Genomic DNA, 72089 nt, shown 5'->3' with positions numbered 1-72089 from the left:
AATCCAACCACGGTCATTTAAAGACACAGATAATGTTCGTTCCCTACTTAGGCTTAACATATAAGAATCACCTCGAGCGTTGTCTTACTCATGACACAGATAATCTGAGACTCATCCGAATCATTGCCCTATTCAAACACACATACCATCAAACTTACCTCATTCTTTGCCCCACTCAGACATATATTATATCATACTCATCTCAATCATTGCTCAACACAGACTTGCCGAAATCATTCTCCTACTCAGACACATTATGAATTATCACCTCTTTCAAAGTGTCTCTGTCAGACATATATAATATCATTTGCACCACTACCATAACCCTACTCAAACAAAGATGACATCACAGAGGGCAGCATGTTAATTCCATTTGGATCTGATAACGTGAAATCATCTTAAGACTGGCTTGATGCCGTTGTTAACAAATATGTTTGTTTTATTTAAACATTACGATTTTTTTGCTAAGAAAAATCCACTTTAAGATCTTGATCACTGTCACTTGTATACATTAGAATAAAAGTAGATCATATTATTTACTTACTTACTATTAACGAATAGTGACCCAACCTTCCTACATATTTGAATGCGCCTTTGTATGCTACTGTTTCTGATAACATCAGCAACATCTAGTAGTATTTTAATTACGTACATTATAATTCAATATTCTTAGTAACACCTTGGACTGAAATTTCCTATCAAGCTAGATTAATTATAATATTTTACCAACTACACATCAATGTTCCAAGCTGTAATTCCCATGTATATAAATTCTACTTAGCTTTTTACTATTTAAATGTTCAAGATTTTGAATTAAAACCGTTGAAAAAAAAAATCAAAAAAATCAGTGGTACGTCAACTAGCGAACCGTGCGCATGTGAATTGCCCGTACAGCCTGGAAAACTAACTGATGCTATCACTGTGTTTAGGGCTCAAATCGACCTAACTTTTTGTAAAGGTATGCATGAATTTAATAAGGAACAGCTTTTTCAAATTCTTGTTTCAATATTTTAAGGTAAATCTAACTGATCTGAAGTGATATTTACTCCACAGGAGATGTATATATATGTATACTTACATGTGTGTGAATGTTAGTTGAGTAAAAGTCCATTAAATTATCAATGATAAATTTTTAGATTTGTTCTCACATCGGAGTAAAAAATATCAACACATAGTTGAACCTTATGATTATAAATATACATTACGATCCGATAGCGGGTCTCTGTACCCCCCTAAAAAAAAGTGAAATGTGAAGTGAATTGTTCATATCAATATGGTCTAGAACCACTCCCGAATAATGAGACATGGTGAACATATGGACCTTTATGTTCAATGTCGCTGTTACCTTAAGATTACCTTCAGCTGAAATAAGGTGTCCGATCAATAAATGAAAAAAAAAACCGCTTAGTCCTTCGACTTAGAGATTTCGAACTTTGAAGAGATCCCTCAAACATGACCTGTACCCAAACTGATGTTATATCAGTTTGACCAAGGTGGTGGAGACCTAAGGCTGAAAATCCGAATTCGTCCAATAACTGAAACATGCAAGAATCCACGTACCTCAAACTTGTATCCGAATAAAATTCATCTGCTTCCTTTAAGTCATGTTTCAAAACCATTCGCAACGTTTACGATGCTTTGCATCAAAATTAGTATTGTTTTCAATTTCGATTTTAATTGAAATTTTGGTATAAAACTCAAGCCTGTATACATTACAACACTTACATGTTGAATTTCTTTGGCTGTTACGTTTTGTGGATATTGTGATATTATTGTAATACTAATTCACATATACATCTAAAGATAGTGTTTGGATCAATTTATTAAGGTTTTAAGCTGAAACGTATATTAATAAAACAAAAGAGTATTCGGCACTTAAAATACTCATTAATAAAACTAAGCAGTTATACGAAAATGTAATTGAATAAGTCGTTAGTCTTGAGAATGCATTTGACATGTTTTATATTTTTTAGGGTTTTCTTCAACGACAGGGGCGTCTGATACATTTCATTTGGATCGAATAACCCGTAACTATTTTGTCCGTATGTATTAATGCATCTTAATTTTGCCTAGAACCTATGTCACTCATGGACAAATTGAACATATTTATATCATTGGTTTAAAAATGTGCAACATGCTCAAGACACTGTATTGTAACAACCTTGAACAAAAAAATCACACATCCTGTTTAAAGCGCATTGATTTTAACTGTAAAAGTGTATAATATGCATGAATTGTTAGTATGTACATACTAAATGCCGATTTAGGTTAAGCATAGACACTATTTTGATATATGAATAACAATCAACAAAACACTGGAATAAGAGAGAATGAAAAAAACTAGTAATTATGGTTTTATTTTATCAATACGATTAATGTCTTTTCCGGTCTTCCGGTTTAATTTCGGTGGCAAAAACCTGTACGAATCAGAATCAGCAGCCATGGCCAGACTGTAAGCACAGATATACTCATGTACTTATTTTGATTTAGTTCGCGTATTTCGAAACTATTTGCGTATTTTGCTTTTAATATTGCATTTTCTAACTCGTTGATATAAAAATAAGTCCGTTTTCAAGGACGTAAATTATGTAATTATAGACAAATGCAGGTTATTCGCACTTTATTAACCAAACATCAAACAAATGTTTAATGCATACTCATAACAGCGTCGTTTTAGCAAGCTTATGGATAATGTTGCTCTTAGAGCAGATTGGCAATACTAATCAGGTTGTTGACCACCGCAGCTCTCAAAGCGCTGGTGTTAATACGCACGTGTGCGCATTATTTGTCAAGTGTTAAAAGTGTAATGTCGATCAGCCGATTAAAGATTCCGATTTACGGTTGTATTACTATCCAGCGGTGGCATACAGCTTAAAAACAAAACGGGCCCTAATTTCTCGAAACTTCTTAAGTCCCTTATAACAGGTTAAAGCTAATCTCACTATTTTAGTTTTTCTATAATATGTGATATATTTACTTCTTCAAGAATATTTAGAAACTCTGTAGGAATAATCTGTATGATTATCAGAATAAACCATTTTTCATTAATCAAAATCAATTTTCAGTATGTATTTTGGCTAATTGAAAAAAACAACTTAAGCCTGTTAAGCTTAAAAAGTTTCGAGAAATTCGGGCGGAAATTCGTTAAACAATGCGTCTTATATCATATTAATATTATTAACTAAGAATTATATAAATGATTGACAGAAAGATGGTGCAACTTGCAACGGTTTTATCTGAATTGACCGCGGGAGGTCCTGCAACGTAAACCATTGCGTTAACCGTTGCATTGTCTTGTGTTATTACAGCATTGGAATGCACTTCAAGCAATCAGTTGTCGATTTTCATTGCCGGTGTACACAACGTGATTTTCTTGAGTAATACATTGTTGTGCATTAGGGTTTCATTTGACTTCACCATCCTAATGCATCCAAGTTGCTTGCAATTTTATTTAACCATCAACTAGTTAAGCGGTTACTCTTAGATGTATTAACCTCTCGAATTAACCTTTAACAAGCCGTACAGATGCCACCCTACATTTGTACGATTATACGGCGATCTTGGCTATCTTTATATCACACAAATGTTTGGAACAACATTAGTAGCAAAATGAAGGGACACATTAAGATATATTGAAGAGCTCTCCCTTCTTTCCTTCAACCTCCTAAACTGTGACTTATGTTCGTATTTACATCATTTTATGAACAGACGTCACATCTCCAGCATTTATATTGTGCTAAATTAAGTAATCATCTCGTTTGAAGTTTATGTCATCCCTTTGCCCGAAATCGTTAAAAAGAAAATGCTCTTTAACACTTTCGGGACCTTCTGGTTCCAAAGATTAAAGAAGTGCTCGCGCGCATCGGGCAAAAATCTTTATTTTTTTTATTTGAATGAAATTCTTTTTTGAAACTGTTTTAGAGCTTAAAGCATGCGTGTATACAATTGCAAGTATCGATGTATTTCGTGTTATAATTGTAACGTTTGATTTCTTGGTAAAGCAATGATTGACACGTGCTCCAACATATGAAGGTTCATTGCTAATTTTGTTATCAACCTTTACCATACAATGAACTCTATATATAGTTTCTGTCATTCTTTGCAGACAACACAAATATTCAAAACATAATCAATTAAAATGATTAACTCCTTATTATTTAACTGTCTATTATAGCAAAACATCATGTAGACATGTAGTTCCCCAGGGTCTTTAATGCTCATGGCTAATCATTCACCAGTGCTGCAATTAAGCACATCAGCTTAAAGAAATAATACAGGGGAAAACAGCTTTACCAATCATGATAAAATAATTAGAATGTAATATATATTATTTAAAACTATATAGGCAATTTGACCTTTCTGCTATTAAACATGAACATAAATTAAACCATCAGTTCTGAAAGAATACTGAAACAGTAACAGTTTTGCTATTTACAGTCATTCAAAATGTGAAAGTTGATATTGACGGTAAAAAGTACCTGACGGGATCACGCTACCTGCACTTAAAAAAGTTGAAGTTGCATTGCTGAATATCAATTACATGGAATTAACGAAATAAACATACTAAATATGTGTTTTGAAGTACATAAAGAATGGTGTAATTCATAGACTACCTTTCGCTCAAGTCCCGTCAACCGGAACACCCTCTTGAAATATATCCTCTGGCTGGTGATTCCAGCATGAATATCCCTCGCTGGTTTCCTCTTTGATGACTTTTTGTCGTCAGTCACCTGTATATATCTTAGTATAAAACAGTTCAATTAAAATGTAAACAAAAAACACAGAAATATGACAAAACCAGGATTCGAAGCGGGAAGAGTTTCAGCCTACGCTGCGAGATTCAGTTTTCTTGTGAAAGCAACAGAGACCTTTATTTTGATAAAAAGGACCCAAAATGCAATAAGCTACAATGTTCGTTAAATGAGTGGAGAGGTTACATTTTGAGCTTAGTATTTACACTAATTGTATTAAAAAAAATGCTTTCCTAGCCAGAACCCTTGATATGTTACAAGCAGGAAGGAGATATTGCAATAAATGTATTAAATATGTATATGTATTTCATTACTTATTGCTCAAGTCCCGTCAACCGGAACACCAACTCGAAATATATCGGACTTGTAATTCAAAAATTGACCCAAAACCCTTTTTGGTCTCGTCAGACACCTGTATTTATTTAAGACGCTTTTTCTTAGAGTGGATATAATAATTATGTAACATGTGCCTCTCAAACGCTTTAAAAAAATAATAAAAGGCAAGAAACTCAACCACGGCGATTTCTAAAAACAATTTGACTTTTACCAGTAAATAAATTAAATTATAAACTTTCATGCGATTTGTGTAAGTGTAATTTAAGATGGCCAATGTACAAGATTTTTACGGTGCCACTACTTAGTGGCCTGGTTATCAAAAACTTATTGTCTTCATTTGACGTTGATAAAATCAGTGAAACGTATATTTTTAACAGGTAAAAATTGAGCTTACACACCCATTTTTTTGTACAACTACAGGTACATTCCAGTTAGATCCAACCGTTAAATAACAGCCGGGATAGCTAAGTGTTTACACTCAATTCATTAACCTTAATCGTAATAAAAAATAGGTATACAAAAAACAAAGTACTCAAGAAAGCAACCCGTTCGAAACAATTGGTAAAGCAGAAATATTTTTTTTTAACTTTTTAGAGCTCAAAGCATGTGTGTACACAATTGCAAGTATCTATGTATTTCGTGTTATAATTTTAACGTTTGATTTGTTTGGTAAAGCAATGCTTGTCACGTGCTTCAACATATGAAGGTTCATTGCTAATTTCGTTATCAACCTTTACAAGACAATGAACTCTATATAGTTTCTGTCATTCTTTGCAGACAACACAAACATGCAAAACATAATCAATCAAAATGATATTAACTCCTAATTATTTGACATGTAGTTCCCCAGGGTCTTGATTGCTCGTGGCCAATCATTCACCAGTGCTGCAATGACGCACATCAGCTATAAATCAATAATACAGGGGAAAACAGCTTTACCAATCATGATAAAGTAATTAGAAAGTAATATAAATTATTAAAAACTATATAGGCGTTTTGGCCTTTCTGCTATTAAACATCGACAGTAATTAAACCATCAGCTCTGAAAGAATACTGAAACAGTAACAGTTTTGCTATTTACAGTCATTCAAAATGTGAAAGTTGATATTGACGGTAAAAAGTACCTGACGGGATCACGCCACCTGCACTTAAAAAAGTTGATGTTGCATTGCTGAATATCAATTACATGGAATTAACGAAATAAACATACCAAATATGTGTTTTGAAGTACATAAAGAATGGTGTAATTCACAAACTACCTTTCGCTCAAGTCCCGTCAACCGGAAAACCCTCTTGAAATATATCCTCTGGTTGGTAATTCCAGCATGAATATCCCTCGCTGGTTTCTTCTTTGAGGACTTCTTGTCGTCAGTCACCTGTATATATCTAAGTATAAAACAGTTCAATTAAAATGTAAACAAAAAAACACAGAAATATGACAAAACCAGGATTCCGAAGCGGGAAGAGTTTCAGCCTTCCATGCGAGATTCAGTTTTCTAGTGAAAGCAACAGAGACCTTGATTTTGATCCAAGGGACCCAAAATGCAATAAACTATTTATACAATGTTCGATAGATGAGTGGTAAGATTTTGAGCTAAGTATTTACACTATTTAATTATTTATAATAATTGCTTTCCTAGCCAAAACCCTTTAGTGCTACTTTAAGGTTGCGTTTTTAATAGCTAAAACAGTGTACAACACATTCACCGTCCATTTTGATGCTATGTTACAAGCAGGTTAGCCTGCATCTGAGGATGGTTAAAAGCTTATGGCTCATAAACGCCGGGATCACACAACCTTTAAAAATAGGAGGGAGATATGACATGGCTGAATATCATTTTCATCAGACTAACGTAATAAATGTATTGAATATGTATGAGATTTAAGTACATAAAAATGGTGTATTTCATTACCTATTGCTCAAGTCCCGTCAACCGGAACACCAACTCGAAAAATATCCTCAGACTTGTAATTCAAATATCCTTATTGCAGGCTCCCTCTTCGGTACTTTCTCCAAGTTGACCAGTTAACAGTAAATACATTTATTTCTAAACGTTCATGCAAGTTGTGTAAGTGTTATTTATGATGTACAAGCTTGCTTTGCGGTGCCATTAGTTGATGCCTGGTTATCAAATACAATGATGTCTTCATTTGACCGGGACAAATTCAGTGTAACGTTTATTTCAAAATCGGTAAAAACCGAGCATAAACACCTATTTTTGTGTACAACTACAGGTACATTCAGGTTAGATCTAACTGGTAAATATCAGCCGCGATAGCTCAATGTTTTCACTCAATTTGGTTAACTTTGACAGTAATAAAACATTCTTTATATCATTCGATATGAAAGTTCAAGATTCAAGATTTATTTACAGAATAATCAGAAGGGTATAGCCCATGTGTACAAATATATATGCATACAAATTACAACACTAACCACCAAAAATAACATAAATATCAAACACGCAAATACATCAGTAAAACAAAATATGCTATAATGTATCTATCAATTTAAATTTACGTGTCTTGAACGTCATACGTTTAATAAAAAATAAATGGAAATAAAGGGTATACATTCACGTAACTCTCTATGCTGGACAAACTTATATACAAAACGAAACTACATGTAAAGGAAGGCGAAGGGAAATCACTAAAACTTTAAAATTCACGTTTGTAATAGTCTTATCTGAATCAGATAAGATTAGATAATAACTGTTAACTGTTAATGTAACATACTTCTGAGAATCATTGTACAAATGAATATATAACCAAATGGGATTTGTCTTTCTAGTACCTTTTATAGGCCTTCAATTCAACAAATCAGTACTAAATAATCACATCAAGAATCAGCTTAAATTTTCATTTTCTAAGCAAATTGGAAATAAACTGGTTTGAGCGCTCGAACATTGAAAATCCTGACACAGAGAGACTAGCTTAGTAAATGGGTCTGAACAGGCCAAACTGTTCGAGCGCTCAAACAAAATTATAGGAAGATGGCCGGTTTGAATGCAAATGGTTGGTTCAAGCAATAACACATTATTTCATTGGTGGCAAATTGGTTGAGCGCGCAAACATTTTCCTCTTTAGGAAGTTTGCTTTGGCACCTGCATTTTGTTTGAGCGCTCAAACATTTTAGTGTTTGAGCAGTGTGATTGGGCACCTAAATTTCATTGAGGCATTTTGTTTTATCGCTCAAACATTTTCACCAAAAGCAGTTTGTTTGGTTCCCCATACCCTTTTTATTCAAAATATTTTGTTTGAGCGTTCGAACATTTTCCTGTATTAACAGTTTGTTTGGGCGCTCGAAATTTCATTCCTGGAATTTTGTTAATCTAAATGTTGAACATTTTACTTTGTCTACAATGTGTTTGGTTGCTCGAACACTTTCAGTAAAGGCATATTGTGCGAGTGCTCAAACAAAATGTCAATGCATAAGGACTGTTTAAAATTCTCTAAAGTTGATGGCCGAAAGGAAAAAGTCAATCGCACAACATGAAAATATAATTTATTTTTTAAAAACACATAAACAACAAGAGGTTATTCTATCACAATATATATGCCTTAATTTCACAAGACAATGCTTGTTGTAAAACTTGATGAACAAATTCTGCCATTACACATTCTCACAAAATTTGGTGACTGAAAAGGCTTGTAATTGATTGGACAAGATCTAATTAAGGTAATTTATAAAATATAAGGATGTGACCTTAATGTGACTCAAGTTATAGGCTGGTTAACAAACTAGTCCAAAACATTGTTTTCATACACATGTTGACCAAATTAAGTGAAGATTGGGCAACAATTCAACATAAAATGATCTTATATTATAATTTCTCAAAAATAAATTTGATTATCTCAAAAATGACAGACGAAATACTGTTGGGTATCAACCTTGACCAACATATTATGCTCATACACCTTTTTACCAAATTTGGTGGTGATTGGACAATGGCCTCTTTATTTATTCTTTAAACTATATATATTATATATACAAAATACTGAAGGCTCTTAGCCTGACAGCCCATACACTGCAGATAAAACTGAAAAAAGTTCTGCTCTATGAATGAGTGTATAAAAGGGGCCAAATACAAAACATTATCCTTTGCATAAAAATAACTAAAAAAATACAAGAGTAACTAAAGATGTATAAAAACAGAAATATATATAATAATATCAACACATCTCAAATTTGATGACTTTGTTTTACTACAGCTCGTTAATACAAGAAAATAATACAGCTCAGTAATACATGAAAATAAACCAAGAATAGCTTAATTTAACAAATTATAATCATTTTGGTCTATATCATCAGTTTACAATCGTATGTACTTAGTGCATCAATAAATAACTTTTGCAGCCGAAAGTCAATTACTTTATTGAAGCAAAATATCTTATACATTCTGCAGTGCTGCATCCAAACAACTAACGTATAATCATCTTAAATATGAGACAAGAGCAGTTAATTGTATAAAACTTGGATAATGCCCACAGGTCATCTTTAGGCTAATGTGTAAAAGTAAATGATTTCATTCGTAAATATGACTTTTTAGACAAATATTGACCAATCAAAAACAATTTTGGCTACTTTTACCTTACTAGTTTTATTCAATTGACTGCAGAAAATTTATTAAATTCATAAAAATCAACAGATATAATATATATCCTGTTTGTTTCTCAACCAATAGAACAATATTATTTATCCTATACAGATGGGAACAGTGTAGAAAGGAACCATATATATTTACATTATTAACAACATTACAAACATAACAATTGTTTTATATTTGTCTTTGTCCTTTACATCTTTTTCAGGGAAGCCTGTCCAACTCTACACCTGTGGTTATCTGCCACATACTTGATGTAATACTCTGAAGATGAAAAACAGGTTCATGACTGTGAATCAAATAAACAAGTTAATATTAAAAACAGACTCATAATAAAACATGGTCATTTAGGCCTTAAATTACTCTATATTAAATATCTTGCATTATGACAGCTATTTGAACAGATTGATAGTTCACATAATTTTCTGATGATACATAACACGGGATTGTTATGTCCGTTTGACATGAAAAATCCTTCTTTTCCTTAAAGGAAAGATAAAACGAATACGTATACAATCACAAACATATAAAATGGATGTCGGTAACACAAGGTAAACTTATGAAATAAACATAAATACTGAATGCCTAAAGGGTCTGTGGCATGTGAGTTCAAAGAAAATTGCTAATAAGAGTTAACTAAATAAGTGTAGTGAGAAAAGGAATCCCGGAATCAGCTTTTAACTCCATGTCAATTTTTGAACAATTTTGGTGAAGAATTACTACATGAGTCTACATACTATACTAAAGAGCTGTCACAGGAGTAACGGATACCACCTACGCACAGGAATGGCAATGTATTTCTTTGTAAATAGGCCAAACCATTATCGAACACTATTTTCATGTATCATGCTTATCCAATGGGTGTTGTTTAATTAAATGCATTGAATATTTTCAAAATGACGCAGTTGACAAGAAAGGTGACCAAGCATTAAACTGAAAAAACAGACTAGCTAGAAATTACATACTCCAATAGGACTAAAGTATGCCCCCCCCCCCAAAAAAAAAAACTTCCAAATGTGTGACTAAAAAATCTGTTTGATATATTGAAGGCATTATCCATTTGAAATTAATCCAACAAAAATTGAGGAAGCTAAGTTCAATTCTCAAAACCAACCAAAATCAATCAAAATTCATGTTATCACCCCAAATGCAGTTGAGCCACCCAGCATCTTTAGGGTACATTTTTAAGAAGAATATTAGTTGAACAAGTTACCCAAGTTTCCAAGTGATAGCTTTGATAGTTTCCATGTAAGTGACCTAATCGAAAAACTAACTAAAACAAGACGCCAATGCGGCAACTCCGTATTAAAGCCGGATTTTTATTTGATAATGAAATTTTTGCAAGTTAGTATTTTTAACCAAAATAATTAGCTGAAATAGAATTGCAGTTCCTACACACTGCACTCCCTCTCATTATGATCTATCACTGTATGAAGTTTTATTAAATTTCATCTAATAGTTTTCAAGTTATGCTCCGGACAAGAAAAAGTAACAAAGGGCAGTAACTTTGTAATAAGCTGAAATAGAATTGTGGTTTCTGTACACTGCACTCCCTCTCTTTATGATCTATCACTGTATGAAGTTTTATTAAATCCCATCCAATAGTTTTTAAGTTATTCTCCGGACAAGAAAAAAGTAACAAAGGGCAGTAACTCTGTAATAAGCTGAAATAGAGTTATGGTTCTTGTGCATTTCACATGAAGTTTTAATAAATTCAATCTAGTAGTTTGCAAGTTAATGTCTGGAATAAAAATTGACAGCAAAAAAATAAAATAAAGGGCAATAACTTTAGTTATTCGTTTATGTAGAGTTATGGTTCTTGAACACTGCACTTCCTCTCACTGTGCGTTACCATTGTATGAAGTTCCAATGAATTCAAGCCAGTACTTTTCAAAGTTATACTCCGGACAAAAAAAGTAACAAGGGGCAATTACTCAGTAATAAGCAAGAATAGAGTTATGGTTATTGTACATTGCGCTTCCTCTCATTATGATCTACCATTATTTGAAGTTTGATTACCATTGGATAAGAACTCTTGATTTTATTACATAAAATGAAATCTTAAACGCAAAATTGTTAACGCCCGTCCGCCCGCCAATCCGACCGCCCGCCCGCCCGGTTTTCACCATTCTATAACCCGTAATTTTTCGATGAAAAATCTGGCTAAAAACAATCAACCTAGCTTAAAAGATGCATTCCTACTCCCATATATGATTTACAACAATTAAAACCATCCTTCAAAAATGCCACAAGGATTAAAAATATCAAAAACAATGGTTCATATGAAGGATACAGAATTTAATTTGAAAGAAAGATGCAGGAAACACGGTACTTCTACCTTAAAAGACGAAAGTAAATCACCGTAAATCTTATAACACTCACCAATCATTTAATATTTTTGCGTTTTCGGCTATTAAATACACGGTAATAATCTTGTTTACAGTTATTGATAGGTTCCATAATTGCATTATTTAGTAAGTAGTTGCAGATTTATAACTCAAAATGCATGTTTGTTATAAATGTGTCTGTACTGATTTTGAATAAGAGTGTCACTTTAAAATTACAAAGTCAAAGAATACTTAAATATCTCCAACCCTCTCCCTACCAATGTGTGACTCAAAAACATGTTTGAAATATTCATTGCATTATCTATTGTCTGTGAAAAATATTAAATTCAATCCATTAAAAATTGAAGAAACTGTGTCCAATAATCAAATTAGCTAATATTCATGAGACAGAATTTTCTGGGTACAGTGTGAAGAGGCGTTCAAGATGAACAAGTTCCCCAAGTTACAAAGTGATAGCTTCGAAAGTTTCAATTTAAGTGACCTACAGGCAAAACATAACAGACGCCTCCGATAATGACAATGATGACAATAGCTTGGGTAAGAAATTAGACAAGCTTAGAAAAGACAATGACTGTAGTAGGCTAAGCTAGAGTTATTGTTCTAGTTCAATTAAGCTAAAAAACAATGTATTTTCTGTTGAATTCAATATGAACAAAAGTATATGTGAATAAATATGGCCCGGAATTAACATAATTGGGTTGTCCCATGCCGGTACAAATAAAAGGTGAATTTCGAGTTATTGAAATTCATGTAACAGTCCAATGACTCTATTGTTTCCGAAGTAACGTGTGTATATTACAACGGTTTAATTTTGTTTGTACCGGAGGATTAGGTTGAGAAAACCAGAATAGCTATAATTCCGGGCTACAACTATTTAACATGGATCTTCCATATCGGGTGTGCCATTTACATTGTTATGTCATTTTTTTAATTTATTTGAAGCGTTACTAAATAACCATATGAATGTGTATTCAAGTTAGAGCATACAGACAGTGTTGAAATGTTACTATTAAATAAATCCAGTGAATAAAATTAGGGTAGTTCCAATGTTACTTAATTCCAATTTTTATGTTCCTTTTCCCATTGATCACACTTTAAGCTTGTTAATAGTACTCGTCTTGGGGCAAGGCCGTTTTGACCAATTGTGGCAGGAAGAAAATTCTGCGCTCTAAACCCAACATCGTGTTTGGGATATTTCTACTCAAAAACCTTAGGGCTATTCCATTTAAACATTTAACCCCCAGGGGGAAGGCACTTAAAATACACCACCCCCCTACAGAAGCAATTTACTCTTTCTGGGTCTAAATTAGCAAAAAAGACACCCACCCTTAACATATTTTAATAATATTGCCTTCCCCCCGTGGGTTATATGTTTTACTGGAATAGCCTTTAGGTATTGTGTGAAACATTTTTTTTTCTATTTAGAACTGATGTGAGTGATTTTGAACTAAATGTAAAAGCAAAACACCTTACCTTTCTTTATGATAACAGCATCATACCAAATGGTCTGACCGTCCTCAACCCGTCCTCAACCCACTGGGCTGATACCTCCTCCCCATCACTGAAGTCCTGCAATATGATAAAATAAGTAACATTTTGAAATACAAAACTTTTTAAACTATCACCATCAAATTCTTAACTTTTCTTGCTTCTTTCAAAAATTCATTACACCAAATACTAAGACTATGAACATACCCTGAACTACATCTAGGGTTCTCATTTGTCTAAACACAATCATTTACTCAACCAATCCCAATATAACTGAAAGTAATCAGAACATACTTATTTCATGGACTGCTCTTCCTTCAGGCGGTTGAAGGCTTCCTTGAGGTCATCGTAATGTTTCTGGAAGCATACTCAATAGTTTACAGATATTATTCAACTATGAGAGGTCCTAATGACCACTTCTCAGCATATTTACATATTGTCACTGGTTAATTTATTCCAAGTTGAAGTATTATTAATCACAACTAAACATTCTGCAGAAGGTTTAACATGCCAGAGAACCTAACAACAAGGCTATGACAAGGCCACATTAATTTGACCTCTGGGTACTTTGAAAAGCAGAAAAGCAATTTTAAGAAGATCAAGAATAGAAATTATATTAATAGAAGGTTACTTTTGAAACTATTTTATAATTACCCTTAACTCTTTTATTCAAGAGATGGTGATGAATCCACTGCACTCTCCTCGTGCAGAACCTCAACATCATCTTCAGCCTGAAAAGAAGACATTTAGACAACCTTATCTTTTCTGTCCTAAAAGACGTAAAGTATTAAGTGATCTTTTTGGACATTAGATTTGTCAAAATAACAAAGCTGCAATCTTTAAAATAACATATCAATTTTATGCCTGTTGCTTATTAATTTTTTTCAAGGCACATAGACCACACACTGTTCTTTTGAAATTATCTTCGGTACATTTTTTTTCTCTTATGTAAAAAAACAGTTATTTATAAAACATGACCACTCAGACATATAAATTTTATATTTTTCCTACCTTTCGCTTATTGGATTGTTCTTCCACTTCCACATACTTCACACTGGCACTGAAATGAATGTTTTTTATTAACCAACTGAAAAAACGTAAAAATATTGATTTTTAAAAATGAATGTACTTATGTTTTTCCCGTCTAGAACGGTATGGCAATAATTATTATAAATACATTAAAAAAGAAATTTAAAAAAAGATTTAATAAATTTCTCATTACAGAAATGCTACCGGTAACTAGAATCAGGTGACAGCAAAAACTTTTGCTTGATGGCCTTAGATCCTTTTAAATGATTTCCCCACAAAGAAGTGTTTCACTTTGCAATTACCAAAGTAAATATAGCAGTATAAACAATTTCATAAGTTCAGAATATCATTTAATGGTAAACAAATGCTCACATCAAACTTTTGAAGTTGTTCATTCCCTTTTCAAGGGCTTTCAGCGCATCCCTCTTGCGGTCAGGCAGGACCTTGATCATAGTTTTTACGATGCGGGTTGACAACTTGTCCTTCACCCGCACCGCAAGCTCCCACAGGCTGTCCTCCAGGGATGCCACTGCAATGTACAGGGAAAACTTTCCCATCACCTTCCTCAGGTTCTGTAATAAATAGATGTATTTCAATTATTGTACTTGTCCATAGTAACCTTTTGTAAGATCTCTGGAGTCATCATCTTCTTGCATGCTGGAGCATGAATACTAAGCATAAGGTTCCATGGAATGCTTACTACATAAATGGCCTGATGTTATCATTATCAGTCTTGTGACTAAAAATGGTGCATTTCCTTTAATTCTTCACATCCATAATATCCATGACAAATATAAAACATCTTTTAAGTATAATGCCACCTCATCATATCTGCATTTTATGACTAGAAAGATTGCTTAGTAAATGTTCAGATCTATATAAAGGTAGTTTTACAAAATCAAGTGAGGTAAAAACATGTATATATTTTAGTTACATATTCATTGAAGATGAGGCCAATCGTCCTCTTCCAATTCTTCGAGTCCCGATCCTCCGGCCTTACATCCCTCATGATCTTAGCCTGAAAATAAATGAAAAGAAAAACATGTTAAGGTAACATTACAAAAAGGAATGATGAGTAGAATAAGAAGGCTGGATATGATATAATAAATATGTTTTAATGTTATTTAACATTACACAAGCAGCAAGGTTGAAGAAAGTTAAATAATTGATTAATGATGAAATGGATGAGCAAAGTTTAGATCTACAATAACAAAATTATATATTTACCAAGAAAGTTAAATGAAAGGGTGGACCAATTTCTTATAACTGTAAAACAAGGCTCTGTTTGCTTTCGATTACAGAGGATATCACAATTCAATCAGAAGAATGTTGCAAGAAAGTTATTGGCAAACTTGAATTATAAAAATCTCTTTCAGAAAGCACAAAATATGTAAGTCTTAATACTAGACGTAAATAAACGTTTACAAAATATATCATTTAAACACATGGTTTGAATGTGAATCAAGTTTGCTTTCAGAAACTATACTATATGCATTGACATTGATGTTAGATCTCAAGCACCAAGTTGTCTTACCTTATCCAGGAACGAAAGCGGCTTCCTCATCTCTTCCTGCACCATGTTATGATGGAGTCCAAGGGCTAGAGCATTCTCCCGTGGAATTGTGTTGCAGTAAAGATGGCACTGCACTCGTGAGGGTGTCTGTACACCTTTACACCTTAAGGTTTAAAAATTGAACTATAGGCATGGTTAAAAGTGGTGTCACTATTTTTACAATCAGGTTAACAAACACAATGTTCATACAATAACTACATCATAAGAATGCCCATTGTTTAATCCTGAGGTTAAACCAAGAAAACTCCAGTGATTGTTTTTGGTGCAATTTACTGCCTTCTTAAGGCTGTTTCTTGTATAATTTTTCCATTATTATTATCTTCCACATGTATGCCTGCATGAAGAATTAGAACGATCAATTTGTGAGGCAGCTCATTGAGTCAAGAGGTTTTTTTTACTGACCAGCATGCATATATGTGAATGATACTTATTCTTGCATACCTAAATATGTAATTTCAAGGTTAAATTTAAAGGAGTAAGTGTTGTATTGAGATATTCCTACTAAGTGTGGGTGCTCAGTTGTTGATTGACACAAACATCATGATGTTCAATTATTTTTTTAAAAGGTTTATACTCTTATATAAGGTTGTGGGTGCACAAAACCCTCTCCTAGATGCAGATGAACTGATGTCTGTGGAAGACCCCCTAGGAGTATCACGCACAGATGAAATGGAGCAGTTTCTGATGCCTTTGGATGACCTACTGGAAGTATCATACACGGATGATGTTCAATACTTACTGATGCCTGTTGATGACCCCTGGGGGTATCGTATGCAGATGAAGTTGAAAACTTACTGATGCCTGTAGATGACCCCCTGGGAATATCTTATGCAGATGAAGTTGAAAACTTACTAATGCCTTTGGATGACCCCCTTGGAGTTTCATTTGCAAGCACTGCTAGTGGTTAAAAATATTCAATGTCTATAAGCTACCAAATTAATAAACAATAAACCGCAATGCTAAGATAGGTTTTAAACCACTACCTGTACTGTAACTAAGGCTCTTATATGATTAAAACATGCAGTTATTTTAAAATTCATAAATTTGCAAAACTTTATTTTCTAGTTTACATCTTCATTGCATCCTTGTACACACTTTTGGAAATAAGTTAAAACTGTTCCAGATCCAAAATTGTTGTGAATGAATTAAGGTATATATATCAAAAGGTTATAACTGTGCTAAATATCTTATAAGTTATGCCCCGTGTTTGACTTAATAAAACAGCTTACCTCAAAAAATGAGTGGCATACTTGTTTAGCACAACTTACTTACCAAACTTTATGAAACATTCTATCCCTATATGTTAGACTACATAGGAACATTTTGGGTACTAGTGTGAAATTCATTTTTTCAACAATGTAGGGTCTCAGATGAGAGTTTTTGCAATGAGGTACCATAGATACAGAAGCAACCGAACGCTTAGACACCCTTTTTTATGTTAATAATAATTTCTCTTAACTAGTTTCCCTTTTATGGAAACGATTGGCAATATCTTATATAACAATGAAAGATATGCCCATTCTTATGAAAACAAAAATTAAAAGCATATAATCTATTAGTTTATGTTATCATTTTGACAGATGACTATTTCCTTGATGACCTGAGTATTTCTGGACCTTTGTGTGCAAGTACCCCATGTAAACCTGATACAAGCCGGGTTTCTGCAGTGACCAGACCACAGAGATCTTTCAAGAACTTTCTTGAGCGTATGTAAGTTTTGAATATTTTATGATAATGAATAAAATAAGAAATAAAGCAATCAAATTGTGAGGAAGTAATTCATGATAATGAATTGATATGATTTAACATGCATGAGGCATGTTTTTCTCACTACGGTTCCTTGCCTGCATTTATTTTAAAGATTTTTAGTTGCTGTTGGGATTACACACTATTGGTCTCTTTTTTCTTGCATTCCAATCATCTTCTTGTTTTTGAAAATGTCATGAAACTGATTGCCATCCAAGTTTATATGCTATTCATTGAAGAAATGGGCAATCTTAAGCAGATTATTTCCTTGAAACATTGAGCTGACTAGAATAACAGGTGTGCATTAAAAAAGAAAGAAAATATTGAGATGAAAGATGTCCAGCTTCATATCATATCTAAGAGCTTGTTGCTTGAATAGCATATGATATCACAAACAAAGATATATATGCGCTCATTTTGGCTGCTTCTATTTTAAAACATACGTGTGCGTACATTTTTTGCTGCTTTTATTTTGAAAGTATATCAAAATTAAAATTGAAAAGTACTCTTTGAAAACTAGAGTTAGGCTAATTGGAAATAAAATATATAGCGTCCCCCTTTGACATACACTGTGTCCTTGCATGACCACAGAATTGATTACCTGTCAGACATGTCATCTTTTTTAAATGAAATTTGTCGCGTTTAAAATATTTGATCAGTGATAAGGTTTTTCTGTATTTAATCATTATTAACAAGTCATAATGTGTTACAGGAGAAGTAATTTCAGCCCAGAAAATGAAGAATAAAGCACTAGAAGCCTCATCAATCGCAGATGCCCTTAACTACAAGTGTTCCTGTAACAACCAGTGTCTCAAGGGCTATACATTCCGTCAAATCAGATCTGAAAGAAAAGCATTCTGGGAGAAACCACAGTTTGATAGAAAAAAAATATAAGAATGTATTTATTAGATACAAATAAAGAAGGAAGATTTACCTATATATTTTACAATAAGAAAAAACTATTTGTGAACAGCTTCCTCAAACTTTTAAGAATCAATAAAAATATTTTTTACTTATCAAACAATGACTTTGCACCTAAGGGAAAGTCCAAAGACGCAAGAACATTGAATGCCATTAATTGGTTGGAAAAGTGTGCATCATTCTATGGAGACAGAATGCCAAATAGTAATGACATTCTCCTTCCATACAAAACTGTTAAAGAATTCATATATACAAAATACACACGTGAAGAGGACCATCCAGTAAGCAGAGCTCAATTTTTCAAGACCTAAAAAAGCTACTTCCCACACCTTTAGATCAAACAGGTTAGCTATTATCTTTTTCCCATGCTGTAATCTTGACAGATAATTTGAAGCAACTGTGCACTAGATGATTAATTTGCTAGAAAAAAAGAAAATTGTCGAATACTGACATAAAATTGGTAAATTAATGTGTACAATGCATTGAAACTTACAAACTGAAGTACCACATAGTTTACAATTTATTTAAGTATAGCAGTTATTTTGTATTTTCCATTAATAATGATTACTGAGTATGTCTACCTAGTAGAAATCATTCCTAATGCGTGATTGGCTAGTCGTGATATCACGTGATATTACCAAGTAAGGTAAAAAGCTTAAATAGACCACTTGTTTGGAGTAAACTTTCGTAGCACAGTGGATACAACACTTGACTGCAAATTTGGCGACACGGGTTCGAACACGTCTCCATTAATTTTTTTTCATTTTGGTAGACAACCTTCTTACAATTATGATATCAAAGCCAAACACATTCTATTAAATACTTGTCCTGAGATTTGTTACAGAAAAAACATTTTGGTTCCAATCTGGTGTACAGTCCCTTTAAAATGATTTATTACCTTCTGACATATATATTTAATTTAAGTGACAATTATATAAATATACCTTTAAGAATCACATTATACAGTGTCATTTTAGGTAGCACAATTACTTACAACTGACTTTTTATGTATAAAACATTATGAAGACATCAAAACTAACATTATTTTGTTCGTTACCTTTTGCTTTCTATTTTGATTGCTTCTGAATGAGTATTAAATAGCCTTTTATCAAAAAGAGGATAATTCTTACATGAATATATTGCAATATACCTGTAAAACTGAAGTTGTGCCATTTATCAAAATTGTGTATATTGTGGAAGGATGTTTGATATTACCTTGGGTGCAAATCAATCATATGTACTGCAAATGGTAGCAATTATCTGCTAAAACTAAAACAAACTTAATTTGAATGTCAATTCCAGTCAAACTCCTTCTCCAAATGTTCGACTTGTGTGTCCTTGGAAAGACAAAGAGAGAAAGCTGGTAGTGCTGTTGACAGGGCCAAGTTCTCATCTTTGAAAGATGAGCACCATGAGCGTCAACAATAAGTTTTGCCTTTAAAGCTGAACTCTCACAGATTTACCGTTTTTTCCAACTTTTTTATATTTTTTTCTTAGAATGAAAAAGTCCTATACACTTTATTCGATTGACTTAAAGCTGCACTCAGATTGAACGTTTTGATACCTTTTTTATTTTTTGTCTTGGAACGAGCCAATTTTTGCGAACATCCATGGAAACCAGTTATTTAAGATTGATGACAAAAAAATCAGATGGCAGAGTGTTATATATAAGTTCAAAAATTGATATTTTATGCATTTTTCTTAAAACGTTAGTAACGGTTTAAGCCATAAAACATTCAGCAATCTTATATCATTGGTTTGCAGATGTTTTCCCAAAAATTCGCTCTTTCCAAGACAAAAAAAAGTTGTTAAAATGGTCAATCTGTGAGAGTGCAGCTTTAATAATTCACACAGTTGTTAAAGGCCATCACATTATGATGTTTGATAACTCCATATTATTCTTTAAACAAAGTATGGCCCCTGATTGACTATGGAACTTAGGGTAAAGTTTTAGGGCAGGTTTATTGATTATATCTTTATACCCTTCATTCAATTGACTTAATACCTCACACAATTGTTCAGGACCATCACAGAATGAGGTAACATAACTCAATATTATCCTTAATGCAAGTTATGGCCCCTGATTGACTTAGGTTAAAGTTTTTAGCGTGGGCTAAAGCTTTAGGAGAAGTCGGGCTTTTAATAAAAAAATATATACCCTTCATTCAATGCACTTAACATTTGCACAATTAATGACGGCCATCTTGCGATAAGGTCACATAACTCCATTTTAACCCTTAATACAAATTATGGCCCTTGATTGATTTTTTATCAATTTGTCTTTTAATTCTTTATATAAAGGCACAATGTTTATATTCTTAACAACATTTTCATCAAAGGCAAACAAGTTGTTTGAATGACTTGTGTTATTTTCCGGGGGGGGGGGGGGGCTGGTGGAAGGGCAGAGTGAGAGTCACCTTATGTATCGAATAATTTTTGCTGGGTCTTAACAGAAAGAGACGTGGTATATATTCGAAATGTTTGTCGAGACCTTTAATGGGAATGCGTATGAGGCCCCTAGGATCAAGGTCAAGGTTACTTTTTTACAGAAAAATGGTTGGTATTGAAGTAAGGGTTACATATTTTGACCAAACTTGGTATATAGGAAGAGTTTATTGAGATCTTTCATGAAATTGTGTTAAGGGTTCTGAGGGTTATGGTCTAGGTCAAGGTAACTGTTGCTAAAATAGAAATATATGGTAAGTATTGAATAACTCAGGTAAGGGTTGACATAGTTTGTCCAAATTATATAGGACATTAGTTTATGCAAGGTCACTGTTACTTAAAATAGATTACTGTTTTAGTTACGGTTGGCACACTGTGAATACACTTGAGGAACAGTTTATGGATGAATTCCATGGGATTGTGTGTGGGGCACTTAGGATCAAGGTCACTGTAACAAACAATAAAAAAGCAGTTGAAACTGAATCTCTTCCGCTATTTTTTATTTTTATTTTTTTGTCAGAATGCGATTCTTGTTCACTTTCTAAGTTGATTGTCTTATTATGTTTGACAGACACATATTACATTGTTAGTGTATTCACTCCTAAGTTATGGAAGATAATAAATTCTTATATGTTGGAAGGAGCAAATGCTGGGATCATTATCGCCTAAAGCTGCAATCTTACAAAAAATGTCTCAGAATCAGCTGTTTTTAGTATCAATGCCATCAAAAATGTCATGTAAGATAACTAACAATGAAACACAGATCAGAATTGTCTGGAAAACTGCCAAATATTTCATTTGTCTTACAAAGTAAGTAACACTTTTAGCCAGAAAACTTCATTTTTTTAACATATATATATAAACTGCAGTCTGATCAGTTGTCAGCAGTCTTGCTGGAATGCTTTCAAGACATTTTAGCAAAAAATTCATTTCCATGACAGCAATATAAATATAGATCATACCTAATTACAGAAAAGAGGAGTGGGTTAAACTAATACCTTTAAAAGTATTTCATATACCGGAAAAAAACCAAATGACTGTTTCTGTGTTTCTGTTTCGCCACACTTTGGGAAAAGGTGTGTCTCTTTGTTTTTGATAAATACATGTTAAGCAAACATTATATTGTTAGATATTTTGTGTCACAACCCTTCATTTTCAATTTTGAGACTGTAACCATAAACATAGATTTTTTTTTGGCCTTCTTTAGGCTCAGCCTTCATTCAGTGGAGTATACCAGAGTATATATATATATATATATATATATATATATATATATATATATATATATATATATATATATATATATATATATACCCAAATTAAATACATATTAAGCCTCTTGTGTTAACATAAACATATTAATAAGTAAGCCCATCAAACATGATAAAACATGATTGTTGATTGCCTAGAAGCATGGCTATGATAGGATAGAACTGCATGTGATTTTATATGGTAAAAATATGTGATAATTCAAAAATAGAAACAAAAACACAATTTCTGCTTGTCATCCACGTTTTTCATGTGAAATTTCTTCATATTTTGCTGATTTGATATGATTGTAAACAGTCACAAATAATATTTTCCAAAGCCCTTTAAGATAATAGTAAAATTTGCTCCTTCCAAGATGAAAAATAAAAAAGTTGTAAAGACAGTAAAATTGTGAGAGTGCAGCATTAAGTATTAATTCATTTGTTGACTGGTAATAGAGTTTATAAGTCTAAGGCCAATATTAATTTCGAAAGTAAATCATTACATTAAGAAATACAAGATTCTCCTGGTCCCCTTTATTTCATGGACAAAAAATCCACACAACCTACATTATAATACAAAGGGTTTGCCCATATCTTAGTAATACACCTTATAATTCATGAAGACTGAATGAGATTGTTATTTAGATGGTCTGCAATAAATGAACAAATGTTTTTGACTAATTTCTTTGTTAAATTTGTAAGGATGGAAAGGCGTTACTACTACCAGAAAAGAGATGCCAGCAGAACACAACAAGAAAGCTACCTCGCCCTGATCATTGACGGCATGGACCAAGGTTTGAAATTCCTCTTCCTTTCTTTGACTTTGTATCAAATACTTATAGCAATATCAAAAATGTGTTCATACACTTTAAAATCAGCAAATAAAAAAACATTACTCCTTCATACCAGTATGCTTTATACTGTTTCCAGCTAAGTGCTTTAAAATGGACTATTTAAATGTATGAACTTTAAGGAAAGGCCAGCTTTGACACCCACATTATGTTTGATGGTAATTCTAATACTAATAACATATTGTTAATGTTACTGGAAGTGTTCCTTTAGGAATTTGGAGCAATGGTTATGATATGTGAAGTTCAATGGACTCTCATTGTCAGAACACACAAAATATGTTGATGACCTACATTGTTTACCTTTTCCATCTGCTCATCTGACTCCATCGTTCCAACTGTCCGTGTTCACATTTGTATATTTATTGTTTATAACTCAGCCATTCAATATATCAAATTTATACTTTCTTAAAGGCTCACAGTTACTATGAAGTCTTTTGAAATGTAATTTATGCTTGTTTATTAAGGTTTATTTCCTATTGTATACTTAAGAATTTGTTCAAACTTTCAAAATTTGGTCAGAGTACTAGCAATGTAATTGGGACTAGGTGTGTTTTACATGCTTAAATTTTGTCTGATGTATGGCCCTTGGTACACTAAGAAATTCTGAATTGTTCAGATGACAATGACATATTCTAGTTATTTAGTGATTTATTGTAACTGACTGAATGATATAATTCGGTACAAATCTTAAAGTTCATAACTGTTAAATCAATAAAACTGTAATTATTAGGTCATTTTAAATATTTTGTTACTGTTTTATTTTTCAGCAAAGACGAGTCTGCCTCATTTTGCAGGAAGGCAATCAAAGATTAGTAATTATTGAAAATTGGAATAAATATTTAAAAACTGGTTTCCAAATAATTCGAGATAAATTCATGATGTAACTGGAGAAATTGAGCTTATTGTTTTATGGTCATCTTGAGCTTATTTTTCAATTTATAAAAAAAAACTACTTTATCATAAGTAAACATGTTCGTTAATTGGCTATATTCTAGAGCATCAGCAATGTTGACCTGTTGAAAACCCACGTTACTGGTGTTATTAACCACAGCAATGGAGGCTTTCATTCCTATGTGGATTTCAACCAGTTCCCACATGATCCAAATCTTACAATCAACATTCTGCTGAGGGCTCTCAAAAAGTCTGCAGACAAACAAGTAAGAGACATTTTAAAATATAAAAATGCAAAAAGAATGGCAGGATAAATTGCTATTACCTCAGAAAACGTTACAACTAGTTTGTCTCTTAAATATTAACATGGCCAATCTACAGGGATCGTGATGTCGAACAAATGCACCTGCATCAATATCATTCAACAGACTTTAATGCCCTCTGACCTTAAAGTAACACAAATATTTCTTTAGCCTACCAATAGAATTTGTTGACCTCTAAAGTTAGAATTAGAAGTCTGTAACTCAAACTATTTTTATTTAATGGCAATGTTTTTTATTAACAGTCCATTGGCACTTGTCCCTTATTGACTAAATTTAATTTCTGCTGTTGGTTAATTCATACATTTTCACTGTTCATTGTTGTCAAAATTGAGTGAAATTATGCTTACCCTGACCTCTTAAAAACAAAGACACAGATGCATTATTGTTTGTTTTAAACAATTTAAATTAATTGATCATCTTCAAGTAAGTTCTAAACAGTTTCTCAATGTTTTATTCTATTTCTGTTTTCAGATGAATTTCCTTCCACTTACAGTTTGATAACTGTTGTCGCGAAAATAAGAACCATTGCGTGTTGGCCTTTGCAGAACTTCTGGTCTCATTGAATATTTTCAAAAACGTAAACCCCACAAACTGTGCAAATGTTTTCATACACTGATGAACTCAAAATAGTAAAATGTGCCTCAATTGAACAAACTTCGCTATGTAGCATACATATGTTTCTGCCTTAACTCACCTTATGAGTGCCCTGAAAACATGCAAGAGCCCTATATTAATAACCCTGTTTGTTTTTCTGTCTGTCTGTCATAACTTTTTATTCATTTTTGTTTTATTATAGACATTGATTCGATTTTAGATATCAACCACAAACTGAAGTCATTTGATTACAATTATACAATGTTATTCTATAAAAATAAATCTTAAACCTATGAAAAGTTTTAAATGGAAATGAATGAAACATGAACTTATTTACATATATGGCAATGGGATCTCTAGCTTCAAGAACCATAACTCTGATTCTTATTGTTCCAAACATTGCCTCCATTGACATATAGTGATTTAGCAAATTAATTTCCTTTTAATCAGAACATGAAAGACTGAATAATTAGTCGGTAACATTGTGTATTTGAACCCATTTGTATGATTATACAAAAGCTAACTTCATATTATAGGCATTCATGTCACTCTCAAGATTGAGCTGCTGCTGAATGATTATTTGCATAGTCATCCTACTTTTAGATTGAATGTGTTCATTGTATTGAGGTCATTATTATTCATAGATTTATATATTGGGTCTCGACATGATATTCAATCACCTAACTGTAATAAAAAAGTATAAGTTGGTTGTAGGCCATGTTTTACTGATAATATAAGCTAATGTTGGCCCTGTGGCTATCGTGCACAACAGATTTGCAACCTTTGCACATAATGAGGATTTTCAATAGACATAAAGCATGATTTTTGATTATAACTGATTGTGCAAATTTATGATTATGCAAATATTTCATGTTTATTTTATAGATCCATATATTGTTTTTGATGGTGGGCCACACCCATGAAGATGTCGTCGCCCAGTTTTCGCTGATATCTAGAACTCTTAAAACAAAAGATTGTGAAAGAATTGAATCCTTAATGACTGTCTGTAACGGTGAACACATGCATACAGTGTATGACGTTAAAAACTGGATCTTGCCAAATGCTAACAAATTCAAACTAATAACAGCACCACTTCATTATTAATTTCAAAAGAAGGGTGGCACTATTGATGTGTGTTACAAAGGACTCAAGAGTCAGGATTGGATTTTACTGGATGGACATTTTCTAAACAAACTACCAATTGGGAAACCACATATAGTTATACGAGATTTTTTCCAAAATAAGTGTTGAAAAAGTGTGAAACAAATTGAAACAATTAAATATATATTTAATGAGCATTCCAATTATGTATATTGGACAGATTTTTTTCAAAACTTAAATGGAAATGCAATTGAAGACACACCATGGATTTTACCCCTCTTGCCAAGACAGAGTTCACAGATTCCAGCTTCACTTATTGTTCATGTTCCGGAAACAGTTCAGGCAGCAATGGAGAAAGAATTACGAATTCCAGTGGTAAATAATTTATATTCAATAGTAATAGATTTTTGACAATATATTAAATTGAACTGTTTCATAAGTATTATAATTACCACGGCAAAGAAGTAATAGGCCACTTTGTTTTTAGTATAATTCATAATTAAATCTCAGAGAGCATTTGAACATTATTGCAATAAAATGAAATTTTACTGACTGGAGAGTCCATTTTGGTTGGGAATGATATTACACATCATTTGCAAAAAGGGTTCAATGAATAATACTATTTAACTATCAAATCATTTCTTCAGTTAACCGTCTGCATAAAATGACAAAAATATTTACACCAGGGTTTCCATTATAGGTCACAAACCAGGCATCCAAGACAACCAGACAGAAAAAGAAGAAACCCATTCAAAGGAAACCAAACAACCAAAAAAGTAAGTAATTTTATTTTGAACAGTATAGGATATTTAAATGGTATAATTTGTATGTATACCTTAAAGCTGCACTCTCACAGATAAACCGTTTTTGGCCACTTTTTTATTTGTTTTGGAATGAGTAAATTCTTGCCTAAATATCTGAAAATCAGTCATATAAGACTGCTGACAAAAGATCAGGTCGCAGATTTTCATAATTCAAGCTAAAATCATTAATTATGGCTAATAGCATTACATAATCTTTAAGGAATATGCATATTTTTAACATAATTTTATGAAAACATGTGATCTGACTTTTTGTCAGCAGTCTTATATGACTGGTTTCAAGGCATTTATGTAAAAAATGGATCGGTCAAAGACATAATTATAACAGATGTTGTCAAAATGTTCAATCTTTGAGAGTGCAGCTTTAATATGATCAAAATTAGTTAAATAGTGTTCCAATTATAATCCCACCATTTTGTCATGAGGGCCATAAAGACATCACACTGGGGAGTCTAGCTGTAGGTAATTCCATCCTTGGACAATGTGACAAGTCTACTCATAAGTTTTGGAGTATCTGACTTCAATTTTGATACACATATAATAATTAACTTCCTTGAAAAGAGGTGCTGTGCAATTGAACATTATTATGTGTATTTTATTTTAGATTCATTGCCCTCTGATTACTTTAAATGTTATCTCTTTACTGGATCAAGTCTACTCTAGTCCAAAACACCATTTGATTTTATGGTTTTGACTTAACAAACATGTTTTAGAGTTTTTGCCATTCGATCAAAAGACGGTATACATCCAGTGATATAATCACATAATCAGACCTGCTTAAAACATTGGGTCCGCCGTAACTGTTGTCTTAATGGTTAAGATTTCAATCATTTTCACAGATTTGTAGAGTCCTTAAAATTGGTGGACCTTACATTACATCAAGTTAATATCATCTTATAAATAACTAAGCATGCAGGCCTTTGTTGTCTTATTCAGCTAACCTTTCTTAAGTCTTTCTTAAGTGTTAAGGCCATAAACTCTGAAGTGTTTACAATTTGTGCTCTGCTCTCAATGGTAAAAGTCTGACTTACCTGTCAATGTTGCCTTAATTTAAATGATATGATGCTATATTTACTAATGGTGTACCTAATTATTACAGACCTATTTTATCAAAATAATTTAATAAGATCAAGTCTTATAGATCTCATTTATTTGGCAGCTGTTATCATGTGACTCACTCTCCTCAAAACCATTTAACTACAATCACTATGCCTATTCTTAATCATTATGAGTTTACTTCATGTCTTCTCACTTGTATTAAAACTATATGTCAACTATGTGCTCATGCTAGTTCACAGTTTTTTACCCTTATATTATTCATCTGGTTGCAATTTCTGGTTCCACTTTTCAGAGAGAAAAGTAAGAGTTTTCATGGTTCAAAAAAACAATGACAATTCCAATTGTGGACGAAAGGAAGAGGAATTTCTTATGGAATATATTCTAAAGTGTCTTAGAACTGTTCATACTGACCTTCTTCCAATTTTTTGTTCTAGTTTTGTCAGTTTTGTTGAACATGATGTGTTATTGGATCTTAATGAAATATGTTTATGTGTTGATAGCTGTAGGTTTATTTACTCATTTAGGACGAAGCCTTGCTTATAGGCATGTTGAACAAATGCAATTTTCAATGTTAATCTGCTTTGATTTTATCGGTAAATCTCATATGTTGGCTAAGTAGTGTTAAAATATTGCCTTTTTATTGCACCACTGCATTTGAACAAGCAAATGCTAAAACTAGCAGAAATTGTGTAAATAATTATGATGCAAACAATATGATGTGACAGTTGAGGTTATTTTGGTGTAGAATTTTGTGTTGCAAATGTCTTATCTTACTTTGAATTTTAACTAAGGAGAAATTGATTATTGTTAAATATTTGTTTTCAACCAAAAGCTTGTGAATATACATTATTTACACAGTTATGATATTTGACTTCAGGATTGGCATCCGGCCATTGTAAGTGCACATTAACTTTAACTTATGCTTTGGTCGTAATTAATTAGTTAATAGTATACAGTTAAAATATTCAAATGTGCAAAGACTAAAACACGTATAATAGTTGAGTGTTTCCCAGTTTCGATTGTAAAAAGAATTATCAGCTGCGGTCTGGCCTATATTTTGGCCATGCTTCGATAACTTGGCAACTTGGTACAAATGTTCATGATCATAAAATTGTATGAAGTTAACCACACATAAAATTACACTACTGACATAAGCTTATCACTTCTTTATATCAGCAAATAAATCATATAAAAAATTATCTAGATAAATACCAATGATATATTAATTTTGAGTGAATTTAAGAATCACAGTGCCTTATTCAAACATGTATGTTTTAAAACAATAACTAAACTTTGTGTACAACCTACCTTTTTGTTTCCTTTATCTTTGAGTTTGTAAGTAAAGAAACATCAATTATCAAGGTTATTTCTCACATACTGGACAACTTTAAAACATACTTTTTACCTTATTGATATCTTAATATTTTTAATTTTGTTTTGTACTTAAGATATATTATGGCAATTAGGTATTAGTTCTTGCTGTGGTGTATAAAAACTATATTGTAAAACATGTTATCATTTGTTATGCTTTTTGTTTTTGTGTGAGGTTTGTGTTTGGTTCCCTGGCACGATTCCATTTATATTTACATATTTTAAATCAAGTCAAAGTGGCTTTTCATATGGAAAAAGGGGACATATTACATGTAAGCATTATGAGTCCAAATGCCATGTATGTTTGCTTGTCAAAAAATCCAGACCCATTCTGGGAGGGAGTGGGGTCTTAGAGATATTATGTTTAATGTATACCATATAAAGCTGAATGAGTTAAGTGTAGACCAGTGGCCATTATGACAAACAGTCTCAAGTCCAAGTGTAGACTCAGACTCAGAAAGGCATTTTGATAAAGGAACACAAAATCATATTTATTCCATTTCATTTACAAAAATGTATGTTAATTATAGTAAAACTTTCAAATATGAATATATTTCAGCAAATGTTACCATAAATGCTCTGATAGAAGGAAAATTACAATGAAATGAAGTTTTGCCATAATGAGTCTTGAGTCTGAGCTCAGAATTGAGACTGTTCGTAATCACTGCCCCAGATGTATTCTTGGGGTAAATATCAAGTCCCATTTTATGATTTTAAATGTGTATGGTTATCCTTTGACACACCACAAACTATACGGAAAATCAAATACATTGTTTAAAAACCAAATGTGCATTTATATATAAATTCTGCTTCTTCTAACAATCTTGTACTGTTTTGTTTATAACCTGTGATATTTCAACATATATTTTTATGTATGAGACCTTCCAGCTGTTTAATAAATCTGATAAATTTGATTACCGGTAAATCATTTTGTCAAGTGCAACCAAACTCTTAAATACTGTCTTTTTGTATTTTTTGTATCATTCTATTTATGGCTGATTATAAAATGTTATCTTTTGAAGGTTTACAATCATATATGAATATTTTTTGGATTATTTATTGATTTACATAACCATACGAATTTCTTCTAAATCTTATTTTCAATTTTGATTTTTTTTTTTATCAAACTGCTTTTTTTATGTATTGTGCATATGTGAATCCTTTTGATTAGTTTTTGACATAGTTTCATATTTAAATTGAGAATTATGAAGAATACACTTCCAAACTTTCTTGGCATTAGATTGTCATGGCATTTTTTTATAAGATGCCTTTAAGTCTATTGTATGGAGTTTGTGTGAAAAATAAAATGTTATAAATATCATTGTGCTATTAAAGTTTTATTATTATGCCTTCAGCAGCATTTGTTGAAATTTGGAGAAAACTGAGCACTGAAACTTCCTTCAATAAAAAAACTGGTAAAATGTTTGAGCGCTCAAACAAACTTCTTTAACCGAAAAATGTTTTGGTGACCAACATATAGTACACAAATTGCTTTTACAGGAAAATGTTCGAGCGCTCAAACAAAATGCTTAATATGAAAGTGTAAGGCGGTCAAACAAACTGCTTTTACAGGTATTAAATAAATGTTCGAGCGCTCAAACAAAATGCGTTGAGTAAAAATTAATAAGACGCCCAAACAAATTGGTTTCATAAGCCAATGTTCGAGCGCTCAAACAATTTTCGAACACTGACAACTAATGTAATAGCTTGAACCATTTATCCATTCTATCAATATTCACATAATTTTGTTTGAGCGCTCGAACAATTTGTCCTGCTCAGTCCCACTACATGAGAACATTTCTCTGTGTAAAAATTATCTATGTTTGGGACCTAAGAAATTGAAAATGAAAATGGATTCTTGGAAAATGTTTGAGCGCTCAACGCGGTTAAACGAGTAAGTATTCATAACTAACTAAACAATACAAAACGTTACATGATAAACGGATAGATCGAATACACATGCAATAATTAGGACGCATACATGTCAACTGATCTAACTAAAATGCATTGTAAACATATATACTAAGATTTCTTAATATGTCTTCTTTATCAGACGTAATTAATTGGATAAACATGCATGTTTGGTCTACGTCTATGAAATAGTGGAATACATTTACGTCTTATATCAGAGTATAGGTCACATTCCAGAACAAAGTGGTATTCGTCTTCTAATATTTGACACTTATTACATTTTCGCTCATCAACGGATATTGGATGGGGCTACGCCCATCCTCTGGATCATAAGTATGTGCAGATACACGTAACCTTGATAAACTAAATCGAAACATTTTAATACTGCACGAGATTAGGTAAGGGTTGAAGTTTAAAATATGCTATATTGTTATAAAACAAAGCTCAACTAGAAGGTTCTAATCATCCGTTTCAGTTTTAGATAAAATTATCATTTAGTCTCTGTTTTAACATAAGCAAGAACTAAATTATCATTTCCTACTTCTCGGTAGAGCCATACATCATAAAAACCGAGTGAACTCAACATATCTCGTAATAACGAACACCAACTTTTCTTATAAGGGTTCCTTTCACAATCATTCAATAAAGTTCTCATTAAACTTATTATCACATGTACGTAATAACTTATTACAATTCTTTTTAATATTATTGTATTTTATTGTCTGATAATTAACACGTCCAAGCTCACTATAAATAAAACTATTCTGTGTACTTCTTTTAACACCCAACAATTGTTTACAATTGTTTACAGTATTGCATATGTATTCGCTTTATGGCGTTGCCATTGACAAAGCCCCAGTCTTCACATCCATAAATTAGAATGGGCGAAATAAGATTATCAATCAAATCTAACTGTTGTATAATAGTAAGGTCTGTAAATCTATACAGATACTTGTTCATCTAAAACCGTTCCCAGATAATTAATCTTATTAATTAATTTTATTAATTTGATAATCTGAATTTCATTACCATGAGGATTTTAATGAATATAAGCTAGCAGCCTTAAAAACAATTATTTTTGTTTTATCAGTATTCACAACTAATTTCCAACGTTCACACTATCTGACAATAAATTAAGACTTTCTTGCAATTCCACAGTATTATTTGCAAACACAATATCATCGGCATATAGTATTAGAAAAAGTTTAAACGAATCAATATTGATACGTCCATTAATACCCTTTTCATAGAAAATTGACTTCTCCATACAGTTGTTAGCTGTCCTACCATCGACAGCTTCAGGGGGGGGGGGGGGTCTTGTCTGCCACCATTCGGTACTGACGATATTTCACCTGTTCTGTATTAAAAGTGTTTTTAAATATTTTAACCACAATTTTAAGTCCTTACACCAAACCTGCGCCAGTACAAGTATAAGCCAGAGGATGTTATATACAAGAAGAAAAAAGTATCGTATTAATTACTTTTTTCGGTCTGCGCCAGATTTTACCCATTTGAATATGCATCGCAGGTGCGTGATCATAATATAGGACAGGGGTTCAAGACACATACAGAATATAACATTTTCATACAGCCCTGGTCCAGTGATATATATATCTATACATATTTATTGGTACTATGGATGTGTAAACCGAGTATTTAATGGATTAAAGTAGTTTTTTTTACGTTTGTACTAATATTGGTTTTTCTTCTTGACAAATCCGGGCGCAAAATAATAATTATGGGTTCGATTATATATCTTTATTATGGTGACTTGCATTTAATAATTTATGGTTTGATCAATGCATTAAATCAATTATTCCTGGTCCCTTTATGTAAAATCGAAAGAAGAAAAGAAATGTCTTGTCATAATGTAGAATGTTGATCATTTAAATTCTGTCTTTCAACCAAAAACTTCTTGTTGACTTTATACACTTAAATATTGACGCACGCACGCACGCGCACACGCACACGCACACACACACACACACATTGTTAGTTAGCCTTTAATCATGAACTTACAAAATCAAGACAAAAAGGGAAACAAACAATCAAACGGGTCTCAGTCAACAGTTTACGTTAAACCTAAGACCTTACATTATATATTGTTGTAAAAAAAATGTCAATTTATCTTTAAATTTATGTTAACGAGTAAGTTGTAGATACCAATTGTGATTGATTGATTTGTTTGGTTTAAACACATTTTATTTATCATAAACAAATAAACTACACACACACACACGCACGCACGCACGCACGCGCACACGCACACGCGCACGCGCACACGCACACGCACACGCACACGCACACACACACACACACACTAGTTGATTATAATATTGAAATGGATTGGAACGACTACATAGCTTATAGAGTTCCTCTCCATATGAATACAATTACTCGTTTACCAGAAAAAAGTGCATGCTTGACGATTAGACGATACATGTTTTCTGCGAGAACGAATGTTACTTATGCCAAATAACAGAACTAAGGATTGTGTGTTTAGATAAAGGTTCGATAGTTCAAACAAGATGTATACTGGATACAAATTTAAGCACAAGTTATTGTATAAAGCATATATAAATAGGGAATGGAAATATATCTAGGAATAATATAACTTAAGTCCATACCATATGGGGGAAACTTTGCCAGTCAGGTAATGATCAGAATCGTTTCGAGTCCTGTATGAATTAATGAACAATATGAAATATTTTGGAGTTGCTCTCGTTGTTTAATTTGTTTAAATGTAATCCGTCATAAGAAAGGCTCGGGTGACCATCCTCAGCGTATTAGGGGTGTTATCGGGGTCAATGTTGTGCGTAAACTGTTCCGGGAACTGTTCGCGTTGTTTTAGAATGCAACTCGGGCTGCATGAACAATGTAATCTGAAATAAAAGAAATAGGGGTTGGAAGATCAACCTCAGCGTATTAGGGGTTTAAATCAGTTTTCCGGGTCATTGTTGTGCGTAAACTGTTCCGCGGACTGTCCTCGTTGCGTTAGAATGCAACTCCGGCTGCATGAGCAATGTAATCAGAAATAAATAAAATAGGGATCGGAAGACCATCCTCATCGTATTAGGGATGCAAATTAGTATCCGGGTTCATTGGTGTGCGTTAACTGTTCCGGGGACTCTCCGCGTCGCTTAAGAATGCAGTTCTTAGGGTTAATATTCTCAGCGTATTAGGGGTGTAAATCATCATTCGCGGTCTTTGTTGTGCTTAAACTGCTCCGCGGACTGTCCTCGTTGCTTTAGAATGCAACTCTGGCTGCATGAGCAATGTAATCCGAAATAAAAACAATGGGGTCAGGTGACCATCATCAGCGTATTAGGGGTGTAAATCATTATTCGGGGTCATTGTTGTGCGTACACTGTTCCGGAGACTGTCCGCGTAGCTTTAGAATGTAAATCTGGCTGCATGTGAAATGTAATTCGGAATATAAAAATGGGGGTCGGGTGACCATCCTCACCGTATTAGGGGTTAAAATAGTATTCGGGGTCATTTTTGTGCGTAAACTGTTCCAGGGACTGCCCGCATTGCTATAGAATGCAACGCTGGCTGCATGAGCAATGTAATCCGAAATAATAAAAAAAAAACATGCGGGATCGGGTGACCATTCTACGCGTATTAAGGGTGTAAATCAGTATTTGGGGTAATTATTGTGCGACAACTGTTCCGGGGACTGTCCGCGTTGCTTTTGAATAAAAGTTGGCTTCATTACCAATGTTATCCGAAATAAAAACAAATGGGGGTAGGAAGTCCATACTCAGCGTATTTAGGAGTGTAAATCGGAATTCGGGGTCATTGTTGTGCGTAAACTGTTCCGGCGACGATCAGCGTTGCTTTAGAACGCAACTGAAGCTGCAAGAGCAATGTAATCCAGAATATAAAAATCGGGGTCGAGTGACCATTCTCAGCGTATTGGGGTGTAAATCATTATTCGGGATCATTGTTGTGCGTAAACTATTTCGGGGACTGTCCAAGTTGCTGTAAGGGTTGGGTGACCATCCTGAGCGTATTCGGTATGTAAATAAGTCCCGCGTTGCTTTAGAATGCCATTCCGACTGCATGAGTGATGTAATCCGAAAAAAGTAAGGGTTGGGTGACCATCCTGAGCGTAGTAGGTGTGTAAATAATGCCATTCCGGCTGCATGAGTGATGTAATCCGAAATAAAAAAATGTGGGTCGGGTGACCATCCTCAGCGTATTAGGGGTGTAAATCAGTATTTGGGGTCATTGTTTTGCGAAAAACTGTAAAGAAGACTGTCTGCATTGCTGTATCATGCAACTCTGGTGGCCGGAGCAATGTAATTCGGAATAATAATGTGGGGATCGGGTGACCGACCTCAGCGTATTAGGGGTGTGAATAAATTTTTGGGGTCATTGTTGTGCGTAAACTGTTCTGGGGACTGTCAGCGTTGCTATAGAATATTATTCTGGCTGCATGGTCAATGTAATCCGGAATATAGAAATGGGGGTCGGATGACCATCCTCAACGTATTTAGGGGTGTTAATCAGTATTCGGGGTCATTAGTGTGCGCAATCAATTCTGGGGATCGTCCGCGTTGATTTAGAATGAAACTCTTGCTGCATGAGCAAAGTTATCCGGAAAAAATGGGGGTCGGGTGACCATTCTCAGCGTATAAGGGGTGTTAAACATTATGCAGGGTCGTTGTTGTGAGTAAACTGTTCCGGGGACTGTCCGTGTTGCTTTAGAATGCAACCCTGGCTGCATGTGCAATGGAATTCGGAATAAAAAAATGGGGGTCGGGTGACCATCCTCAGCTTATTAGGGGTGTAAATCAAGTTTCGGGGTCATTGTTGTGCGTAAAACTGTTCAGAAGACTGTCCTCGTTGCTGTCAAATGCAAGTCTGGCTGCATGAGAAATGTAATCCGGAATATTAAAATGGGGGATCGGATGACCATCATCAGCGTATTAGGGGTGTAAATCTGTATATGGGATGATTATTGTGCGGAAACTGTTCCGTGGACTCTCTGCGTTGATTAAGAATGCAACTCCGGCTGCATGAGCAAAAAAAATCCGAAATAAAAAATGTGGGTCGGATGACCATCCTTGGCGTATTAGGGGTGTTAATCAGTATTCGGGGTCATTCCGGGGGTCATTGTTGTGCCTAACCTGTTCCGGGGACTGTCTGTGTTGCTTTAGAATGCAACTCTGGCTGCATGTACAATATAATTCGGAATATAAAAATGGGGGGGTAATGTGACCATCATCAGCGTATTAGGGGTGTCAATCAGGATTCGGGGTCAATGTTGTGCGTAAAAGTGTTGAGGAGAATGTACGCGTTGCTGTAAAATGCAACTCTGGCTATACGATTAATGTAATCCGGAATATTAAAAGGGGTGTCGGTCGACCATCCTTAGCATATTAGGGGTGTTATTCAGTATTTCTGGTCATTGTTGTGCGTAAACTGTTCAGGGGACTGTCCGCGTTGCTAAAGAATGCCATATTGGCTGCATTATCACTGCAATCAGAAAAACAAAATGGTGGTCGGGTGACCATCCTCAGCGTGTTATGGGTGTTAATAATTTTTCGGGGAAAAAAATTTGGTGGTCGGGTGACACTCGGCACAGCGTATCAGGGGCGCAATTCAGGATTCAGGGTTCAAGATATGAGTAAAAGGTTCAGAGTACTGTCCGCATGGCTTAAGATTGCCACTCTGCTTGCATTAGCACTGTAATACAGAGAAAAAGAAATGGTGGTCGGGTGACCCTCGGCACAGCGTATCAGGGGCGCAATTCAAGATTCGGGGTTCAAGATGTGCGTAAAAGGTTCAGGGTACTGTCCGCATGGCTTAAGATTGCCACTGTGCTTGTTAAAGCACTGTAATACTGAGAAAAGATTTTGGTGGTCTGATGACCCTCGACACAGCGTATCAGGGGCGCAATTCAGGATTCGGGGTTCAAGATGTGCGTAAAAGGTTCGGGGTACTGTTCACATGGCTTAAGATTGCCACTCTGCTAGCATAAACACTCTAATACGGAGAAAAAAAATAGTGGTCGGGTGACCCTCCGCATAGCGTATCAGGGGTGCAATTCTGGATTCGGGATTCAAGATATGCGTAAAAGGTTCAGTGTATTGTCCGCATAGCTGAAGATTGCCTCTCTGCTTGCATTCACACTGTAATACCGTGAAACATATTTGGCTGTCGGGTGACCCTCGGCACAGCAATACCAGCAATGAATGACACAGTGTTAGAAGCAAAGACATTACTCGATGCAAACAAAATAAAACAAGACCAACTCAACACCCTCATCAATCAAACACGAATTAAATTAACAGAATTAAACACGGTGTTAACCAGTATACAAACAGAACAAACAGCTACACAAGGGGTCAGCACACAACTACAACAACAACTATTACGACACGAAACAGATATCGGACAGTTACAAACCGAAGAAGCAAATATAACAGTCGACGAACTAAACAAACCCCAAACATCAACCCCTATGCCACGTGATGGAACTACTTTATTAATACGCGGTAACATAATCCATAAATAAATTTCAGATGACTTCACAACAAGACCGTCAGGCGGCAGAGATAGACTACAGAATAAAGTTTAAAATAAAGAATAGAGTAGGATACTCAGTGGTAATTACAGACGCTAATGATTTCATAAACAAAGAGACATTAAGGGCCGCCATAGCCAAAACAGCAAACGGGAAATATGTAAAGGGCAGAGATGGGGGGGGGGTGTTCACAGAATACATGGATTATAGTGACAATATTGAAGAACTTTACAAAACACCCGTGTACAAATACATGACCCCTAGGACTGTTTACCAATCAATGGCAGATGATGAGAAAAAAGCAATAGACGCCCTAAAAAAGTATGTAAACAAACACCCCTGTGTTATCTCATGGCATGACGGAGATATAGACACTAAATGTGAGTTCAATGGCAAGCACCTGCACATAGCTGTGTTCCCTGTAACAAATGAGGGCCAAATCGGGAAAAATACGATGTTCAAGAACGCCAAAACATTGATCCATTTCATGGGGGGAACCATCAGAACCCAGACCCTTAAGCAACCCCAAAATTTCCTCCAGTATATGTTGAAAAAGCCAAAAGAGTACTTAGGGGCAAACAATAATACATTACTGACAACAATGGACTCTATCCATAACCTCAGACTGGAGCCAATAGCAGATGCCCCCCCAACAAATGGCAAAACGACTCAGGTCACCGAAATCCAAAGTATTTGAGGACCGAAAAAGCATAATAGCTGACATGACAGAGACCTTAGTCGAATATATGAGTCGCTATAATACTATCGATAAACACAAGTTATTTGACAAGCTCATTACCCAGGAAGACCAAACAGAGGTAAACACAATGCTTATGATACTCCGCAACCCCCAAAGCGCCTCAATGATAAGAACTGCACAACAGGAAGTAGTCCTCCGCAGAAAAACTGACACAAGAACTTATCTAGATAAATTCATTGAGAGCGAACCCGAAGAATCCCCAGAATAGCTGACACCCTACGAAACTCACATCCTACTGCAAAACTGGTGTAGAGAACAAAACATCGACTCCCAAACGTTCTTAGGGGCACTGTTTCTGGTACTAGGGTGTAAACTGCCAAAGAAGAATACAATTTACATGCAAGGGGCCAGCAACGCAGGCAAAACATTTTGGACGTCAGCTGTCATGCCCGACACTGACCATATTGGTATGCATATCGTGTCAAAGGAATTTGCCTTCCAAGAATGTGTGGATAAGGACATAATTCAAATTTCAGAGTTAACTATAACAACCCAAGAACAGGCAGAAATCTATAAACAAGTCTTTGCAGGGGAACAACTCTACGTTAATGTAAAGGGCAAAAAGGGGGAATTACTAAAAAGAAAACCCGTGGTGTTGACCACCAACACCCCTATTTGGAAGTTCATTACAAATGAAAAGAATGCATTTCAAAACAGAATGTTTGCATTCCAACACCTCAGGCAATCAGGAGTCCTTGCAAATAAACCACTCGACAAAAAAGCAAACCCTGAATATTTCAGAATGGTCTTCCGTCTGATAAACTATGCTGCCGAACAAAACAAAATTGATCTCAACGAACAAATAATGTGGAAGAAAGACTTTGAATACATTTACACCGCGGAAAAATGTACTACTCCAGATTTAGAAAATGACGTCATAACCATCGACGAAACAATTTCAGTTATTTCTGAAAAAGAACCTATGGATGAATTCTCAGAAAACGGTGACAATGAAATTCAGCAAATTAATATAAATGTAAAAATCACTCCAGTTGAAGTCGAAGAACCGATGGATACAGTGGACCCCGTCAAACCTGAATCCCCACTCCCAGACTACACCGTCGTCTTCGAGCCGATTAAGCACGCTAGCACCCAGACGCCCTCATCCCCAAAGACCCCCGAGAAAAAAACAACAGAGACACAGACTAATTCTTGGGACTTATTCAGGAAAGATTCGCCAGCAACCCCTCCAGAATTACGCCGCTTCATAGACGAGGAGTTTGACAAGATAGAGAGAACCAACACATCATCACTACTTCCGGCCGTCCCCTCCACACCCCGGGCGCCATCAAAGCGGATGAAGATGCTTGCAGAAAACCTTCCTTCATTGAAATTGTTCTAACCATATAAATGTTTCTAACATATTATTATTCGAGTCAACTTGTATAATTCACGCATTCCTAAATATTATGTTAAATAATAGACTAGGCGGAAAGACGATTATACTATTGTACATAATGCTTGTATATATGTTATTAAAAAAAAACTCCAACCCCTTCGAAAGAAACTCTTACAAAATGTCAAACAAGAGTTATATCCCTTTGTTAGGTTTACATGTGAGAGGACCACGACACTCTACGGCAGGATTCGTCGATAATATTATATCATACCACATACTTACACTAAATTCAACATTGTTTACCAACACCAACCCCCTACTCTGCGCGCATAGCGCAGCTTTTCAGCCGGCGCGCAGAGTAGGGGGTTGGTGTTGGTAAACAATGTTGAATTTAGTGTAAGTATGTGGTATGATATAATATTACAGTGCTTACAGTGCTAATGCAGCAGAGTGGCAATCTGAAGCCATGCGGACAGTACCCTGAACTTTTTACGCACATCTTGAACCCCGAATCCTGAATATCGCCCCTAAAACGCTGTGCCAAAGGGTCAACCGACCACATTCTTTTTTCTCCATATAACAGTGCTAATACAAGCAGAGTGGCAATCTTAAGCCATGCGGACAATACCCTGAAAAATTTACGCAAATCTTGAAAAACGAATCCTTAATTGCGCCCCTGATACGCTGTGCCGAGGTTCACCCGACCACTATTTTATTTTGCTCCATATTACAGTGCTAATGCAAGCAGATTGGCAATCTGACGCCATGCGGACAGTACCCTGAACCATTAACGCACATCTTCAACATCGAATCCTGAATTGCGCCCCTGATACACTGTGCCGAGGATCACCCGACCACCATTTTATTTTCTCCGCATTACAGTGCTAATGCAAGCAGAGTGGCAACCTTAAGCCATGCGGACAGTACACTGAACCTTTTACGCACATCTTGAATCCCGATCCCACAATTGCGCCCCTGATACGCTGTGCCGAGGGTCACCGACACACCTTTTTTCTCCGCATTACAGTGCTAATACAAGCAAAGTGGCAATCTAAAGCCATATGAACAGTACCCTGAACATCTTACGCACATCTTCAATCCCTAATCCTGAATTGCGCCCCTGATACGCTGTGCCGAGTGTCACCCGACCACCAATTTGTTTTCTCCGTAAATAGTGAGCTTGGACGTGTTAATTATCAGACAATAAAATACAATAATATTACAAAGAATTGTAATAGGTTATTACGTACATGTGAAAAGAAGTTTAATGAGAAAAAATATCTTACTTAATTAAATGACTGTGAAAGGTACCCTAATAAGTACAGTTGGTGTTCGATATTACGAGATCTGGTGAGTTCATTCGGTTTTTATGATGTATGGCTTTCCAAGAAGTAGGAAATGATAATTTAGTTCTTGCTTATGTTAAAACAGAGACTAAATTTATAATTTTTATTATTTTAACTGAAACGGACGATTAGAAGGCTCTAGTTGAGCTTTGTTTTATAACAATATAGCATGTTTTAAACTTCAAACTTACCTAATCTCGTGCAGTATTAAAATGTTTCGATTTGGTTTATCAAGGTTACGTGTATAGGCACATGCTTATGATCCAGAGTGGAAGATGGGCGTAGCCCCATCCAATATCCGTTGATGAGCGAACATGTAATAAATGTCAAATCTTAGAAGACGAATACCACTCTGTTCTGGAATGTGGCCTAAACTCTGATATAAGACGTAAATGTATACCACTATTTTATAGACGTAGACCAAACATGCAAGTTTATCCAATTAATTACGGCTGATAAAGAAGACATATTAAGAAATCTTAGTATATATGTTTACAATGCATTTTAGTTAGATCAGTTGACATGTATGCGTCCTAATTATTGCATGTGCATCTGATCTATCCGTTTATCATGTGACGATTTGTATTGTGTAGTTAGTTATTAATACTTACTCGTTTAACAAACATGTATTGAGAAACTTATACATATAATACGGTTTCCTAAGTGAGTTAGTTTTTATTATTTAGTAAAACAAATTCGAACGTGATAGTTGCAAAATGATGTATGCAAATAGTTCTGTTGCAGTATCTCTACCCGAAACAAATTATGTACGCTTTTAAAATACTCATGATTGCTTAAATTAAAATATTTATTAAATATTACTTTTCACTTCGTTTGAACGCTCGAACAATTTGGCCTGTTCAGACCCATTGACTAAGCTAGTCTCTCTGTGTCAGGATTTTCAATGTTCGAGCGCTCAAACAAGTTAATTTCCAATTTGCTTAGAAAATGAAAATTTAAGCTGATTCTTGATGTGATTATTTAGTACTGATTTATATTCATTTGTACAATGATTCTCAGAAGTATGTTACATTAACAGTCAACAGTTATTATCTAATCTTATCTGATTCAGATAATACTATTACAATAGTGATTTTTAAAGTTTTAGTGATTTCCCTTCGGCTTCCTTTACATGTAGTGTCGTTTTGTATATAAGTTTGTCCGGTATAGGGAGTTACAAATATTTGCAAACAATACTATTGTATATATGTACATGTATACCCTTTATTTCCATTTATTTTTATTAAGCATATGACGTTCTAGACACGTAAATTTAAATTAATAGATACATTAGAACATATTTTGATTTACTGATGTATTTGCGTGTTTGATATTTATGTTATTTTTGGTGGTTAGTGTTGTAATTTGTATGCATGGACACACCTGAAAACACTATATTGTATATATATATATATATATTTCCACATGGGCTATGGCCTTCTGATTATTCTGTAAATAAATCTTGAATCTTGAACTTTCATATCGAATGATATAAAGAATGTTTTATTACTATTAAGGTTAACCAAATTGAGTGAAAACATTGAGCTATCGCACCTGATATTTACCTGTTAGATCTAACCTGAATGTACCTGTAGTTGTACACAAAAATAGGTGTTTATGCTCGGTTTTTACCGGTTTGGAAATAAACGTTACACTGAATTTGTCCCGGTCAAATGAAGACATCATTGTATTTGATAACCAGGCATCACAAAATGGCACCGCAAACCAAGCTTGTACATCATAAATAACACTTACACAACTTGCATGAAAGTTTAGAAATAAAAATGTATTTACTGTTAATTGGTCAACTTGAGAAGGTACCAAAGAGGGAGCCTGCGATTAGGATCCATATTTGAATGTATTTCGAGTTGTTGTTCCGGTTGACGAGACTTGAGCAATAGGTAATAAAATACACCATTCTTTATGTACTTAAATCGCATACATATTTGATACATTTATTACGTTAGTCTGATGAAAATGATATTCAGCCATGCAATATCTCCCTCCTATTTTTGAAGGTTGCGTGACCCCGGCGTTTATGAGCCATAAGCTTTTAACCATCCTCGAATGCAGGCTAATCTGCTTGTAACATAGCATCAAAATGGACGGTAAATGTGTTGTACACTGCTTTAGCTATTAACAAGGCAACCTTAAAGTAGCACTAAAGGGTTTTGGCTACGAAAAGCAATTATTATAAATAATTAAATAGTGTAAATACTTAGCTCAAAATTTTACCACTCATCTATCAGCATTGTATAAATAGCTTCTTGTATTTTGGATCCCTTGGATCAAAATCAAGGTCTCTATTGTTTTCACTAGAAACTGAATCTCGCAGCGAAGGCTGGAACTCTTCCCTCTTCGAAATCCTGGTTTTGTTATATTTCTGTGTGTTTTGTTTACATTTTAATTGAACTGTTTTATACTTAGATATATACAGGTGACTGACGACAAGAAGTCCTCAAAGAGGAAACCAGCGAGGGATATTCATGCTGGAATCACCAACCAGAGGATATATTTCAAGAGAGTGTTCCGGTTGACGGGACTTGAGCGAAAGGGTTCTGGCTAGGAAAGCAATTATTATAAATGATTAAATAGTGTAAATACTTAGCTCAAAATTTTACCACACTGAATCTCGCAGCGAAGGCTGAAACTCTTCCCTCTTCGAAATCCTGGTTTTGTCATATTCCTGTGTTTTTGTTTACATTTTAATTTAACTGTTTAATTCTTAGATATATACAGGTGACTGACGACAAGAAGTCCTCAAAGAGGAAACCAGCGAGGGATATTCATGCTGGAATCATCAACCAGAGGATATATTTCAAGAGGGTGTTCCGGTTGACGGGACTTGAGCGAAGGGGTTCTGGCTAGGAAAGCAATTATTATAAATGATTAAATAGTGTAAATACTTAGCTCAAAATTTTACCACTCATCTATCAGCATTGTATAAATAGCTTATTGCATTTTGGATCCCTTGGATCAAAATCAAGGTCTCTATTGTTTTGTTTTCACTAGAAAACTGAATCTCGCAGCGAAGGCTGAAACTCTTCCATCTTCGAAATCCTGGTTTTGTCATATTTCTGTGTGTTTTTGTTTACATTTTAATTGAACTGTTTTATATTCAGATATATACAGGTGACTGACGACAAGAAGTCCTCAAAGAGGAAACCAGCGAGGGATATTCATGCTGGAATCACCAACCAGAGGATATATTTCAAGAGGGTGTTCCGGTTGACGGGACTTGAGCGAAAGGGTTCTGGCTAGGAAAGCAATTATTATAAATGATTCAATAGTGTAAATACATAGCTCAAAATTTTACCACTCATCTATCAGCATTGTATAAATAGCTTATTGCATTTTGGATCCCTTGGATCAAAATCAAGGTCTCTATTGTTTTCGCTAGAAAACTGAATATCGCAGCGAAGGCTGAAACTCTTCCCTCTTCTAAATCCTGGTTTTGTCATATTTCTGTGTTTTTGTTTACATTTTAATTGAACTGTTTAATTCTTAGATATATACAGGTGACTGACGACAAGAAGTCCTCAAAGAGGAAACCAGCGAGGGATATTCATGCTGGAATCACCAACCAGAGGATATATTTCAAGAGGGTGTTCCGGTTGACGGGACTTGAGCGAAAGGTAGTTTATGAATTACACCATTCTTTATGTACTTCAAAACACATATTTGGTATGTTTATTTCGTTAATTCCATGTAATTTATATTCAGCATTGCAACATCAACTTGACACGTGCAGGTGGCGTGATCCCGTCAGGTACTTTTTACCGTCGATATCAACTTTCACCTTTTGAATGACTGTAAATAGCAAAACTGTTACTGTTTCAGTATTTTTCAGAGCTGATGGTTTAATTACTGTTGATATTTAATAGCAGAAAGGTCAAATTGCCTATATAGTTTTTAATAATTTATATTACTTTCTAATAACTTCATCATAATTGGAAAAGCTGTTACCCCTGTATTATTTCTTGATAGCTGATGTGCTTAATGGCAGCACTGGTAAATGACTTATAATGAGCAATCAGGACCCACGGGAAAAACATATATATATTGCTATTATAGACAGTGGCATGATACGTTGTTAATACCAATGATTCACTTTGATTATGTTTTGCATGTTTGTGTTGTCTGCAAAGAATGGAAGAAACTATATATAGAGTTCATTGTCTGGTAAAGGTGGATAACAAAATTAGGAATGAACCTTCATATGTTGGAGCACGTGTCAATCATTACTTTACCAAGAAATCAAACGTTAAAATTATAACACGAAATACATCGATACTTGCAATTGTATACACGCATGTTTTGAGCTCTAAAAAAGTTTCAAAAAAGATTTTCATTCAAATAAAAAATAAAGATTTTTGCCCGATGCGCGCGAGCACTTCTATAATATTTGGCACCAGAAGGTCCCGAAAGTGTTAAAGAGCATTTTCTTTCTTACGATTTCGGGCAAAGGGATGACATAAGCTTTAAACGAGATGATTACTTAATTTAGCACAATATAAATGCTGGAGATGTGACGTCTGCTCATAAAATGATGTAAATACGAACATAAGCCTCAGTTTAGGAGGTTGAAGGAAAGAAGGGAGAGCTCTTCACTATATATTAATGTGTCCCTTCTTTTAGCTACTAATGTTATTCCATTTTTCAGTGATATCAAGATAGCCAAGATCGCGGTATATTCGTACAATAGTAGGGTGGCATCTGTTGTGCGGCTTGTTAAATGTTAATTCGAGAGGTTAATACATCTAGAGTAACCGCTTAACTAGTTGGTGATTAAATAAAATTGCAAGCAACTTGGATGCATTAAGATGGTGAAGTCAAATGAAACCCCAATGCACAAAAAATGTATTACTCCAGAAAATCACGTTGTGTACACCGGCAATGAAAATCGACAACTGATTACTTGGAAGTGCATTCCAATGCGGTAATAACACAAGACAATGCAACGGTTAACGCAACGGTTTACGTTGCAGTACATCCCGCGGTCAATTCAGATAAAACCGTTGCAAGTTGCACCATCTTTCTGTCAATCATTTATAAAATTCTTTGTTAATAATATTTATATGATATAAGACGCATTGTTTAACAAATTTCCGCCCGAATTTCTCGAAACTTTTTAAGCTTAACAGGCTTAAATTGCTTATTTCAATTAGACAAAATACATACTGAAAATTGATTTTGATTAACGAAAAATGGTTCATTCTGATAATCATACAGATTATTTCTACAGAGTTTCTAAATATTCTTGAAGAAGTAAATATAACACATTTTTTACAAAAAACAAAAATAGTGAGATTAGCTTAATCCTGTTGTAAGGGACTTAAGAAGTTTCGAGAAATAAGGGCCCGTTTTGTTTTTAAGCTGTATGCCACTGCTGGGTAGTAATACAACCCTAAATCGGAATCTTTAATCGGCTGATCGACATTACACTTTTAACACTTGACAAATAATGCGCGCACGTGCGTATTAATACCAGCGCTTTGAGAGCTGCGGTGGTCATAAACTTGATTAATATTACCAATCTGCTCTAAGAGAAACATTATGCATAAGCTTGCTAAAACGACGCTGTTATGAGTATGCATTAAACATTTGTTTGGTGTTTGGTTAATAAAGTGCGAATAACCTGCATTTATCTATAATTACATAGTTTACGTACTTGAAAACGGACTTATTTTTATATCAACGAGTTAGAAAATGCAATATTAAAAGCAAAATACGCAAATAGTTTCGAAATACGCAAACTAAATCAAATTAAGTACATGAGTATATCTGTGCTTACAGTCTGGCCATGGCTGCTGATTCGGATTCGTACAGGTCTTTTCCACCGAAATTAAACCGGAAGACTCGGAAAATCCCGGAAAAGACATCAATCGTATTGATAAAATAAAACCATAATTACTAGTTTTTCATTTTATCTCATTACCAGTGTTTTGTTGATTGTTATTCATATTTCAAAATAGTTTCTATGCTTAACGTAAATCGGCATTTAGTGTGTACCTACTAACAATTCATGCATATTATACACTTTTACAGTTAAAATCAATGCGCTTAAAACAGGGTTTGTGATTTTTTTTCAAGGTAGTTCAGTACAGTGTCTTGAGCATGTTGCACATTTTTAAACCAATGATATAAATATGTTCAATTTGTCCATGAGTGACATACAAACTAGGAAAAAGTAAGATGCATTAATACATACGGACTAGATAGTTACGGGTTATTCGATCCAAATGAAATGTATCAGACGCCCCTGTCGTTGAAGAAAACCCTAAAGAATATAAAACATGTCAAATGCATTCTCAAGACTAACGACTTATTCAATTACATTTTCGTATAACTGCTTAGTCTTACTAATGAGTATTTTATGTGCCGAATACTCTTTTGTTTTATTAAGATACGTTTCAGCATGAAACCTTAATAAATTGATCCAAACACTATCTTTAGATGTATATGTGAATAAGTATTACAATAATATCACAATATCCACAAAACGTAACAGCAAAAAAAAATCAAGATGTAAGTGTTGTAATGTATACAGGCTTGAACTTTATACCAAAATTTCAATTAAGATCCAAATTGAAAACAATACTAATTTTGATGCAAAGCATCGTAAACGTTGCAAATGGTTTTGAAACATGACTTAAAGGAAGCAGATAAGTTTTATTCGGATACAAGTTTGAGGTACGTGGATTCTTGCATGTTTCAGTTATTGGACGAATTCGGATTTTCAGCCTTAGGTCTCCACCACCTTGGTCAAACTGATATAACATCAGTTTGGGTACAGGTCATGTTTGAGGGATCTCTTCCAATTTCGAAATCTCTAGGCCTAAGCGTTTTTTTCATATATTGATCGGACACCGAATTTCAGCTGAAAGTAATCTTAAGGTAACAGCGACATTGAACATAAAGGTCCATATGATCACCATGTCTCATTATTCGGAAGTGGTTCTAGACCATATTGATATGCCATTTCACTTCAAATTTTACATTTATTTAGGTGGTAGAGAGACCCGCCATCGGATCGTAATGTATATTTATAATCAAAAGGTTCAACTATGTGCTGATATTTTTACTCCGATGTGAAAACAAATCTAAAAATTTATCATTGATAATTTAATGGACTTTTACTCAACTAACATTCACACACATGTAAGTATACATATCTATACATCTCCTGTGGAGTAAATATCACTTCAGATCAGTTAGATTTACCTTAAAATATTGAAACAAGTATTTAAAAAAGCTGTTCCTTATTAAATTCATGCATACATTTACAAAAAGTTAGGTCAATTTGAGCCCTAAACACAGTGATAGCATCAATTAGTTTTCCAGGCTGTACGGGCAATTCACATGCGCACGGTTCCGCTAGTTGACGTACCACTGAAAAATATTATTTTTTTCAGTGGTATCAATTTAAAATCTTGAACATTTAAATAGTAAAAAGCTAAGTAGAATTTATAAACATGGGAATTACAGCTTGGAACATTGATGTGTAGTTGGTAAAATATTATAATTAATCTAGCTTGATAGGAAACGTCAGTTTAAGGTGTTACTAAGAATATTGAATTATAATGTACGTAATTAAAATACTACTAGATGTTGCTGATGTTATCAGAAACAGTAGCTTACAAAGGCGCATTCAAATATGTAGGAAGGTTTTGTCACTATTCGTAAATAGTAAGTGAGTAAATAATATGATCTACTTTTATTACAATGTATACAAGTGACAGTGATCAAGATCTTTATCGTAAAGTGGATTTTTCTTAGCAAAAAATCGTCATTCTTAAATAAAACAAACATATTTGTTAACAATGGCATCAAGCCAGCCTTAAGATGATTTCACGTTATCAGATCCAAAGGGAATTATCATGCTGCCCTCTGTAAAGTCATCTTTGTTTGAGTAGGGTTATGGTAGTGGAGCGAATGATATTATATATGTCTGACAGACACTTTGAAAGAGGTGAGAATTAATAATGTGTCTGAGTAGGAGAATGATTTCGGCAAGTCTGTGTTGAGCAATGATTGAGATGAGTATGATATAGTATATGTCTGAGTGGGGCACAGAATGAGGTAAATTTGATAGTATGTGTGTTTGAATAGGGCAATGATTCGGATGAGTCTCAGATTATCTGTGTCATGAGTAAGACAACGCTCGAGGTGATTCTTATATGTTAAGCCTAAGTAGGGAACGAACATTATTTGCGTCTTTGAATGACAGTGGTTGGATTGAGTCTACTATTTTTAGTGTCAGAGTTCTGATATTATTTGTCTGTAGGATGTGTTTCTGATATCGTTTGTGTCTGAATAGGGCCAGGATTTGGCAGATTCTGATGTATGTGTATGAGCAGAGAAATAATTTAAGGCAGTTTCATATAATTTGTGACTGGGATTTGGAAGTGAGCCTAATCTTTTGTGATTGCGTAGGGTTATGTTTGTGGTAAAAAAATATGATTTGCGTGCCCGCAATGGGATAAGATGGAGATGAGCATGATGTTATACGTGTCTTGGTAGAGCAATTATAAGGCAGAGTCTGATAAATGAACAAGGCATTGATGAAGATAAGTTAATTAGAAAAAGAAATTATCTTTGTCTGTGTAAGGCAATAATTGAGCAAAACGAACAAGAACGTTTTATTTGTGATAAAAAATAATTAGCATTTGTTGGCGATTTTATAACTTGTGTATATAGGCAAACGTTCTATACTTGTTCACTAATCAAAGGTTTTGTTCTTCTTTGAACTTTAGCGTCAAATGAGTTGGACATTACAATGCACTAAAATAAATAAACAAAATACATCAACCTAGCCTAAATTTCAATTTCTTCCCATTGACCGCCATTTAAGAGCACTGTCAGAGGAGGCTAATTCATATCTACTGTGAAAACACACCGCTTTGTATTCAACAAAACATGTGCGAAACAATTGAAAGGATAATGAATAGGTTCAAGTGGTGCATTGTCGGACTGAATAAAACGTTACGACTTTTCAATGTCATTATTGATCATTCAACTGTATGTACGAAACATTACTTAACCATGTAAAAATCAATTTAACAGACTTATTTCCCTTAAACAAATTGTGTGTATAGTTCTGGAATACATGATGCAAGGCAAAATATGTCAATTTGACACATTTTCAGCGTAAATATTTCACAAAATGCATTTCTCTGTATAAAAAGACTACAAAATCGCACTTTTTCCACCCGGTGATTTCCATCTGTTCTTGGACCTGGTAGAAATACGCTTCCCTGAGTAACACCTGGCCATTCTCTAACCGACAAAAATCATTGTTCTTACAGCATTCCTCAGGGGTTTGCATTCGTAATTTCTTAGAGGCGGGACACCTGATCTCAACCAGACCAACATGTCGGTCGATCGGTAGTTCCGTCCGTTGGTCGGTCGATCCAACGGTAGACCAAAGCTTGTACGAGTGACAATTGACGTATGGGCATCAACCTTGACAAAGGTTAGGCCTTCCCAGTTGATGACCCTTATTTCATTTGGGGCTCATAGGGTCAACGATCAAAATCACAGTGACCTTTAATGGTGAAAGATTGTCGAAGCTTGTCCGAGTGATAACTCCACACTACCTAGACCTATGGTCAGCAATCTTGACACGGAGGCGAAGTCTGACCAGCGGATGACACCTATTGATTTAAGGGGTATTCGGTTAAAAGGTCAAGGTAACAGTAACCTTAAATTCTAAAAGGTTTTCCGAAATATAACTCAACAATGTCTGCACCCATCTTGTCCTTGGAGGTTGGGCCTGACCAGTAGATAACCAAAATTTGTTCTAGATGTAACTAAGCCAAATGTCAAGGTTACCTTGAACACAAACAGGTTTACCAAGCTTCTCCGAGTGATGTCGTCACAATGACCTATGATCATCAAACCTGACCTGGACGTTGGGCATGACCAGCAGGTGACCCCCTTTTGATTTTAGGGGTCATCAAGTAAAAGGCCAATGTCAGTTACCTTTAACGCAAACTCCCCAATTACTGGACTTATGGTCATCAAACTTGACATGAAGGTTGGGCCTGACCATAGGATGACCCCTATTAGTTTTACGGGTAATTCGGCCGAATGTCAAGGTCACGGTGACCTCGAATGCAAAAAACCTGTTTGTGTGATAACTCACCAATGCCTTCACCCATGGCCAAACTTGACATTAGGTTGTGGGTGATCGGTTGATGACCCCTATGGATTTTGATGTTATGGAGTCAAAGGTCACGGTCAAAACTCATATTCATCATTAAAATTTACATCAACACCCAACACCTATCCCCCTCAGCATCGTAGCTTACAGCTCTGAGGGGGATAGGTGTTGGGTGTTGATGAACACTTATATAATTGTATTTAAGTATGTGGTATGATATATATAAGAAGGAATTCCGGGGTGGAATGTTGTGGTCCTTTCAACCCGAGCAGTTTGACATTTTGCATGGTTTCTTTCGAATAATATTTTTGGGTGTTTTTTAATTCAACATATATACAATATTTACATAATATTAGCTTCTCATTAGCTAGTGAACCACTATTGTGATTGTTAAATGTACCTGACTAATATTCTATACAGACTAACAAGTTTGTTGGCTAATAAATACATGTTATGCAATTTATACAAATAATTTGAGTGGTGGAAGGGCTTCTGCCAGTTCCTTCATCCTCTTGGAGGGTCTTCTTGGGGTTGTCGGGATGTGCGGTAAGGGCGACGATGTGTTGTTAGACATTATCTTAGCAAATTCCTCGTCTATGAATTTACGTAGTTCTGGGGGTGTTGGTGGTGTGTCGTTAGACAGAAGATCCCATGGGTCTGTTTGGGTGTTTTTCTGTTTCTTTTCTGGTGCCATCTTTGACTGTACTGAATACTATGACTTCTTTTGGTTGTTCATCATCTTCGATTACGATGGGTTCGTCGATATCCATGGGTTGTGTTTGGGGGATGTTGCTGTTCATTGTTTGTTCTATTTCCGTCATTTCCTGGTCGGAGAAATCTTCGAGTTCTGTTTCGTCTAGGGCAGGTTCTGTTTCTAAACTGTCTATGACTTGTCCGTTTTCTTCTTGTTCTTCTTCTTGTTCTGGTTCTTCTTGTTCTATTCTTTCTGCCGTGTACATATATTCTAAGTCTTTATGCCACATGACCTGCTCAGCCATCTCTTGAGTACTAATGGTGAGCTCAGATATCAATATTATCTCTTTATCGGTGCACTCTTGGAATGCAAATTCCTTCGATGTTATGTGCATATCAACGCGGTCTATGTCCGGGTGGAACGCCGACGTCCAGAAGGTCTTTCCGGCGTTTGAAGCCCCTTTTAGGTACACTGTATTTTTCTTTGGCATCTTACAGCCGAGTACTAGATAGAATGCCCCTAAGAAGGTTTGGGGATCAATGTTCTGTTCATAGCACCAGTTCTGGAGTAGTCTATGGGTTTCATGGGTGCTGAGATAATCCGGGTCTGTCTCCTCTTCCTGCTCCATGAAGCGATTAAGGTATGTTCTGGTGTCGGTTTTTCTTCGCAGTATAACTTCCTGCGCTGCTCTTTTTACCATCGTATTGCTCTGTGGGTTTCTAAGTATTTGTATCATCGTATTAGCCTCATTTTGGTCTTTTTGGCTTATTAGTTTGTCAAATAATTTGAGTTTGTCAATGGTATCATAACGCGTCATGTATTCCACCAATGTTTCCGTCATCTCGTTTGTTACACTTTTCCTGTCTTCGAATATCTTTGATTTAGGAGACTTTAACTTTGCCATTCCTCTTTTGTTTGTGGTGGTGTTTTCTTCTTGGTGTTGTAGAAGTTTTTTTACCGACGTCATCTGTTTCATTAATGTGGTGTTGTTAGAACCCATGTACTCCTTTTGGGCCTTAAGCATATATTGAAAGCAGTTTGGTACTTGTTTGATAGTTTGGGTTCTGATAATGCCGCCCATGAATTGAATGCAGGTCTTTGCATTTTTAAACATCGTATTCTTGGCTATGTGGGCCTCGTTTGTCACGGGGAATACTGCGATGTGTAAGTGCTTGCCATTAAATTCACAATCTTGGTCTATATCGCCGTCATGAAAGGCAAGTACTGAAGGGTGCTTATTGAGATACTTTTTAAACGCATCGCAGGCTTTTCGTTCATCGTCAGTTAATTCTAAGTATCGTGTTCTTGGAGTCATATACTTGTATATTGTAGTGTCGAACATAATATCTTCGTTGTCGGCATAGTCTATGTATTCCGTGATTACATTGCCGTCTTTGGCTTTCACATATTTATCACCGTTCTTTTTTGCTATGGTAGCTCTGAGTGTTTCCTTATTTAGAAATGTTTCACTGTCTGTGATAACGACTGAATAGCCAGGTCTTTTGTTTATTTTGCACCTTATTCTATTGTCTATCTCGAGGGCTATTCTCTCCTGTGCAGACGACATTTAAAATTATTTACTTATTATGTTACCGCGTATTTATAATGTTGTTCCATCTGATGGGGCGGTTGTTTCTGTCTTTAGTCTTTTAAGTACTTGTTCTATGTCTATTTCTGTTGTTAGTTCCGTGTTTGTTAAGTTTGCTTCTGTTGTTTGTAGTTGACCTATGTCTGTCTCATGTCTTGATAATATTTCTTGTAGTTGTGTTATTACTGCTTGTGTTTGTGTTGCTCTGTTCTGTATTGTTGTTATTGTGTTATTGAGTAATACCAGTTCCATTCTTGTTTGGTTCATTGTTTTGCTCATGTCTGCTTGTTTTTTTTTACATTTTTTGCAAGTAATGTATTTATTTGTGTTGCTATATCATTTATTCGTGGTATAGCATCTTTCAGATATGTGATGTCTGAGTTTTGTTTGTTGTTTTTCCCTCTGTTTATTTTTTTATGTTGTTTATGTTTGTTGTTGCTGTTGTTTGTATATCTTTTATGTTGTTTGTTACGTCTTTTACTGTGTCTAGTCCTTTTTGTATTGTTTCAACTACTGCCTGTACTGACTGTACTGTTTCTTTTAATGCTGTCATTCCCCCTACTGCTACGTCGGCTACTCCTTTTGCCATTTGATATGTTTCCTTATAAAAGTCTGATTCTTTATCTGCCATGTATCCCGCTATTGCTACCCCTAGTCTTGCCGAACTGAATAGGGTGTTCTGCAATGTGTTGACCCAACTGCTCTTGTCTAAGTCGTCTATGTCGTCGTGTATCCCTTGAACGTATGTTTGTATTTTTTGTTGTTCGTGTGTTCGTGTATTGATTTCTGTTGTTAAGTCTGTCTGTACTTTCTTGATCATTTCTCTGTGTCTGAGTTGTGTAATAGGTAATCGGTTGTTACAACGTATGCCGCAATTGTTACATAGTCCTGTACATGGTCAAAGTCTGTCCAATATATGGTCATGTGTCCATGTCCCATCCTGAGTAATGTATTGTCTAGTGTTATTGATACACTTGTGTCCATATGGGGTGTCATGCTCGTGTTCTTGGGGTGCATTGTGTATTTCAGTATATGTAGGTTGTTTATTTTGATTATGTCTATCTTCGATTTTAGACTGATATCGTATGTTAATCTCTTTTTCGCTGCTGTGGGATATGTTTTACGGGTGTTTGTGTAATGATATTCTGGAAGTGCGACTGCTAATACGTCGATGTAGCTGGGTTCGGTATCGCGTCTATGTCTAAATACTGTATGTAGTCCCCACTTCGGCATGGTGCTAATTGTTCAAATATTTCGTTATATACTTTTTATTCTGTTAAGAATGATCGTACTATACTGTCTATGTCGCCTAATTCTACGTAATGTCCTGCTTTAATCATCAGGTATGTATGATATTTATGATAGTTCTGGTAATGATTCCAGTGGGTCTAGGTCTTTGTCCAATGTTTTTGCTGTTTGTAATATTGGTAATGTTTTTGTTTCTTCTGCTATTGGTGTGTCGAATACTGGTTTATTGTATTTCACTATTACTCGTTGTGGTAATGTTATTTGTCCGTCTGGGTTTATTAGTCTACCCTGAGAGTCCCTTCTGTACTTTGCTGTTGTTGTTGTTGGATATGGCTTTGATCTGTAAATGAAAGATGTCTTTTTTCGTGTGTTGTCTTTGTCATATGAATATTTGTATCTGTCTGGTCGTAAGTCTATTACTGTTTCTGGTGGGTCTTGGTCATTCTTTGTTGTCGTGGTCGTATGATAGTCCCACTTTGTGCATTGTCAGTAGTCTTGGTCTGTTGAAATTGTAATGTGTTTCTGGTATTTGGCACATATCCAATGCATTGTCATATATCAAGTTTTGTGCAATGCTGCCTAGGTGCATATTGTGTGATCCTATATGGTGTTTGCTCCTGAACTCTATTGTACTTGAGTATGTCACCATTATTTGTGCTGTTATGTCTATTACCCCTGTGGGGCCCCAATGTGGTCCTATTTTTATTAGAAGAGGCAGTGTTTCATCTAGAAAGTTATGGTTTACTAGTGTTGCATAGTTTGCCTCTATGTCCCCTGTTGTTGTTGGTGCTTCTTTTGGAAGGAATCTATTTGCAAATGGTACATCAAATAAGTCTGTTGTATCAAATTTTCCTATTGGGTACCATCTGCATTTTGCACTGTCATATTGTGTTTCGTGATGGAATGACCCCCCTGGTTTGATCATTTTTATGTCGAGTAATCCGTTTAAGTCATTTACAATGTTATCTCTGAATTCTCCTGGTGTGTATGCTTCTGTCATGCTTTGATAAAATTCTGACCCTAAGTCTATTACACAACGTTTTAGCATTCCGTTCTCTTGTGATGTAGGGTATGGGGCCATTAGTCTGTTATTTGATTCGTAAAGGTCTTCTCCTATTGTGCTTGGCCTTATTTGTCTAAGTCCTATTATTCGTAATGGATCTGTGCCTATCCATAATAGGGGCTCTTGTACAAATTGATTGACTATTTGTGTGCCTGCTGATGTTTCTCGTGCAGATTCTTGTGTGGGTTGGTAATTTTCTATCTTTACTTCGTGTTTTAATATTCTAAAACTACGTGCATTTTGCCACCCGTCAAACCAGTCCCGTGGGGTCATTGAAGCTCTACATGTGTCATAGGGTACATATTGCCAACCCCCGTCCCATAAGATGAGGCGTTTTTTTTCAATTTCATAGTTCTGTAACCGAACTTCAACGAGTGGTAGTAAGCCGCACGGGCGGTTACAAGAACCCTCAGGTTCGACACAGGGCAAAGGCAGGGAGGTTGGGCGTGAAAAACAACTGAGATGTTTTCATTTTTTTATACAATCTATTCAAGAATTTAAGTTCATTAATTATATTCAAATGGAAATAGCACAGTAAAACAAAAACAACTATGAAACTAACAAATGCCTAGCCACACCTAGCTGCTCAGGCAAGCCATAATGCAACTTTATGTTGTAAGGTTAAAACAATTCTGTAGAGTGTCAAATATTGATAAACACAGTTTAAAAAGCTAAACTCCAAGTAATTTAATTTTAATTATCAAAAATCAGAAAACTTTCACATCTCAGTTACAATAATGAAGTTTTAAATTAAAAAACCTATATGAAAAATGTGAGTGGCCCACAGGTAAACCACACACTACCTTGACAGAGTCCAAAAATGTAAAAATGGTGAAGGTACCGTCACAGGACAGATAACTTAATGAAACTGATTCAGTCAGTATTTAAATAGAAAGAAAACAAATCCAAGTATAGTTTATAAAATATGAATATTAATACAAGTAGCATAGTTTAATTTGGTTATAAAATCAACCAAAAGACAAAGCTAAACAACTTTATAACAAGCCTATAGGTTGCTAATTATAAAACATTTTAATGATATAATTTATTCCAAACAAGCTACTTAAAGAAACCTATTCCATATCTAATTTCAAAATAAACACATTTCCCAATGAATCATTTACGAACAAAATGGAACTAACCAGATTTGCATATACAGTTATTAATAGACAGCAGACAGTAAACTCTGAATATAAAATCATATGACAAAGTATGACTTAAACTTTAAATGAAATTGAAAGAAGTAAACATTGTAAATCATACTTATTATAATCAAAATAATAGTACTGAACTTCTTTAGCACGGGAAAATGTAGTTACATGTACACAACAGTCTACACTATAGACTTCCGTCATAGTGAGTTGGTAGAACCCGTTACAGTTCTATCAAAGTCCATATTATTTGATACATATTGTATTAATTTTTTACTATTTTTTTTAGTAAAGCTACTTGTTGGTATTTGGGAAGCTAAAGAACCCGGATGTTGACCACCGGATCCACTTCCTGTAGCACTATTTGATAAAATAGATTCTGCAGTATCAGTACTAGTCATACCTTTTGTTTTTTTGCTGTCCCTGTCTAATTTATCCAAATCACTATCACTATCACTTCACTATCACTATATATAAGTCTATGTCACCATCACATTGCCACAAATAATCCAATTGTAAAAGTTAAATCCTTTTAAAAAAGACACGTCTTTATCCTTTGACTTTTGAAGCAGTTATGAAATGTTGTGGGCGTTTTCACACATGTGTAGCTATGCACCAATCAAAACTTGTTTACATGGTCACGTGGACCAAGCAAATCTTGTTACACTATTTGTTTGTTATTGTTTTGATTGAGGGGACCCACCAATCTATCAGGGGGTTCCTTCTTTATAGTATGCCATAACGGCCTGGTGTCTACCTATATATATAATATCATACCGCATATTGCTGTTGTATATACTATCATTCCATTAGGTAGACACTCATCTGCTGCTAAGAGGATACATATTTATCTGCATATATAATTCATCAAATGCACATGATTAAAACTAGACCAACTGTCCTGAAACTTTGAATGGAATTAATCTTTAAACTGCCTCTATTGATTCCAATGTCAATGACAAATCAGCTGTCTTGTCTGTTCATAAATTTCCATTCAATTCTCAAAACAATCCTGACAACATGACCCCAATGTGGTTGCAGCATTCATCTTCACTAGATCAAAGTAAAACAATTCATTTACATGTCTTTCTGTATACCGTGATGCTTAAATGTATATCCCAAAACAGTTTAAAAATGAAGATGAATCTACAGTATTTTTTAATTATTCCTGGTAGACCATGCACATTCAAAACACAATATTGCCAGAAGTAAGCACCAACCCTCTGATTCTTTTTCAGTATGCAACGGAGAGAAATTAAATCAATACAAACGCTCGTCTGTTCTTTAATTCAGCAAAAATGAGCATAACTTCGTTAACTATGAAAGCCAAAATTATGACAGTTATAGCCTGTGCATATTGTCTCTAGTAACAAGTGGATCAAGTTTGATAAAAATATATGAAACAGTTTGAGGTGAGGCTCAGAGTTCAAGTATTTGTTAATACTGACAAAACAGCCAAGCGTATGTGGGTTGGACACCTTACATCAACGCAGATATGATCTTTGATTTATTACAAATTAATTCAACTTACCCAGCTGGACATTTCCAGAATGCAGAGTGTGTGAAGACAGTCACTTTCGACATATCTAGTTTGTACTCTGGTGTCTTTCATTCGTCTGCAGTTGGAAATGATTGCAGAACGAAAGTTTGAACATAACAGTTGCTACATTCTTCGCTTATAATATGGATCTGAAGAATAAATTGTAAATAACATATAAGAAGAAATGTCAACGAATAACCAACATACATCACAGAAAATAAAGCTTTGCAAATTGCACAAACTGTTTGTGTTAGAAAATTTAGATAAGAATCTAGTCCGTGTGTTTCGAATATACATGTTTTGGGGCATTAGCATAAAACTCTTAAAAACTAAGCCTCTCAGGTGGCATACAGTTTGATCCTACTGATAATAATATTTATCTTCAGGACCAGTTCAGGCACTCTAAACTTCACTTCATAGAATGTCTCAAAAGTCATAAAACAACAGAATATTGAGGACCTGTTTTTAAACAATCGAACCCTAATGTTGCCATCCCCCCCCCCCATGCATAAAATGTTGAGGTATTTTTCACACTAATCTATTATTTAATTTCCAAGTCAAAGTAGTCCCCTTAAGCTTACAACTGGATAAAGTAAACATGGCAGATAAAACATCCTCAGACTAATTATAAACTCTCACTATTTGCCATACCTCCACTTTCTGTACATGTCCGTCAACATTATAAGCCCTTGACTTCAATTGGCGCGTCTAGTCTATTTTCAGTACAATGCAGATGTATATATCTTTTTCGTCAACAGCAGGAAATAGATCAATAGTTGACTTCCATGCTTTCAATGTTGGTGGCGGTGGAACATCCCCGCCACATGGGGGAATAAAACGTCCGGTCGCTCTTCTCTCTCTTTTTTTCCGATCTTTCTCCTCAGGCACGCGTTTGTCAGTGATAGAAAATATATATGCCCCTTAAATCATTTCCATCAGATCGCATTACAAGACCTGATACATTCAGTTTCCTGTTTGCAAGGTATCTTTTCAAATCAACAACCTTAAACGGTATCAAATTTTTGTTATCAATACACGAACACGTGATCTTATTCGTCGACCTGCCTTATTAATCAGGGGAAGAAACCAAATTAACGGAAAGGACAATGTAGTCCTTTTCGATAACTCGATTATGTTTCACTGAATACTCTTCAAGTGGGCATGCACAGAAAGCGAAAAGTTACTTCCGGAAACTACACAACCCATGAAGTAGACCTGAACAGTGAAAATTGAATGTTAGCGATGGGAGAAAAGAATTAGTGCACCTTTTTCTCCGAGAAATGGTGTTTTTATTACCCTTTCATAGAGAACATTTTTGGATTTCAATAACGACACCAACATATCATTTTTCGGTTTGTTAACATTGCATTTAGCAGACGACAACATAATATAGGAGTAATTTATAAATTAACAACGTGTTTTGATAGCTTGTTCTATTAGTATTATTCTTTATTGTTCTTCGGGAAAATTATAAAATCTCATCAATTAATATATATCTATAGTACTTATTCTATCGGTTTGTTATTCCAACGGCTTTGAAATTATGCGTAGAACAAATTTGACCGTAGAAGTTAGGTTTGTTTTATTCTTAGTACTTATTTCCCACTGAAAGCTGATGGCGAGGTTTAAGCCGGGCTACGGACATTTCATACACATTATACGGGCGGACATTTCAAATTTAGTTCGGCCAATAAAATATTAGTATGTGTTCCGCAAGCATCATGACATTTAAATAAAAACAACAGTTGGTTACGGATTTCGTTTGATTTTTAATTACGATAATTGCCAAAATCTGTCAGGATTCTGGTTACTGTGCTCCTTATAAAATCAATTTACAATTCGTAATTCTTTTTATTAAGTTCGGAGAGTCGCCTTCTACGCCTAGGAGGCTGGCCGTCTTCTTCATCCTCGGAGTCTCATTCCGCTACTACGCGGTCCCTACGATCCAGTCCGTGTGTAGGACGAGGTATTAGCGCGTTTATTCTGGTAAAGGCGCGGGACCTGGTACAGGCGCAGGACGTGGTAAAGGCGAAGGGACTGGTAAGCGCGCAAGGTCTTGTGGAGGGGCAGGACCAGGTACAGGCGCCGAACCTGGTATTTGCGCAGGGCCTGGTACGGCGCAGGACTTATTATTTTTATTTTATATCTCCGTATTACAGTGCCAATGCAAGCAGAGTGGCAATCTAAAGCCATGCGGACAGTACCCTGAACCTTTTACGAACATCTTGAACCCTGAATCCTGAATTGCGCCACTGATACGCTGTGCCGAGGGTCACCCGACCAACAAATGTTTATCTCCTTATTACAGTGCTAATACAAAATTAGTGGCAATCTTAAGCCACGCTGACAGTACCCTGAACGTTTTACGCACATTTTGAACCCCGAATCTTAATTGAGCCCCTGATACGCTGTGCCGAGGATCACCCGACCACCAAATTATTTTCTCCGTATTACAGTGCAAATGAAAGCAGAGTGGCAATCTAAAGCCATGCGGACAGTACCCTGAACGTTTTACGCACATCTTGAACCCCGAATCCTGAATTGCGACCCTGATTTGCTGTGCCGAAGGGTCATCCGACCACCATTTCTTTTTCTCCGTATTAGTGTTAATGCAAAGAGAGTGACAATCTTAAGCCATGCGGACAGTACCCTGAACCTTTTACGCACATCTTGAATCCCGAATCCTGAATTGCGCCCCTTATTCGCTGTGCCGTCGGTCACCCGAAAACCAAAATCTTTTCTCCGTATAACAGTGCTAATGCAAGCCGAATGGCAATCTTAAGCCATTCGAACAGTGCCCTGGACCTTTTACGCACATATTAAACACCGAGTTCTGAATTACGCCCCTGATACGCTGTGCCGAGGGTCACCTGACCACCAAATGTTTTTCTCCGTATTACAGTGCTAATGCAAGCAGAGTTGCAATCTAAAGCCATGCGGACAGTACCCTGAACCTTTTACGCACATCTTTAACCCCAAATCCTGAAATGAGCACCTGATACGCTGTGCCGAGGGTCAACCGACCAACAAAAGTTTTTCTCCATATTACAGTACAAATGCAAGCAGAGTGGCAATCTTAAGCCATGCGGACAGTACCCTGAACCTTTTAAGCACATCTTGAATCCCGAATCCTGAATTGCGCCCCTGATACGCTCTGCTTAAGGCCACCCGACCACTTTTTTTCTCCGTCTTACAGTGCTAATGCAAGCAGAGTGGCAATCTTAAGCCATGCGGACAGTACCCTGAACCTTTTACGCACATCTTGAATCCCGAATCCTAAATTGCGCCTCTGATACGCTCTGCCTAAGGTCACCCGATCACCTTTTTTTTTCTCCGTCTTACAGTGCTAATGCAAGCAGAGTGGCAATCCTAAGCAATGTGGACAGTACCCTGAACCTTTTACGAACATCTTGAACCCCGAATCCTGAATCGCGCCCCTGATACGCTTTGCCGAGGGTCACCCGACCACTAATATTTTTCTCCATATTACAGTGCTAATGCAAGTAGAGTGGCAATCTTAACCCATGCGGAAAGTACCCTGAATCTTTTACGCACATCTTGAACCCCGAATCCTGAATTGCGCACCGGAAACGCTGTGCCGAGGGTTAAACGACCACCATTTTTTTCTTAAGCGATGCGGACAGTATCCTGAACCTTTTACTCACATCTTGAACCCCGAATCCTGAATTGCGCCCATGATAAGCTGTGCCGGGGGTCATCCGACCACCAAAATATTTCCTTTGTATTACAGTGTTAATGCAACCAGAGTGGCAATCTTAAGCCATGTGGACTGTACCCTTAACCTTTTACGCACATCTTGAATCCCGAATTCTGAATTGCGATCCTGATACGCTGTGCCGAGGGTCAAACGACCACTATTGTTTTTCAGGATTACAGTGTAAATACAAAAAGAGTCGCAATCTTAAGCCATGCGGATAGTACCCTGAACCTTTTACGCACATCTTGAACCTCGAATCCTGAATTGCGCCCCGGAAACGCTGTGCCGAGGGTCAAACGACCACCATTTTTTTCTTAAGCCATGCGGACAGTACTCTGAAACTTTTACGCACATCTTGAACCCCATATCCTGAATTGCGCCCCTGATACGCTTTGCCGAGCGTCACCCGACCACCATTTTTTTCTCTCAGTATTACAGTCCTAATGCAAGCAGAGTGGCAATCTTCAGCAATGCGGACAGTACCCTGAATTTTTTACGCACATCTTAAACCCCGAATCCTGAATTTCGCCCTCGATACGCTGTGACAAGGGTCACCCAACCACCATTGTTTTTGCTCCGTATTACAGTCCTAATGCAAGCAGAGTGGCAATCTTCAGCCATGCGGACAGTACCCTGAACCTTTTACGCAAATCTTGAATCACGAATCCTGAATTTCGCCCCTGATACGCAGTGCGGAGGGGCACCCGACCACCATTTTTTTCTCCTTATTACAGTGCTAATGCAAGCAGAGTGGTAATCTGAAGCCATGCGGACAGTACCCTGAACCTTTTACGCACTTCTTCCATCCCGAGTCCTTAATTGCGCCCCTGATACGCTGTGCGGTGGTTAACCCGCCCACATTTTTTTTTCTCGGTATTACAGTGCTAATGCAAGCAGAGTGGCAATCTAAAGCCATGCGGACAGTACCCTGAACCTTTTACGCAAATCTTGAACCACGAATCCTGAATTGCGCCCCTGATACGCTGTGCGGAGGGGCACCCGACCACCATTTGTTTCTCCTTATTACAGTGCTAATGCAAGCAGAGTGGCAATCTGAAGACATGCGGACAGTACCCTGAACCTTTTACGCACTTCTTCCATCCCGAGTCCTTAATTGCGCCACTGATACGCTGTGCGATGGTTAACCCGCCCACAATTTTTTTTCTCGGTATTACAGGGGGCTGTGCAGAGGGTAACCCGACCACCATTTTTTCTCTGTATTACAGTGCTAATTCAAGCAGAGTGGCAATATAAAACCATGGTGACATTGCCTTGAACCTTTTACGCACATCTTGAACCCAGAATCCTGAATTGCGCCCCTGATACGTTGTGCCAAGGGTCACCCGACCACCAAAATTGTTTCACGGTATTACAGTGTGAATGCAAGCAGAGTGGCAATCTAAAGCCATGTGGACAATACCATGAACCTTTTACGCACATCTTGAACCCGAATCATGAACTGCGCCCCTGATACGCTGTGCAGAGGGTAAACCGAACAAAAAAAATTCTCTGTATTACAGTGCTAGTATAAGCAGAGTGGCAATCTTAAGCCACGCGGACAGTACCCTGAACCTTTTACGCACATCTTGAACCCCGAATCCTGAATTGCGCCCCTAATACGCTGTGCGGAGGGTAACCCGACCACCTTTTGTTCTCTGTATTACAGTGCTATTGGAAGCAGAGTGGGAATCTAAAGCCATGCGGACATTGACCCGAATCTTTTATGCACATCTTGAACCCCGAATCATGAATTGCACCCCTGATACGCTGTGCCGAGAGTCACCCGAGCAGCAAAATTGTTTCTCGGTATTTCAGTGTGAATGCAAGCAGAGTGGCAATCTTCAGCCATTTGGACAGTGTCCTGAACCTTTTTCGCACATCTTGAACCCCGAATTCTGAATTGCGCCCCTGATACGCTGTGCCGAGGGTCACCCGACCACCATTTTGTTTTCTCTGTATGAAAGTGCTAATGCAAGCAGAGTGGCAATCTTAAGCAATATGGACATTACCCTGAACCTTTTACGCAAATCTTGAACCCAGAATCATGAATTGCGCCCCTGATACGCTGTGCCGAGTTTCAATACATTGCTATTACAAGCAGAGTGGCAATATTAAGAAATGCGGACAGTACTCTGAACCTTTTACGCACATCTTGAACCCAAAATCATGAATTGCGCCCTTGATACGCTGTGCAGAGGGTCACCCGACCACCAGAATCTTTTCTTCGATTACAGTGCTAATGCAATCAGAGTGGCAATCTAAAGCCATGCAAACATTACCCTGAACCTTTTACGCACATCTTGAACACCGAATCCTGAATTGCGCCCCTGATACGCTGTGCCGAGGGTCACCAGATCACCAATGTTTTCCCCGTATTACAGTGGTAACACAAGCAGAGTGGCAATCTTAAGCCATGCGGACAGTACCCTGAACCTTTTATGCACATCTTGAACCCCGAATCATGAATTGCGCCTCTGACACGCAGTGCGGAGGGTAACCCGGCCACAATTTGTTTTCTGTATTTAAGTGCTAACGCAAGCAGAGTGGCAACTTAAGCCATGCAGAGAGTACCCTGAACCTTTTACGCACATCTTCCATCCCGAATCCTTTATTGCGGCCCTGATACGATGTGCGGAGGGTAACCCGACCACAATTTTTTTTCTCTGTATTACAGTGCTAATGCAAGTAGAGTGGCAATCTAAAGCCAAGCCTACATTACCCAAAACATTTTACGCACATCTTGAACCCCGAATTCTGAATTGCGCCCCTGATACGTTGTGCCGAGGTTTACCCGACCACATTCTTTTTTCTCCGTATTACAGTGCTTATGTAAGCAGAGTGGCAATCTAAAGTCATGCGGACAGTACCCTGAACCTTTTACGCACATCTTGAACCCCGAATCCTGAATTGTGCCCCTGATACGCTGTGCCGAGGGTAACCCGACCACCAAAATTCGTTATCCCTATTACAGTGCTAATGCAAGCAGAGTGGCAATCTCAAGCCATGCGGACAGTACCCTGAACCTTTTACACACATCATGAATCCTGAATCCTGAATTGCACCCCTGATTCGCTGTGCGGAGGGTTACCCGACCACATTGTTTTTTCTCTGTATTACAGTGCTTATGCAAGCAGAGTAGCAATCTAAAGTCACGCGGACATTACCTTGAACCTTTTACGCACATCTTGAACCCATTATCTTGAATTGCGCCCCTGATACGCTGTGCCGAGGGTCACCCGACAATTATTTTTTTTTGCTCCGTATTACAGTGCTAATTCAAGCAGAGTGGCAATCTAAAGCCATGCGGACAGTACCCTGAACCTTTTACGCACATCTTGAACCCCGAATTCTGAATTGCACCCCTGATACGTTTTGCCGAGGGTTACCCGACCACAATTTTTTTCTCCGTATTACAGTGCTTATGCAAGCAGAGTGGCAATATAAAGCCATGCGGACAGTACCCTGAACCTTTTACGCACATCTTGAACACCGAATCCTGATTTGTGCCCCTGATACGCTGTGCCGAGGGTTACCCGACCACCAAAATTCGTTGTCCGTATTACAGTGCTAATGCAAGCAGAGTGGCAATCTCAGGCCATGCGGACAGTACCCTGAACCTTTTACGCACATCATGAATCCTGAATTGCGCCCCTGATACGCTGTGCCGAGTGTCACCCGACAACCAATTTTTTTCTCCGTATAACAGTGTTAATGCAAGCAGAGTGGCAATCTTAAGCCATTCGGACAGTACCCTGATCCTTTGACGCACATCTTGAACCCCGAATCCTGAATTGCGCCCCTGATATGCTGTGCGGAGGGTCACCAGACCACCAAAATATTTTCTCCGGATTACAGTAATAATGCAAGCAGAGTGGCAATATAAAGTCATGCGGACATTACCCTGAACCTATTACGCACATCTTGAACTCCAAATCCTGAATTGTGCCCCTGATACGCTCTACAAAGGGTCACCCGACCACCATTTTTTTCTTCTCCGTATTACAGTTTTCTTGCAATCAGTGTGGCAATTTAAAGCCATGCGGACAGTACCCTGAACGTTTTACGCAAATCTTGAACCACGACTCCTGAATTGCGCCCCTGATACGCTGTGCCGAGGGTCACCCGACCACCAATTTTTTGCTCCGTATTACAGTGCTAATACAAGAAGAGTTGCAATGCCATGCGGACAATACCCTGAATCTTTTATGCACATCTTGTCAGTACCCCGAACCTTTTACTCTGCTTGCATTAGCACTGTAATACAGAAAAAGAAAATTGATGGTCGGGTGAACCTCGGCACAGCATATCAGAGGCGCTATTCAGGATTCGGTGTTCAAGATGTGAGTAAAATGTTCAGTGTACTGTCCGCATGGCTTAAGATTGCCACTCTGCTTGCATTAGCACTGTTATACGGAGAACAAAAATTGGTGGTCGTGTGACCGTCGGTCCAGCGTATCAGGGGAGCAATTTAGGATTCGGTATTCATGATGTGTGTAAAAGGTTTAGGGTACTGTCTGCATGGCTTAAGATTGCCACTCTGCTTGCATTAGCACTGTAATATGGAAAAAAACAATTGGTGGTCGGGTGACCCTCGGCACAGCGTATCATGGGCGCAATTCAGGATTCGGGATTCAAGATGTGCTTCTAAAGTTCAGGGTACTGTTCGCATTGTTTAAGATTTCCACTCTGCTTGCATAAGCACTGTAATACGAAAAAACTTATGGTCGGATGACCCTTGGCACAGCATATCAGAGGCGCAATTCAGGATTCTGGGTTCAAGATGTGCGTGAAAGGTTCAGGGTATTGTCTGCATGGCTTAAGATTGCCACTCTGCTTGCATTAGCACTTTAATACGGAGAAAAATATTGTGGCCGGGTTACACTCCGCACAGCGTATCAGGGGCGCAATTCAGGATTCGGGGTTCAAGATGTGCGTAAAAGGTTCAGAGTACTGTCCACATTGCTTAAGATTGCCACTCTGCTTGTATTTACACTGTAATACTGAGAAAAAATTGGTGGTCGGATGCCCCTCGGCACAGAGCATCATTGGCGCAATTGTGGGTTTCGGGATTGAAGATGTGCGTAAAAGGCTCAAGGTACTTTCCGCATGGCTTCAGATTGCCACTCTGCTTGCATTAGCACTGTAATTCGGAGAAAAGATTTTGGTGGTCTGGTGACCCTCGGGACAGCGTAACAGGGGCGCAATTCAGGATTCGGGGTTCAAGATGTGTGTAAAATATTCAGGGTACTGTCCGCATGGCTTAAGATTGCCACTCTGCTTGTATTAGCACTGTAATACGGAGAAAAAAATGATGGTCGGGTGACCCTCGGCACAGCGTATCAGGGGCGCAATTCTTGAATCGTTGTTTAAGATGTGCGTAAAAGATTCAGGGTACTGTCCGCATGGCTTAAGATTGCCACACTGCTAGCATAAGCACTCTTATACGGAGATAAAAGATTGGTGGACGTGTGACCCTCGGCACAGCGTATCAGTGGCGCAATTCAGGATTCGGGGTTCAAGATGTGAGTAAAAGGTTCAGGGTACTGTCCGAATGACTTTATATTGCCACTCTGCTTGAATTAGCACTGTAATACAGAGAAAACAAAATTTGATCGGGTGACCGTCTGCACAGCATATCAGGGGTGCAATTCAGGATTCGGGATTGAAAATGTGCGAAAAAGGTAGGGTACTGTCCATATGGCTTTAGATTGCCCCTCTGCTTGCATTAGCACTGTAATACGGAGAAAAGATTTTTGTGGTCGGGTGACCCTTGACACAGCGTATTAAGTGCGCAATTCAGGATTCGGGGCTTACGTTGTGCGTAAAAGGTTCAGTTAACTGTCCGCATGGCTTAAGATTGCCCGTCTGCTTGCATTAGCACTGTATTACAATGCAAAACAATTGGTTGTCGGTTGACTCTCGGCACAGCGTATCAGGGGCGCAATTCAGGATTCGGGGTTAAAAATGTGCGTCAAAGGATCAGGGTACTGTCCGAATGGCTTAAGATTGCCACTCTGCTTGTATTAGCACTGTAATATGGAGAAAAAAGAATGTGGTCGGTTGACCCTTTGCACAGTGTATCAGGGGCGCAAATCAGGATTCGGGGTTCAAGATGTGCGTAAAAAGTTCAGTGTACTGTCCGCGTGGCTGAAGATGCCACCCTGCTTATACTGGCACTGTAATACGGAGAAACAATTGTGGTGGTCGGGTGACCCTCGGCACAGCATATCAGGGGCGCAATTCAGTATTCGGGGTTCAAGATGTGCGTAAAAGGTTCAGGGTACTGTCCGAAGGGCTTAAGATTGCCACTCTGCTTGCATTAGCACTGTAATACGGAAAAAAACAATTGGTGGTCTGGTGACCCTCGGCAGAGCGTATCAGAGGCGCAATGCAGGATTCGGGATTCAAGATGTGCGTAAAAGGTTCAGTGTACTGTCCGCATGGCTGAAGATTGCCACTCTGCTTCCATTCACACTGTATAACCAGAAACAATTTTGGTGGTCGTGTGACCCTCGGCACAGCGTATCAGGGGCACAATTTATGAATCGTTGTTTAAGATGTGCGTAAAAGATTCAGGGTACTGTCCGCATGGCTTAAGATTACCACTCTGCTTGCATTAGCACTGTAATACGGAGCAAAAAATTGGTGGTCGGGTGACCCTCGGCACAGCGTATCAGGGGCGCAATTCAGGAGTCGTGGTTCAAGATTTGCGTAAAAGGTTCAGTATACTGTCCGCATGGCTTTAAATTACCACACTGCTTGCAAGAGAACTGTAATACGGAGAAGAAAAAAATGGTGGTCGGGTGACCCTTTGTAGAGCGTATCAGGGGCGCAATTCAGGATTCGGGGTTCAAGATGTGCGTAATAGGTTCAGGGTAATGTCTGCATGACTTTATATTACCACTCTGCTTGCATTAGCACTGCACTATGGAGAAAAAAAACAATGTGGTCGGGTTACCCTCCGCACAGCGTATCAGGGGCGCAATTCAGGATTCGGGGTTCAAGATGTGCGTAAAAGGTTCAGGGTACTGTCCGCATGGCTTAAGATTGCCTCTCTGCGGCATTAGCACTGTAATACTGAGAAAAAAATCGTGGTTGGGTTACCCTCGGCACAGCGTATCAGGGGCGCAATTCAGGATTCGGGGTTCAAGATATGCGTTTAAGGTTCAGGGTACTGTCCGCATGGCGGCGCAATTCAGGATTCGCTTTTTTTGCTAAGAAAAATCCACTTTACGATTAAGATCTTGATCACTGTCACTTGTATACATTAGAATAAAAGTAGATCATATTATTTACTTACTTACTATTTACGAATAGTGACAAAACCTTCCTACATATTTGAATGCGCCTTTGTAAGCTACTGTTTCTGATAACATCAGCAACATCTAGTTGTATTTTAATTACGTACATTATAATTCAATATTCTTAGTAACACCTTGCACTGACGTTTCCTATCAAGCTAGATTAATTATAATATTTTACCAACTACACATCAATGTTCCAAGCTGTAATTCCCATGTTTATAAATTCTACTTAGCATTTTACTATTTAAATGTTCAAGATTTTAAATTGATACCGCTGAAAAAAAAATTCAGTGGTACGTCAACTAGCGGAACTGTGCGCATGTGAATTGCCCGTACAGCCTGGAAAACTAATTGATGCTATCACTGTGTTTAGGGCTCAAATCGACCTAACTTTTTGTAAATGTATGCATGAATTTAATAAGGAACAGCTTTTTTAAATACTTGTTTCAATATTTTAAGGTATATCTAACTGATCTGAAGTGATATTTACTCCACAGGAGATGTATAGATATGTATACTTACATGTGTGTGAATGTTAGTTGAGTAAAAGTCCATTAAATTATCAATGATAAATTTTTAGATTTGTTTTCACATCGGAGTAAAAATATCAGCACATAGTTGAACCTTTTGATTATAAATATACATTACGATCCGATGGCGGGTCTCTCTACCCCCTAAATAAATGTAAAATGTGAAGTGAAATGGCATATCAATATGGTCTAGAACCACTTCCGAATAATGAGACATGGTGATCATATGGACCTTTATGTTCAATGTCGCTGTACCCTTAAGATTACTTTCAGCTGAAATTCGGTGTCCGATCAATATATGATAAAAACGCTTAGGCCTAGAGATTTCGAACTTGGAAGAGATCCCTCAAACATGACCGGTACTCAAACTGATGTTATATCATTTTGACCAAGGTGGTGGAGACCTAAGGCTGAAAATCCGAATTCGTCCAATAACTGAAACATGCAAGAATCCGAAAACTTGTATCCGAATAAAATTCATCTGCTTCCTTTAAGTCATGTTACAAAACCATTTGCAACGTTTACGATGCTTTGCATCAAAATTAGTATTGTTTTCAATTTGGATCTTAATTCAAATTTTGGTATAAAACTCAAGCCTGTATACATTACAACACTTACATGTTGATTTTTTTTTTGCTGTTACGTTTTGTGGATATTGTGATATTATTGTAATACTAATTCACATATACATCTAAAGATAGTGTTTGGATCAATTTATTAAGGTTTCATGCTGAAACGTATCTTAATAAAACAAAAGAGTATTCGGCACTTAAAATACTCATTAATAAAACTAAGCAGTTATACGAAAATGTATTTGAATAAGTCGTTAGTCTTGAGAATGCATTTGACATGTTTTATATTCTTTAGGGTTTTCTTCAACGACAGGGGCGTCTGATACATTTCATTTGGATCGAATAACCCGTATCTATCTAGTCCGTATGTATTAATGCATCTTAATTTTTTCTAGAACGTATGTCACTCATGGACAAATTGAACATATTTATATCATTGGTTTAAAACTGTGCAACATGCTCAAGACACTGTACTGAACTACCTTGAAAAAAAATCACAAACCCTGTTTTGAGCGCATTGATTTTAACTGTAAAAGTGTATAATATGCATGAATTGTTAGTAGGTACACACTAAATGTCGATTTACGTTAAGCATAGAAACTATTTTGATATATGAATAACCATCAACAAAACACTGGTAATGAGATAGAATGAAAAACTAGTAATTATGGTTTTATTTTATCAATACGATTGATGTCTTTTCCGGGATTTTCCGAGTCTTCCGGTTTAATTTCGGTGGAAAAGACCTGTACGAATCCGAATCAGCAGCCATGGCCAGACTGTAAGCACAGATATACTCATGTACTTAATTTGATTTAGTTTGCGTATTTCGAAACTATTTGCGTATTTTGCTTTTAATATTGCATTTTCTAACTCGTTGATATAAAAATAAGTCCGTTTTCAAGGACGTAAACTATGTAATTATAGATAAATGCAGGTTATTCGCACTTTATTAACCAAACACCAAACAAATGTTTAATGCATACTCATAACAGCGTCGTTTTAGCAAGCTGATGCAAAATGTTTCTCTTAGAGCAGATTGGTAATATTAATCAGGTTTATGACCACCGCAGCTCTCAAAGCGCTGGTATTAATACGCACGTGCGCGCATTATTTGCCAAGT

The sequence above is a fragment of the Mya arenaria genome, chromosome 17, assembly GCF_026914265.1.
Source record: "Mya arenaria isolate MELC-2E11 chromosome 17, ASM2691426v1".
Lineage (NCBI taxonomy): Eukaryota > Metazoa > Mollusca > Bivalvia > Myida > Myidae > Mya > Mya arenaria.
Note: the sequence above shows the minus strand (reverse complement) of the source record.